Genomic DNA, 72089 nt, shown 5'->3' on the forward strand with positions numbered 1-72089 from the left:
CTGATACCAACCAACCTTCTGCCATGCTACCCTTCGGACGTGCCTTTTGACGCACATATCCCTTAAGCGTTTTCATGAAACGTTCTAAGAAGAACATCCATCTGGAATGAACTGTGCCCGCTATTTCCACCTCATCAACTATGTGAACAAGAAGATGCACCTGAATGGTTAGCATGGTAGTAGGAAAATGTTTCTCAAACATGCACACAAGCTCCGCAGCATTTAGTTTGGCGAATGGTATGGAGTCTACGTTGATATCCTTTTGTGAGATCCATTGCACCAGCTTTGCAAGTTTTTAGATTGTGTTACGGATGTCGAGAGACAAACATCCCTCAATGGCAACCGGTAAAATAAACTGTAAAGTATGTGCAGCAATGATATTAAAGTCTACATTTTATGCAATGATATTAAAGTCCACTATGAACATACCTGACACATTTTATGCCAATCGTGTGACTTCAAACCGGTAAGCTTTCCTTCTTTAGTAAAACACGTTCGGAGCGAGTGCATTACGCCAGTGGGGGTACGCAAAGATCGAATGGTCTCTTTTACTTTGCGTTCTTGGGCTCCTGTGAAAATCCATGGTGCTTTAGGGAGTTTTATCGATCCATCAGACGCTGTTTGCGGCCAATATTGCTCCATACGATCCACATTTCTAAGGTCAACTCTGGCTCCCAAAGTATCTTTCTTGCCGGTCAGATGGTCCCATAGTAGCTTACCCACATTCTTGAATATGTGCATTGGATCGAGCAAGTGATTGATCATGAGTCGGGGCCAGTATGGTAACTCGTACCATAGAGATAGTCTCTTCATCCCTGGAGGCAATCCGTCATCGCACATCTCCTTCTGCTCTAACCATGCTTGTGCAGACATCCTTGGTTGCTCTCTTCCCAAAAAGCCGTCGCGTAACACATGATTCTCTGGAAGATACGCTTGATGACCTTCGTAGATTTGCTTCTTCAGTGAGGGCGCCCTACGTACATTCAGTCTAGGTCCACATGTGACATATGCTTTGTATCCGCTTGTTTGAAGCCCTGCATGTATACACATGATAATAGATCAACTATGGGAAAAAACAAGATTTACAGTGTCTGAGTGAGGAGTGTCAATAGATCACCTGAGCACTCTGTTAGCCTGGGATAGTCATGCATGGTCCACATTAGAATGCCTCTGATCAAAGCATTCCGTCGTCCTGTGTGTCGGCTCATATCCACCACCTCTATGCCAATCCACAATTGTTGTAGCTCTTCCAATGGTGGACGAAGATACACATCCATATTCTCCACTTTATATCGCCCCGGCACAATCAAGCTTAGCCATAGGTGCCCCTTCTTCGTAGTCAACCACGGGGGAATGTTGTAGTTGACGATGACAACGGGCCATACACTGTAAGATGTTGATCTTTGACCAAATGGATTTACCCCATCCATAGCCAGGCCTAAGCGCAAATTTCGAGCTTCCCTTGCAAAATCCGACCATGTTCCATCTATATGTTTCCAGGCTGCGCAATCTGCAGGAATTCGTAGCACACCATCCGAAGATTTATTCTCCTCATGCCATGATGCTAGGGCGGCCATGGACTTACATTCGAAGAAATGCTTGATGCGAGGAAGTAGAGGAAAATGTCGCAAAACCTTTTGTGGAATTTTTGTCCCGTGGAGATCTACTCGATATCTTTCGGAATCACATTTCGGACACTTCTCCATGTCTATGTATTCCCCTCTGAAAAGAATGCAGTCATTAGGACAAGCGTGGATAGAATTGTAATCCATCCCCAAGTTTCGCAAAATCTTTCTTGCTTCATCTTGGGAATCTGGCATCACATTGTCAGCTGGTAGTATGTGCTCTTTAAGCAATCTACACAACATAAAAATACGATACAGTCGTGTAAAAATCTATCAGATCATTATACATTTAGAGTTTTATTAAAGTAAACTAATTGTAATAGATCACCTGAAAAGCGCTGTGACGCTAGTGTCACTCCATCCAAACTTTGCCTGCATGTTGAGAAGAACCAGGAGTGCTTTCAATCTAGACATACGTGCTCCATTATACAATGGCGTATCGGCTTCACTTTTCATATCATCATAGATAAGCCTTTCTGAATCCATGATCGTCTCGATCATTTCATCAATCTCGAGCTCAAACATTGCCTCGTTGGGAATGTGCTCTGTATGATCATCCCCCGAGCTGTCAGAGGCTACATCTTGTGGCCTCACATATGCTGCTTGACCAAAGCGCCTGCGAACACGTCTATTGGGTTGCAAGATTGTTGCTTGTTGGCCAGCATCAGAGTCCGACGAGTTATAATTGGCAACAACTCGATCTATAATAGATGGATCGAACTCGCCAAATTCGCGAACGTGCTGCAAAGAAACACGTCTTGTCCGTCGCACAGCATGCTTGCATTGATTACAAGGACATAAGACCCTCGTTGAGAGATAGGTGTTTCGGTTGGACGGTCCCACATCCTCGTCACTACTCATAATGAGGATAAAAATCTTATAACCTGGACAACAATTTTAATAATCTATTGGCATTCTTCGTCTTATCTCTCTCTCTCTCTCTCTCTCTCTCTCTCTCTCTACCTCACATTCTCTAGTCATGTCCAATCCCCGCACACCTCGGTCTAGAGGTGCACGGAGATCAGAACCACTGGGTTATAATCTCGTCTTTATTGGTCAATACCTATATTTGTGGGTACAAGAAATCTACAGACCCACGTCTACATGATAGTGCATGTAGTGGACAAAACCCCTTTGCCTCTTCTCTAGCTGTAGCACTTCACAGCATCTTAACATCTTTTCATAGTAGATCTTTTCACTGTTCGTCTAACTCTAAACCCTAAACCGTAAGTAATTCTTGCGTGGACTCGATCTAACGTAAATAAGCGTAAATCTAACTAAAAATAAACCTAAATCTAATTTAACGTAAGTCTATATCTAACCTAATCTTTAACGTCTTTTGGGATAGTTTCCTACGATGTTAAAACTCTCTTCTTCTTGTGTGTGTGTGTGTGTGTGGGTAAACCTAAATAAACCTAAGTCTAATCTAATATAACATAAATCTAAATCTAACGTATAAAATTATGTTATATTAAAAACAAAGAACTAAACTAACAGGGATTATAAGAACCTTAAAACTGATTTAACACATAATTTTTCCCATAACTCGGCAAGAGTTGGCATTCTCATTACTAAAGATGTGAGAGTTAACTTCCGGTGGTGACGCTGCCTCATCTCCATCCACATCTGACGACAGCAATTGGCCCTTAACTCCTTAGAATCTATGTACATATCTTTTTCCCTGAACCCAAAGTAGATTTGCTTTTCAGGGAATTTAACATTGGTAGCCATGCGATCAAACCATGGTGCCCCTAGGATTACATCCTCATTCTTGAGAGGAGAGATGAAGAAATCCTCCTTGTCCACATTGCTTTGGACATGAAGCCCTAATTTCCCAATTAAGGGAGCCATCTCATAGGCTTGGATGCCTAGCTTGGTGGCCAACTCTGTGGATACGAAATTTAGAACCAGGGTCAAAGAGAATGAAAGCATCATGTTCTCTTACCTTTCCCCAAGCATGGCATAGAGGAGATCCTTTGTGTGATGAGCATCCTCTTCTTGAATTTCGACTAAGGTAGGTCTAGGAGGATCATTGTGTATTCTTGTGGGGACGAGCACACTAGGCATGCCCTTGCTCCCCACACTTGAAACAAAGATTATCTTTTCAATAACACTCTAGCTATTCAGGAGAGAGTTTATTTTTTCCTTTATAAACTCCCTTCTCCTTAGCTTTGTTGTTATTGGCGTTGCCTTTGGGATACTTTTGGACGTTGTCCTCACCTTAGGCTTGTTCCTTGTTTTCCATGGGCTTAAGATTTCTCTTAGTCCCTTGTTGAAAGTTGATTCTTGAAGCCACCATGGTATGGTGTATAACTGCATATATGGTGCGTGGTCTTTGGGAGTTAACATACTCTGTCGTATCCTCAGTTAAACCCACACAAAATTGTTGTTTTTGCTCTCCAAAATCCATCTTTTTGAAGACAATGGATTTGAGGTGTAAATCCCAAAACTTGTCTCCATATTTGTGAATAGATTTGTAGGGACAGAGCTTCAAGATTTGCCATTCGGTGAGCACTTTGTCGTTGGCATCGGTAGCCAAAAACTGCTTCATGATGGAAGCTCTTAAAGCTTTCCATGTTTGTGGAGGTTCACCGTTTTCTTGTAGGCTAGACCACCGTTGTCTGGTAGAGTTTTGAAAATGCATAGCTACATGACGTAGCTTAGAGGACTCCATGAAGCCCTCATCTCCAAACCATGCATCGAATTGTTGGGGATAAAGGCCAAGACTTTGTCTGTAGCACCATAGTGCCATCGTTGGTAAGGAAAGAGATGTTCTTTTCTCCCTCTTTGAACTTTTTTAGCTTGGATGACCTTTTCTAGGTGGCATTGTATTTCCTATGGCCTCTACTTTTGGGTAGTTTGAGAGCTGCACCATCACTTTCTTTAGAAGAGGAAGAGTATGAGAAGGATGGAGAAGAGGGTGACCTCTTTCTCGCCTTTTGTTTCCCTTGTTCCTCCTTGTATGAACCATCTTTTTCTTCAGAAGAGGAAGAGGACAAAGAAAGATGGAGAAGAGGGTGACCTCTTTCTCGCCTTTTCTTCTCTTGTTTTCTCTCTTCCCTCTTTGAATTATGGTGTAGAGAAGTATGCAATGGTCTTCTCCGTTTAGGGGGTGTTGGAGAGTGTTTTGCCCGCCGTCTTTGTGGAGCCATCTCCGCCAAGGAGGCAGGAGACTCACTTCTTTCTTGTTCTTTTGGTGGGGGCTCTACCGTTGAAACTTGGGTTCTCCTTTGGGAGGGATATGCCTCATCGAGTTGTATGTTTTTGAGCCCTTCGTATGGATCCTCCTCTTCTTCCCTTATCGGATAGAGTCCTCTTTTGGAAGTCTCACCAGGAGCTTTCCTAGGTACTCTCTCTTCTTGGTGGGGAGTTTGGAGAATGCCACGGGTGCACAATTGCTGTAGCAATTCACCTTGGAGGGATGGATTGCCCATGGCTTGTTGAAGCCTAGAAACAAGATAGTTTACAAGCATAGGGGAATCATTAGTTGCTCTTTCATAAGCAAAATCAAATCTATCAATAGTCATTTTAATCTATTTTCCCTTGTAAACCATACTAGCAAATTTTAGGTGTAAATTTTTACTTATACTTTGGCACTTCAAGCCCTAGTTCCTACTCATGTTTTCCTTCAAAGATAAGCACTCAAGAATCTATACTCGTGGCTTGAATATAATGAATTGGAAGGAATAGAAGAAAGGGTTCAACAGAGCCAAGACAACACCGATTCCTATCAAGCTTCTAATAGCTCAATAATGGTTAATCCATAGGCAAGACCCGTAGGACTCCATTATTATGACCATAGATCTTGATGTTATCCCCGTTAACTGCATAAAGCAGGCGTGCTTCGAGGATGAAAAATCTCAACTCTACTTACTCTTTTGCAATTAATAACACCAACCATTTGTATCAAGCTTGAGGACCTCTCTTCTTGAGAACAAAAAGAGAAACCAATAGCTCTGATACCAATGTAATATTTAATGCACTAGTAACTTGTGTGTAGCGAAAATTGATAACATAATGACCAATTCATTAAGAACAAGTTCCTAATCAGCATAGAGAGAGTACTTAATTTGAGAAAGCAACATAGCAATTTACACCTAGCTAATTTGGCATTGACAATAATTTAAAAGAGAGAGAAAAAGAACAATTGACCTCATAAAGGCTTTGTATTATAGATTCTCTCATCAAGGGACTTTTGTACAATACAATTCTTGTGTTCCTTGACAAAACTCGTTGGTGCAATGAAGATGGAAGATTCATGCACTAAATTATGCTTGAAAAACACACCTAGTGTCCCTAGCCTCAGTCCCAAGACCTCACACACCTTCATAAATGGTGAGAGCTAGCAGGGAATGAAGATGATTGAGAGGAAGAAGATGTATCTTACAAGAAAGAAGTATTCCCCTCACATAGTCACTCTAATTAGCATAGCTTAGCTTAGTAATTAGCATGGTAGAGAGGAGATGAGCATGCCATTGAAGCTTGGCTCTTGGTTGGATTTGCATTCCATAGCCAAGAGTTGTTGGTGTAGGCCTCTACTTCTCAATGCCTGGAGAAGGAGATGGAGTTATTCTTGCACACATGAGTTGTGTGTGTGTGTGTGTGTGTGTGTGTGTGTAGCAATGTGTTAGACTAAAATGTAGCCCTCTCTCTCTTCTTGGTTGACCCCTCTTGCAAATTGTGCTGGCCTCTCATTGGCTCCTACAAGGCTTAGCCAATCATAACTTAGAAGCATAATTGATAGCCTTGTGACATGTGTCCCCCTTTCCCCTTTTGTGAGAGCTTTAGGTAATTAAATAACTCATTTAAACTCTCATTGGACCTTTTTGTCTTCTGGCCAAAAGGATTAGGCAAGCCATTGGGCTGCTGGATGCTCATCGGACCCCTTGGTAGAATGTCCAATAGTCTTCTCGGGAGCGTAATTTCTATTGGTTCTTTTATTCAACATTTTTAAATTGATTAGACTAATTTTACTCTAGCCTAATTCTCATTGGTCCACCTCTATGGCCATCCAATAGGATTCGAGGGGAAATTGGGGGCAGCTGGCCTAGGAGTTTTCCATGTGTCCATTCTTCCATTTGGGGAGAGCTTGGGACTGTGTGTGTGTTTCTCCCTCATCCCCTACCATTAGGGCTCGTCCCCTCCTTCCTAGGGATGTGGGAAGCCTTTTTAGTCTTCCCATGACCATCCAATTTTCCCCTACTTTGGCCTTTGGACAATTGAATTAAATTTAGGAACTTTAGCCTATGGAAGTTTTAGTGGAGCTGAACCTTAGTTCTTTTAAGCCCCATTGAAGCACATTGCTCTTTTGCAAACTGTCCCCTTTTGGATCCTCCTTTGGATCCCTGATAGAGATTGGTCTGGCAGCCTTACCAATATTCTAGCTTTTACTCCCCTGGTACTTCCCCATATTAAATGATCAGTTTAACATGAGAAAATCATTTGCGAGAATTATACATTAATTTTTATGACAAGGTTGATCTTTCATGGTTTGTAGAACAATATACAATTCCTCGGGGAGTTATCAAATGTACTTACGAGTCTTCTTTCAAGATTAATCGGCCTAATTTCAATATTTATCAAGCCTCAATTATGTTAAATCTAAGCATTGACCCATCAAGCAAAAGGAACCTTGTAGTTAATGAAAAAAATATATGGGTTGATACCTTATCTTTAAAGATCTTTGAAAACATAGTAACAAATGAGCCAACAAATAGCCCACCACACTAAAGTTAGAGTATAAGCCCTCAATGCAGAGATATAATTATAATCCATGATCTATTCCCTCTGACTCAAGAAAAACTCTAGTTCAGTCTAGTATTGGACAAAAAGTCATATACCAAGACCTCTTTATTGACTAGATACTTTTGTAAGCACAATCTCTTCTCCTGCCTTGGTTATGCTTCTTAAACAAGGTGAAATAACGTCAAAATATGCTTGGCAAAAATGCACACTTTTATCTGCATGCATGCTTTAGTTCACAAATGATGCCATACAAAGGATGCTAGCATTTATCCACACCTTAATGCCATGCAGAAGGTGCTAGATTTAATCTTCTATTTTACCTTTTCCATCTTCTTTCAATTTGTACTTTTCATTGTAGGACTCAAGTAGGGATTTCATTGCACTGTCTACATATAAGCTTAGTGGGTGCGGCTTGAATCCAACCATCAACCGTGCGTGCTCTCCATTTATCAACAATCTCATGATGCTCAACTCGTTCTACGCCTTCATAACTTTACTATAACATTGACAATATCATGAGCCAAACAATAATCCTTGGCATCCATTTTGTCTTTGCCGTCCTGCGGGAGTGCCACAGCAATAGACTCAAACACAACAGAGTAAGAATCCAAAGTTTCCACAAACCTGGCAAAAAAAGGCACTGTGTTTGTGTTTCCATCTTGCTCCACCAGAGTGAGCACCTTCGGATTCATACTCTTGCACATTCTTATAATGCGATCTTGGGGTTATCTAGGCAAACACTTTCATTTGACATATGATGAAGTTGTAGATAAAAATTTATGGCCAGGGCCTCCCAAACTTCCTTTCGATCATGAAGTCCTGCAAATTCCAAAGAATTAATAGTGGTGAAATCAAAACACCAAGGTTATTCGCCAACCTCATTTTAATAGCCAGCATCTATGCCTCCCAAAGGATAAGAGTGAGCAATAGAATCATCAACAATACTAATACGCATACATGAGGGACCTTTAGGCCTGCTCACCAAAGCCTGTATAAGAGAGAAACACTTTGTTCTTGATCAATTTGGAAATCAAAGATATGAACCATGGGTTCTTTTCTAAATGCTTCAACAATTGCACAATTTGCTACCATAAATGCAACCTAGATGTATGGGCATATTTTGCAAAGTTTTTGCATAGCTAACTTTACTTCAATAGCAGGAAAGCACCTGCATTTTAATGCCTGGTATATAGTGGACCTAGAGGCATGCTCAATTTTAAACTTTTCTATATCAAAGGTTTATTAACAAAAAGGATCTTTCTCAAATTTTAAAATACTTTTTTGGTCTTGAGAAATCTATAAACTTAATTTAAATACATTTCCAAAGTAATAAATAGATTAAGACTACATCTAGCATTGTTACCATATACGTGTGGTAGTGATGTGTGTGAATACACTAGGACCGCCGGGGCATTTTTTCCCTCTTTAGGAGGTTTTTTCCCCCGTGCATTGTATATACTTCCATCACTCTAGCGCTATCTATCTTTCCATTGCACACTAAGTAACACACTCTCTATTGTGTGCCTTGAGCTTCCTTTGTCTTCTCCATGCTGTGTGTGTTTCTCTGCAACCCTAATTCCAACAGTTGGTATCAAAGCAGGTCACGTCCTCCCGGGCTTAGTCGTCAGCTGCTCCAGCACACGCGTGCTCACTTTCTCTGATTTCAGTGAGCTTTGGCAAGCGTTCGTAGGTCGATAAATATTTTGGGAAAGCTTGATGAGATTGGTCTGCTCAGAATTTCGATTTGGGCTCATTTCGGCCTCTGTTTCCACTATAGGCAGTACTGCACAGGCTATTTCGTCATTTTGTGCAGAATTTCTGTCAGTGCCGTTTTCTGCATAATAGGTGCCTTATAATATTCTACGGTTTGTGCTATATAACACAGGTTGTTCCCGCTCCGTTTCTCCTATTTTCGGGCAGTTTTCACATCAGGTGCAGCATTTACCATGGCTGACAACAACAACACAGATGTGTTCAAGATGTTTGCTGCTGAGGACAGGTTGGATGGGGACAACTACCCTATGTGGGCTTATATGATGCAACATGTTCTTGTGTCAAAGGGTGTCTAGAACATTGTGCAGGGCATTGATGTACGTCCTGGTTCTGAGGATGTAGGCGATGTTGAGGATGTTGCAGGTCTTGCTGCAAGGATTGCAGCTGTTAGAGTTTTGTTGCCTACGACAGAACAAGATCGTTGGGATGTTAAGGATGCGTAGGCTCATGCATCGATTGCGTTGTCTGTGAAGTGCACCATCACATCTGTTCAACAAAATCTGCAAAACAGGCTTGGGATATTTTAGCAGGTCTTTATGCAAGCTGCAATGAGGCTAAAATTGCTTTGCTGCGTAAAGAGCTGGAGTCGAAGATTATGCATGAGGAAGATGATATGGACACTTTCCTTGCTAGTGTCAAGGATATCAATGAGCAGCTTATTTTTGCAGGTGAAGTCATTTCAGACAGTTCCCTTGTGCAGACTGTTCTTGATGCCTTACCAGATTCCTACCAGAATTTTGCTAGTACTTGGGGACTTATGACCCAAGGAAATCCCCAAGTTGTCAAGTTTGATGCATTATGCACATTGCTGTTGCAAGAGTCACTTTCCATAAAAAATAGGACTAGACAGCGTGCAGTTGAATAGGATTTTATTGCTTCTCAAAGAAAGGGTGGTAACGCAACCACTTCTTATGGTTCTGCTGCGAGTGGCAAAAATTCTGTTCCTAATGCTTCTGCTGGCAGCGCTTTGTCTGGCAATTCTGGTGATAAGGGCAAAAAGAAGATGCGTTGCCATAATTGTAAAGCCAATGATCATTTGATCAAGTCGTGTCCTAAGTTGAAGGCCAAAGAGGCTAAGAAGAAAGAGGGTGGTTCCACTGCAAATGCTGGTTCCACTACAAATGCAGCCATTGTCGAGTCTTCTGTGAAAGGAGACTGTGTTGCTGATATTGATGCAGAATGGGCATTTAGCGCAGAGTGCACTTACAATCCTGCTATCCATGATGCATGCTTCTCAGTTGCTGCAGATTCACATGTGTGGTATTTCGATAGTGGTGCTACAAAGCACATTACCTCACATCGTGAATTGTTTACCTCTCTTGAGTCTGTCCCTCATGGGAATTCAGTCACTTGTGCCAACAACGCCTCTTATCCAGTTCAGGGAGTTGGAAAGATTGTGCTCACTGCTACTAATGGCAGTTCCTTTACACATGTTGATGCACTTTATGTACCTGGGATCAAGAAGAATCTCTTGTTTGTATCCGCACTTGCTAGACTTGGACTTATGGTCAAATTTGTGGATGACAGATGTACAGTTCATGATCTCAGTTTTGGTGATGAAATTGTTGCATCTGGGCTTTTGTGCCGTGGGCTGTATAAGCTCACTTTGTATGACAAGTGTGGATAAAATTTTGCAAATGCTGTTGCAGATTCAAGGGCTATTTCAGATGCAAAACTTTGGCATGCACGTTTTGGTCATCTGAATTTTGCTAGTTTGTTGCGTTTGCAGAAATCTGATATGGTTGCTTCTTTGCCGCCTCTTGAAGCACCTGTCAAACATGTTTGTGAAGGTTGTATTTTGGGTAAGATGCAGCGTTCTAAGTTTCCAAAGGATGGTTCAATTCGGGCCACATGTAGGTTGCAGCTTGTGCATAGTGATGTTTGTGGGCCCATGCAAACTCCGTCCTTGGGCAATTACCTGTACTTCGTGACTTTCATTGATGATTACTCCAGGTATGCATGGGTATTTCCTCTTAAAGCGAAGTCCGAAGTTTTTATGTGCTTCAAACAATTTTCGGCTATGGCTGAAAATGTCTTGAAATGTACTATGGGCACCCTCCGTTCTGATCGAGGGGGGGAGTATATGTCTCATGAATTTAATGCATTTCTGGCTAGTCGTGGGATAAAACACCAATGTACAGTGCCTTATACACCTCAGCAAAATGGTGTTGCTGAGAGGAAAAACAGGTCACTGACGGAAATGGCACGATGTATGGTCAAAAGTCAAGCTTTGCCGCATTCTTTTTGTCTTCAGGCCATTATGTGTGCCACTTATGTACTTAACAGGTGTCCTACGAAAGCTTTGCAGTCTATTACTCCATATGAAGCATGGCATGATAGAAAGCCTTCTATTGAGCACATGCGTGTTTTTGGTTGTTTGGCATATGCTTTGGTGCCACAAGTGCAGCGCAGAAAATTGGATGATAAGGCTGTCAAATGTATTTTTGTTGGTTATAGTGCTGAAAGCAAAGGTTACAGGTTGTATCATCCGCAAACAAAATGTATTCTGGTGTAGTGTTTGTGGAAGATTCCGTTCAGCCCTTGCTGTCATGTACTAGAGATAGTAATGTAAGCTCACATGACATTTATGACACTTTGTTGCCTCTTTTTAGTGGTGGAAATACGAATGTAAGTTCCAATGAGGCAAATGTACAGCCTATGGGGGTTTCTGAAAATGTTTTAGATCAGCCTATTACTGTTGCAGATGTACATGATGTACTTGATGAGGAAACGACTGAAAATGAGCAGGCTAGAGGTATGCCAAAATTGCTGGCGCACACTTTGCGTGACAGTAAATTGGATGCACCTTTGTCTAGTCGTACTCGTTCAGGCTCTCACCATGCATCTTATGCATCAGATTGTTATGCTTTGGCTGTGTCTAGCTTACATGATGTTGAGGAGCCTTTGACTTTTGATGAAGCACAAAATTCAGAAAATTGGATGGCTGCCATGCAATCAGAATATGATGCACTTATAGAGAATGACACATGGACTTTATGTGATTTGCCTCCTTGCAAAAAGGCCATTGGTACGAAGTGGGTTTACAAGTTGAAACGCAAGACGAATGGTGAGATCGATCGCCATAAGGATCGACTTGTTGCAAAGGGTTATGCTCAACAAAAAGGCATAGATTATGAAGAGACTTTTGGTCCCACTTGTCGTATGACTACTGTGCGTTTTCTATGTGCATTGGCAGCTCATTTTGGTTGGGATGTACATCAATCAGACATTGTTACTGCTTTCTTGAATGGTGACATATTTGAGGAAGTTTATGTAACGCAGCCTCGCGGTTTTGTCATAAAAGGACAAGAGGACAAAGTGTGCAGATGTAAGAAGGCTTTGTATGGGTTGAAGCAATCTCCTTGTGCTTGGTATGAGAAAGCTGACACTCATTTGGTCAAACAAGGCTTTCGTAACAGTCCAACAGAAAGCACATTGTATGTAAAGCGTGAGGGTGATGTACTTCTCATTGTGGTTCTTTATGTTGATGATTTGCTGATCACTGGACCAAATGAGAGACATATTGCTGAATTTAAGGCTGATTTGAATGCTACTTTCAAGATGAAAGATTTGGGTCTATTGCATCATTACTTGGGTATACAGTTTAAGCAGTGTGATGGTGGTATTGCCTTGTGTCAGAAAAGTTACATAGAGACATTGCTATGTAAGTTTGGACTTGAGGATTGCAAACCTATTGCTATGTAAGTTTGGACTTGAGGATTGCAAACCTATTGCCACTCCCATGGAAACAGGTTTGAAGTTAAGTCTACATGATGCTGGCGATCCTGCTGATGTCACTCTTTACCAAACTGCTGTTGGCTGCCTCATTTATGTATGCAACACGAGGCCAGATATTCAGTTTGCAGTCTCACAGGTCAGCAGATTTATGCATAGCCCAGGGTCTAAGCATTGGCAGGATGTCAAGAGGATTTTCCGCTACCTTAGTGGCACTTTACATCTTGGCTTGTTTTATCCCAAGGGGGGATCATTGCCGCCAGACTTACATGCTTTTTCGGACTCAGATTGGGCTGGTTGTTTTGACACGCGAGTGTCCACAAGTGGTTTTTGTTTCATGCTTGGCAGTTCATGTATATCATGGTTGAGCAAGAAGCAACCTACTGTGGCCACTTTGAGTTGTGAGGCTGAGTACAGGGAAGTCTTCATAGCTACGGTTGAGTGTGTATGGCTCAGATGCCTTATGGCTGATTTGGGTGTTGGACAGGACACTACCAACACTATCTACACTGACAGTCAGAGCGCATTGGCAGTTGTGAGGAACCCAGTTTTTCATGCTCGCACAAAGCACATTGAGGTGCATTACCACTATGTCAGGGAGAGGCTCGCAGCAGGAGAGATCAGCTTGGCTTATGTGCCAACATAGGACAACCTTGCAGATCTTTTCACAAAGGCATTGTCTCGTGAGAAGCTTGAAGCTTTCCGCAAAGCTTTGGGCTTACTCCCCTTTGTGGACTGATCCTGTCCTTAGGGCATGGCACTTCCCTTTACTCATGTGCCAGCTCTCGTTCACCGCATCACTCCAGGGGGGATTTGTTACCATATACGTGTGGTAGTGATGTGTGTGAACACACTAGGACTGCCGGGGCATTTTTTCCCTCTTTAGGAGGTTTTTTCCCCTATGCATTGTATATACGCCCATCACTCTAGGGCTATCTATCTTTCCATTGCCTTGTGACATGTGTCCCCCTTTCCCCTTTTGTGAGAGCTTTAGGTAATTAAATAACTCATTTAAACTCTCATTGGACCTTTTTGTCTTCTGGCCAAAAGGATTAGGCAAGCCATTGGGCTGCTGGATGCTCATCGGACCCCTTGGTAGAATGTGCAATAGTCTTCTAGGGAGCTTAATTTCTATTGGTTCTTTTATTCAACATTTTTAAATTGATTAGACTAATTTTACTCTAGCCTAATTCTCATTGGTCCACCTCTATGGCCATCCAATAGGATTTGAGGGGAAATTGGGGGCAACTGGCCTAGGAGTTTGCCATGTGTCCATTCTTCCCTTTGGGGAGAGCTTGGGAGTGTGTGTGTGTTTCTCCCTCATCCCCTACCATTAGGGCTCTTCCCCTCCTTCCTAGGGATGTTGGAAGCCTTTTTAGTCTTCCCATGACCATCCAATTTTCCCCTACTTTGGCCTTTGGACAATTGAATTAAATTTAGGAACTTTAGCCTATGGAAGTTTTAGTGGAGCTGAACCTTAGTTCTTTTAAGCCCCATTGAAGCACATTGCTCTTTTGCAAACTGTCCCCTTTTGGATCCTCCTTTGGATCCCTGATAGATATTGGTATGGCAGCCTTACCAATATTCTAGCTTTTACTCCCCTGGTACTTCCCCATATTAAATGATCACTTTAACATGAGAAAATCATTTGCAAGAATTATACATTAATTTTTATGACAAGGTTAATCTTTCATGGTTTATAGAACAATATACAATTCTTGGGGGAGTTATCAAATGTACTTACTAGTCTTCTTTCAAGATTAATCGGCCTAATTTCAATATTTATCAAGCCTCAATTATGTTAAATCTAAGCATTGACCCATCAAGCAAAAGGAACCTTGTAGTTAATGAAAAAAATATATGGGTTGATACCTTATCTTTAACAAGAGAATGGTAACAGGACACTTTTGTGTCCTGTTAAGTGACCATTTTGCTTCAATTATTTGAAGAGTATGAAAATGAATTTCTAGGTGCTATATATCCACAAAGTTGCCTTATGAGCTGAAAAAAACTTAGCATTTTTTTTTGAGTATTGATCTCACCATTAACCTTACTCTTGCACAACATTTTTGAACCTAAACTGCGTGAAAAAACGGGTCCTGTTCTTGGTTTTTTTTCAATTTTTGGCAACTATACCACTCTAAACTTCATGTTTGTGAGGTTTAGATGGCTAGAGGTTAGACCTTCATAGTTCTCAACATGTTTTGATGCTTGTAGGGAGAGCTAAGTGTTAAAATTGAAAGTTATGACTAATTTACAAGAATTGCATAATCCTGTTTTTGGCCAAAATTAGCACTTTTATGATTTTTTTGGTGGCTTTCTTGATATCCAAATTCAATTTTGATTGTGTAAGTGTAATGTATAACATAAAGCTAATCTTCCTTGAGTTTTGGGGGACCTAATATTCTACATAGCATAGTATATGATGACGGTTGAGTTTTTTGATTGCTAAAGAATACGATACATTTTAGAGTAGCAAGTATAACTTTCTCAATATTGCTAGTTTCTTCGGTCAATTGTGTGTATTTTGTAGGTAGTAACCATATCTAATCATAGACTACAAACTTGGCTAGATATTGAGTAGTTTCTATGGGTTTCTAGAGGTCATAATGCTAAACCCAGTTTTTTCATGTTTGCTGTATTTAGCACTTTATCATTGCCCCCAAGGTTCCAATTGTAAGAGATCCATTATCCTTTTGACATGCTCCATGGCTACTTTTGAATCTAGAGGCCCAAAGGGAACTAAGAAAACATGTATATAGTATCTGTATTGAGCGTGACTATAGAAACTTTGATGATAGGTCCACAGAAGGGCAAAAATGTAAATTTTTTGTACCTATTTTTTTTGCCCAAAAAAACATTAGTGAGGTCAAAGCAACCATATGTTTTGGTCACCAACCCATTGAAGTTAACGGGGCATTTTATCTCATGTCCTACAAAAATCTCCACTCTTATTTATATGTAATCAACCGTAAGAAATTGCTGTTTTGGAAAAAATGCACTGGTCCATCAACTTTGGAGGCTTGTAGTGACCAAGGGATGAGAAAAATTACAAGTTTCTCATTTTTTCCATATGTAGTAGTTATTGAACTATAAGCTCATGAAAGGATTTTTCAAAATGAGTGGATCTACTCTGGTTTTGGAATTTTTTCCCAAAACCCTGAAAGGACACTTTTATGTCTTGTTAGGTTACCATTCTAGTGTTAAAGATGTTTGAAAACTTAGTAACAAATGAGCCAACAAAATCCAACATGTAGCCCACCACACTAAAGTTAGAGTATAAGCCCTCAGTGCAAAGATATAATCATAATCCATGATCTATTCCCTGTGACACAAGCAAAACGCTAGTTCAGTCTAGTATTGGACAAAAAGTCATATACCAAGACCTCTTTATTGACTAGATACTTTTGTAAGCACAATCTCTTCTCCTGCCTTGGTTATGCTTCTTAAACAAGGTGAAATAACGTCAAAATATGCTTGGCAAGAATGCACACTTTTATCTGCATGCACGCTTTAGTTCTCAAATGATGCCATACAAAGGATGCTAGCATTTATCCACACCTTAATGCCATGCAGAAGGTGCTAGATTTAATCTTCTATTTTACCTTTTCCATCTTCTTTCAATTTGTACTTTTCATTATAGGACTCAAGTAGGGATTTCATTGCATTGTCTACATATAAGCTTAGTGGGTGCGGCTTGAATCCAACCATCAACCGTGCGTGCTCTCCATTTATCAACAATCTCATGATGCTCAACTCGTTCTACACCTTCATAAGTTTAATGTAACATTGACAATATCATGAGCCAAACAATAATCCTTGGCATCCATTTTGTCTTTGCCGTCCTGTGGGAGCGCCACAGCAATAGACTCAAACACAACAGAGTAAGAATCCAAAGTTTCCACAAACCTGGCAAAAAAAGGCACTGTGTTTGTGTTTCCATCTTGCTCCACCAGAGTGAGAACCTTCAGATTCATACTCTTGCACATTCTTATAATGCGATCCTAGGGTTATCTAGGCAAACACTTTCATTTGACATATGATGAAGTTGTAGATAAAAATTTATGGCAAGGGCCTCCCAAACTTCCTTTCGATCATGAAGTCCTGCAAATTCCAAAGAATTAATAGTGGTGAAATCAAAACACCAAGGTTATTCGCCAACCTCATTTTAATAGCCAGCATCCATGCCTCCCAAAGGATAAGAGTGAGCAATAGAATCATCAACAGTACTAATACGCATACATGAGGGACCTTTAGGCCTGCCCACCAAAGCCTGTATAAGAGAGAACCACTTTGTTCTTGATCAATTTGTAAATCAAAGATATGAACCATGGGTTCTTTTCTAAATGCTTCAACAATTGCACAATTTGCTACCATAAATGCAACCTAGATGTATGGGCATATTTTACAAAGTTTTTGCATAGCTAGCTTTACTTCAATAGCAAGAAAGCACCTGCATTTTAATGCCTGGTATATAGTGGACCTAGAGGCATGCTCAATTTTAAACTTTTCTATATCAAAGGTTTATTAACAAAAAGGATCTTTCTCAAATTTTAAAATACTTTTTTGGTCTTGAGAAATCTATAAACTTAATTTAAATACATTTGCAAAGTAATAAATAGATTAAGACTACATCTAGCATTGCAAAAGTATAGATACACTCTACAATCTTTTGGATTTGTTATCAAGTAATCAGAAAGTTCTAAGTATTTATCTAAATGGTCCTTAAGCAATTTTTCTTACCACTACATGTTAATTTGGTTTTAATATTCAAATTATTTATAGCCTTCCAAAACACTAGATAATCATATGTTAGTTGTTTAGATTTAACCATACTTGTTAAAAAATAAACATGGCTTTTATGATCATATTGAATATCGTATGTTTTACTACAAAATTGAATCGTTTTAAAAAAAATTATAAGCTTTGAGTAACATTTAATGCATTAGTAGCTTGTGTGTAGCAGAAATTGATAACATAGTGAGCATTTCATTAAGACAAGTTCCTAATGAGCATAGAGAGAGTACTTAATTTGAGAAAGCAACATATCAATTTACACCTAGCTAATTTGGCATTGACAATACCTAAAAAGAGAGAGAAATAGAACAAGTGACAACAGTTGAGGACCGGATTTACATGGAGCCGATCCCCCCTTCATAAAGGCTTTGTATTATAGATTCTCCCATTGAAGGAGACTTTTGTACAATACAATCTTTGTGTTCCTTGACAAAACTAGTTAGTGCAATGAAAATGGAAGCTTCATGCACCAAATTATGCTTGAAAAACACACCTAGTGTCCCTAGCCTCAGTCCCCAGACCTCATACACCTTCAAAAATGGTGAGAGCTAGCAAGGAATGAGGGTAGATTGAGAAGAAGAAGATGTATCTTATGAGAAAGAAGTATTCACCTCACATAATCATGCTAATAGCATAGCTTAGCTTAGTAATTAGCATGGTAGAGAGATGAGCATGCCATTGAAGCTTGGCTCTTGGTTGGATTTGCATTCCATAGACAAGAGTTGTTGGTGTAGGCCTCTACTTCTCAATGCTTGGAGAAGGAGATGGAGTTCTTCTTGCACACATGAGTTGTGTGTGTGTATGTGTGTAGCAATGTGTTAGACTAACATGCAGGCCTCTCTCTCTTCTTGGTTGACCCCTCTTGAAAATTGTGATGGCCTCTCATTGGCTCCTGCAAAGCTTAGCCAACCACAAATTAGAAGCATAATTGATATCCTTGTGACATGTGTCCCCCTTTCACCTTTTATGAGAGATTTAGGTAATTAAATAATTCATTTAAAGTCTCATTGGACCCTTTTGTCTTCTGGCCAAAAGGAATCAGGCAAGCCATTGGGCTGCTGGATGCTCATTGGACCCCTTGAAAGACTGTCCAATAGTCTTCAGGGAGCTTAATTTCTATTGGGTTTCTATCAAGAATTTTTAAATTGATTAGACTAATTTTACTCTAGCCTAATTCTCATTGGTCCACCTCTATGGCCATCTAATAGGATTTGAGGAGAAATTGGTGGCAGGTTGCATAGGAGCCTGCCATGTGTCCATGCTTTCCTTTGGGGAGAGCTTGTGAGAGTGTGTGTGGGTTTCTCTCTCATCCCCTACCATTAGGACTCAACCCCTCCTTCGTAGGGATGTGGGAAGACTTTTTAGTCTTCCCATGACCATCCAATTTTCCCCTACTTTGGCCATTGGACAATAGAATTAAATTTAGAAACTTTAGCCTATGGAAGTCTTAATGGAGCTGAACCTTAGGTATTTTAAGCCCCATTGAAGCACATTACTCTTTTGCAAATTGTACCCCTTTGGATACCTATTTTTGCTCCTTTGGGTCCCTGACAGAGACCGGTCTGGCATCCTTGCCAATATTCTAGCTTTTACTCCCCTGGTACTTCCCCATATTAAATGATCAGTTTAACATGAGAAAATCATTTGGGAGAATTAGATATTAGCTTTTATGACATTGCCTCTCTCTTGAAATCATAGTCGTCCTCGACTAGGAGGTAGAGTGTAATGGAATTGGCCTATTTAATTTGAGAGTAGCGGAAATTAATGAGAGTACTTTTGAGAAATGACTTTGTGAGCATAGCCGGTGAACATAATTGAAGATAGCAACATAATCATAGCAATTAGCTAACTTGGCATGAACAATACTTTTGCAAGAGAGAGAATTTAGAGAACATGGCAATAGTTGAGGACCGGATTTATGTGGAGCCAGTCCCCCCTCCAATAGGCATTTGTATTATGATTTCTCCCATTAAGAGAGACTTGTTACAATACAATCTTTGTGTTCCTTGTGACCTAGGTGATGAAATGAATATGGAAAGGTTCATACATCACAAACATAACATAAACTTGAAGAAAAGCTTTAACTATCCCAAGCCTCAGTCCCAAGACCTCAAACACCTTCGAAGGTGGAGAGAGCTAGCAGGGAATGAGGGTAGGGAAGAGGAAGAAGAAACATTTTGTAGGAGAAAGAATTAGTTCCTCACTTATCATAACTCTTGTAGCATACATAATAGCATAGTAATGAAGAAGAAGGAGAGGGCAAGCTTAAGCATTGAAGCATGGCTCTTGGTTGGATTTGCACTCCATATCCAAGAGTGTTGGTGTAGGCTCTCAACCTCTACTTGCTTGGAGAAGGAGAGGGAGCTCTTGCACTTTGCATAGCACACAATGAGAGTGTTTTTGAGTGTGTGTGGGTGAGTATACCCCCTAAGCAACCCCCTAGCTTGCTTGGGTAGACCCCCCCTTGTAGCTCATGCTTGAAGCTCATTGGACCCCTCCAGGCCTAGCCAATCACAAGCAGGAGGCATTACAAGCAGCAAGGGTAGCATTGAGACAAGTGTCCCCCTTTCCCCTTTGAGAGATAGGGATAGATAAATGATAAATCATTTAATTGAATCTCCTAAATTATTATTGGACCCCTTGGGTGGCCAACCAATAGGCTTCAGGCACACCATGAGGGCAACATGAGGAGGAACTTGACAAGTGTCCCTTTTGCTTTCTTTGTACCATGCATGCCTTGTGTGAGTGTGTGGGTGTTCTCTCTCATCCCCCCTCATGTAGGGCTCGCCCCCTCCTTGTAGGGATTGAATGTTTGAATTTTTGACACCTTAAGCCCCTCATGTATAGGCCCAGTTCCCACCACAAGCTTGGCTCATAAGTACTTTCAGCTTGGGCTGGGTTCTCACCTCAAGTGCAATCCTAGCATCTCAAGCATGTGAATCACCTCAAGCATCTCAATAATTAACCACCTCAAGAACCTTAGTCATCAAGCATGACAAGTAGGACAAGCACCTCGCGCTGGGTCGGGTTCCCGTGTCTCAACCTCATCCCTAGCTTACCTAAGGTCAAAGGCCTTTTACACACATTATGGGGGTCTTCAATGAAGCTAACCCTAAGGTCTTATGCTCCATTTGTTAGCCTTGCTCTTTGATAGATCATCTCTCATTTGGGCCCCTTTACCATTGGCCCCGTGTTGAGATAGATCTATAAGAACATGTCTATATCTTAACACTTGTTCCCGTTTATTCTCCCACATTAAGTGATCAATTTAATATGAGAAAATCATTTGGGTTGGTTAGATATTAGATATTAGATTTTATGACATTACCTCTCTCTTGATATCATAGTCGTCCTCGACTATGAGGTAGAAGAGATAAAGCCTTAGTCATTAGTCAATTTTACTTAGCGGGTAGAGGATCCCTTTTTACCCTACGACATCTTTCCAAGATGGATGACTAATCCATTTGGTGCTTGGGAGACATAGCTACTCCAAGCATGTTTTCGCTTTAGTCCATTTCATTCTCCCAAAGTAGAGTGACAAATTCTACTTGGTGTTTGAGAGACGTCGTCATCACAAACATGATTCTAAGCATGCATACTGGTTAAATTTGTGCACAATTAAAAAGAGGACTAGTCTTATAAGACAAAAACATAAGTCATTTAAAAGAAATTTGTGCATTTGCTTACTCTAATGTAGCATTGTAAGCATTGACAAGGTTCATACTATCCTTAAGCTGTATTACTTGCATCCATCTAGCATCTTCAAAAGGATAATTTTTGAACTTAATAAGATACCGTCGGATAATCTTACCATGTCGTAGTACCTTGTCTTCATGCCGAAGGACAGCTTCGGGTTGTAGCACCTCTTCTTGGTCTTCAACTTCGGGAGGGTCTTCAATAATTGGTTCAGTTGGTGGCTCTCCTTTGTAGGGCTTAATTAGGCTTACATGAAAGGCATTGTGTATGAGCCAATGGTTGGGCAACTTGAGTTGATAAGCCGTCTCATTGATGGGCTTCAAGATTTGGAAAGGACCATAGTATCTTTTTGCTAGTGAGGCAGTCCGGGGCGGGCAACAAGAAGAGCAACCTCTAGACACCCTTCAAGGCTCCCGTGCTGCTCAATGGGGCTAGGGCACAACACAACACAAACCAAAACAACAAACCCCCAGCCAAATCCCAACTACACAAGGGGCACCACCTAGTTTAAGAGCGAACTAGGACTCAAAAGAGGAGAATCGTTAGAGCAACCCACAAACAAGCAAGGAATTTACACTAACCCTAACACCAATGGAACACTCTCACACACTAAAACACGAGAGAGAGAGAGAGAGAGAGAGAGAGAGAGAGAGAGAGAGAGAGAGAGAGAGAGAGAGAGAGAGAGAGAGAGATGGTGCTCGGGCTGCTTTGAAGTGTATCGTTAATGATCAAGCAAACATAATATATATATGTAAGAAAGAGAGAGAAGGGGAAAGGAGGTGCTTGTTGCACTAATGCCTTCTTACAAATCTGTCATGACCAATCAAAGTGAGATTAGTATTTGTTCAACATAGCCTGAGTAAATTACACCACAACACATCACAAGAAAAAAGCCACCCCAATCACTGTCTTAAGGCCAGGGGAGTCCTCTCCACCCTGTCGCCCTCTTACAGCATGTGGGATTTATGGCTAAATTGATAACAATACCCGGAGACAAGCTATCAAGAACTTAAATAAAACACCAAGACACTTACACATCATTATTGACCATGAATTCACGTTGGAAGGGAGACAAGGTATCCATGCTTAGTCCAAATTCACCCTCCTTGATTCAGCAAATGTTGGGCTTACACTAGTAGGAGAAATGATAGATTTCCTACCCTCAATTTAATGATCCCTCTCTCTTACAATGGCATAGAGTTCCCTTGCTAATCCCTATTACAACACATGCACATGCATAAGACAATGAGCTTCCTCTCAAGAGCTCCTTCTAGAGAGGTTGAGCTTGGCTTCTCAAGCTATAGCATAGTGCTCTTGCTTATGGCTCCCCCTTTTTGTGCTAGCTACACCCTCCTTTTATAGCAATTTTGAAGGCTAGGGTTACTCCTCTAACCATGGTTGGTTAGATTTTCAGCAATTTATCTAATTTTTTTTTTGCTTGGAATTATCAAGAAGTTGGTGGGGAAAGAGAGAGGAGAGAAATGGAGGTGATAGGACTTTTCATAGTGGGTTAGTGTTAGTAGAGTTAGTATTAATTTACAAATGGAATTGGATATTTACAATGGGAGTATCCATGTAGGATACAAATAAGGAAGAAAAACTCTTAAGAGGTAAGAAAAGGTGGATTTCTTACAAGGTTGATGCTCCAAGTGTCTTGAGTAGGGCCAATTTTGACGCTTGTTGACGGTCCACTAGCTTTGACGGTACATTTTTTCTCCACTCTTGACTTTCCTTGAGAGACAAGGTAATTGAAGCTGAGTAATCAACCACCATGATGCTGTCTTTTAAGAGAAGAGGCTGAATTTTGTGGTTTTTTGATAGATATGGGTAATTTGGAGGAGGAAAAATGAGACTAGGTGGTCAATTTTGGAATGGAATTGTGTGTGGGAGGTATGAGTTCACCATGGTTTCTCTTGTTCTTCAAGGTTGAGGAGAAGGTGAGTAGGGTGCAGAGAGGAGTGGTGAGAGAGGTGGGGATGATGAGTGGAGAAGTGTGTGTGAAAGAGGAAAATGATAAAGTGGAAGAGAGAGTGTGGCTGCATAGCATGGGAAAACTGGGGTCCACTAATAAAATCCTAGCTCACAGCTCGTAGCTCAAAAAAACATGAAAAAATTTGAGGCAAAAGTTCAACCCACGAGCTACAACTTTTGTTTGTATCACCTTTTCAAATTCGGAGAGCAAGTGAACTTTAAAAATTCAGCAAAACCGACCGTTTTTTTCCACTGCACAAGGTCCTTGTGGGGTCCTTCTTTGGATGATTCTTTTGAATACCTCCAAGAGTGAGCCCTCCATAGTGCATGTATGCATGCCACCTACCCTTGACCTTATTTGGTAGGTCTATAATTGAAGATATTGTTGAGATCATGATATAAGTGAATAGTACAACTAAGAAAATCAAATATTGAGGGGTCTAAAAAATATGTACATGTCAAATATAAATAATATAAGTGGAAAAATATAAAGGGGTCAAAAGAAATCTCTCTCATTATGAGGCTACCATAAAAAGATAAATATTTTTGGTGTTCTAATTTTTTAGAAAAAAAACAAAATAGATGTAGGAAGGGAAAAATCACAATAGTGAAAAAAATATACACATAAATAAAACTAGTTTTTTTGGATTTTTGTTTGGGTGGAGTTACACCAAATATAAGAGAAGCTTACATGAAAATATTTCTATATGGAATAAAGAGTATGAAAAATGGTAAGAAAAATTGTGGTAATGGTGAGGCAATGTACAGAGCATAAATAACACACACCTAGGTAAAAATATTTAAATAAATACCAAAATAATTATGAAAAAATCTTTTATTTAGGCCCTATATACAAAGAAATATTTACATACGCATGGGCCATAATATACTTATATTTTTTATATTTTTTATTTTTTTGGCTCAACTAGCCCAATGCCTAGCTAATTGAGGTTTTTTTATTTCAGTAAGGAGATATGGGAAAAGTCCCCTAACTCACACGCATCTATATACAGTGAAATGGTAGGGATAGCCATAGTGTTTGGGTGATTTTGGTAGGGTGAGGTAGCTTACTATGGCAATTATGGAGAGCCGAAAAACGGCTATCATTAGCCCCCCCCTTAGATAATGGTACATTCATGTACCATTTATCTGATCATACAACATGTAGATTATGTAACGTCTGTCTTTGTCTGCTCTTATCTTTGAAGAACCTTTGTTGTATGATTAAAAAACCTTGTGTGATATGGAAGGTTCTCCGAGCCAATAGCAAGATGTAATCAAGTGACTGAGTAAACTTCCTCCATTGAGAAAGTTTCCATAAGCACCCCCAGGATCAAAGATCTTGAAATATCTTTCCCAAAGCGAGATGTATGGTATGGAATCACTTACTGACTTCGGTTGAAGAAACATGTAGATTTTATTGTTGTCCATCATCGCATCTATCACTATGAATGTGATATAAAAGATTGGTTGCTCTTCCTCCTGTGTAAAGTTGATGTATCTGCTACGATCTTCAAGAGCTTGTATGAGCAAATTCCTGAACTGTAGCTCATAAAATTCATTCAACGTGGGTAGGCTCAACAAGTCAAAAATTTTATGGTCTTCATGATTTAGAAAAGCTTGATCCATGCTTCCAGATGCTGTTGGAAGGTATTGCAAATAGTTTACCACATAAGTAGATAATAGACGAAGGTTTCTATTGCTTCCAACACATTGGAAGAGAATAGATTTTGGTACTGATTGATGTAATGTCCACATGTAGCAATCAACAAGTTTTTTATCTATGATGAAGACCAGAAGCATCACAATGTGCGACTTCCATACACCAAAGAACCAAATGAAGAAGGTTTGGAAACATCCGTTCATCACCAAGTATTCATGTCCTCTTCCGCTTAAGAAGGTATGGTGTCCCTGATGAAAGGTATATGTGAAGAGAGGAGAAGTTGACCTTGAAGAGGTGAAACCCAATATGAAGATGATTGGGGCTTCAAAAGCTTGGATTTCCTTGCTAAGAGATTGTCCCATGAATGAAGAGCCACCCACTAAAACACCAGTGGAGAGAATGATACCCTTCTGATAGTTTCCTTTTATGATTTTATTTTTTACTACTCTCCCATGTTCTTCATCCCCTTCTAAGCCCCCCCTTTGGCAAGGTTGTAACTCCTCACATTGTACCACCTCAAAGGTTAATGGATTACTGTTTGATTTTGTGAAACATTTGGCTTCTTGCATGATAGGTTCCTCCATGCTTAACATACATGGGTCATACCAATGCTTTTCAACATCCTCAAACACTTCTTCAAGATTATCCTCACATGGATTCAACTCACACTCTTCTACTTTGTTTTGGAGTTGGCATTCCATGTACACAATCATCTCTTTATGATCAATGTGGTCTATGATCTCTCCACCTATGATTTCATCTTCTTCTTCACTCTCTTCTTTTAGACAAGATACACTCTCAGAACATTCCATAAGATCAAGGTTACCTTCAAGGTCTTCATTCTCCATAGAGTCATGTTGCACAAAAGCTTCGTCTGCTCGGACTAGAAATTGATCCTCCACCAAAGGGTTGGATATATCCATTATTGAATCATCAAATGCCATTTGAGATATATTGTGTCGATTTTCGCATGCTTGTGATAAAGGTAGAAGAAAGAGATTCCACATTTGAATCTTGGCCACCCGCTTTAGCACTTGAATAATCAGCTAGCATGTAAGTAACTTCTTCAACATTTGTCGGAGTAGAAGGAGACAAGTATGGCAAAGGAGATGACTCCTTGATAGAAACACTTTCATGATGGTTGGTTCTTCCAGCATGATGGAAAACATTTTTGATGTAGAAGTACTTGTGAAACTTCCTTCGGGCAATAGTGACCACTTCTTCAAAGGTAGAGGGTCCACTACAAGTAACCTTAGTCTTTAGGAAAGGAGACAAACCCGAAATAAATTGATCCATTTTTACATAATCTGGAAATGTAGAACTAAATCCACATTCTTCCCATTGACGAGAAAAAATATCCTCATAACCATAGTACTCTTCACCATGTTGTTGAAGTCTCCGTAGTGAAGCCCATGCTTTCTCCATTGTTGGAACTTTAGAGAATCTGGCCTTCAAAGCTTTGGAAATTTGGGTATATCCATCTTCAATCTGAGAAGACATACTCCAAAACCATTGCTCAGCGTTGCCTCTAAGGCATAGCAATAGAAAATCCCCTTTTTCAATGTCATCCCTTTTACCAAGGATATGACAAACCATTCTAAAATTAGCAAGAAAATCATCAACATCTTCTTCTGGATTTCCGAAGAAGATTGGGATATCATCAAAGGTATAGCGTTTCATAGTCTCTCAATGCTAGAACCACACAAAGATTAGTTCCAAACAATCATCAACTAACTACACAAAGTTTTGAAAGGTCTTTCAGCATGAATTCTAGATTCTTATGTGAAAATGTATTTTTCCTTTCTTATGTTATGCATAATCCGAACCATATTCTAGATCAATTTTTGTTTCCTTGAAATTAAAATCGGTCATACATGTTTCCATGATTCATATAATCTACTTGATTATGCTGAAATTTAAGCATTCATGCAATACAACAACAATAAGTACACAATCGTTCCTCAGTGGGGGCACCAAAATTGAGGCGGTTCGGGGCGGGCAACAAGAAGAGCAACCTCTAGACACCCTTCAAGGCTCCCGTGCTGCTCAATGGGGCTGGGGCACAACACAACACAAACCAAAACAACAAACCCCCAGCCAAATCCCAACTACACAAGGGGCACCACCTAGTTTAAGAGCGAACTAGGACGCAAAAGAGGAGAATCGTTAGAGCAACCCACAAACAAGCAAGGAATTTACACTAACCCTAACACCAATGGAACACTCTCACACACTAAAATACGAGAGAGAGAGAGAGAGAGAGAGAGAGAGAGAGAGAGAGAGAGAGAGAGAGAGAGAGAGAGAGAGAGAGAGAGAGATGGTGCTCGGGCTGCTTTGAAGTGTATCGTTAATGATCAAGCAAACATAATATATATATGTAAGAAAGAGAGAGAAGGGGGAAGGAGGTGCTTGTTGCACTAATGCCTTCTTACAAATCTGTCATGACCAATCAAAGTGAGATTAGTATTTGTTCAACATAGCCTGAGTAAATTACACCACAACACATCACAAGAAAAAAGCCACCCCAATCACTGTCTTAAGGCCAGGGGAGTCCTCTCCACCCTGTCGCCCTCTTACAGCATGTGGGATTTATGGCTAAATTGATAACAATACCCGGAGACAAGCTATCAAGAACTTAAATAAAACACCAAGACACTTACACATCATTATTGTCCATGACTTCACGTTGGAAGGGAGACAAGGTATCCATGCTTAGTCCAAATTCACCCTCCTTGATTCAGCAAATGTTGGGCTTACACTAGTAGGAGAAATGATAGATTTCCTACCCTCAATTTAATGATCCCTCTCTCTTACAATGGCATAGAGTTCCCTTGCTAATCCCTATTACAACACATGCACATGCATAAGACAATGAGCTTCCTCTCAAGAGCTCCTTCTAGAGAGGTTGAACTTGGCTTCTCAAGCTATAGCATAGTGCTCTTGCTTATGGCTCCCCCTTTTTGCGCTAGCTACACCCTCCTTTTATAGCAATTTTGAAGGCTAGGGTTACTCCTCTAACCATGGTTGGGTTAGATTTTCAGCAATTTATCTAATTTTTTTTTTTGCTTGGAATTATCAAGAAGTTGGTGGGGAAAGAGAGAGGAGAGAAATGGAGGTGATAGGACTTTTCATAGTGGGTTAGTGTTAGTAGAGTTAGTATTAATTTACAAATGGAATTGGATATTTACAATGGGAGTATCCATGTAGGATACAAATAAGGAAGAAAAACTCTTAAGAGGTAAGAAAAGGTGGATTTCTTACAAGGTTGATGCTCCAAGTGTCTTGAGTAGGGCCAATTTTGACGCTTGTTGACGGTCCACTAGCTTTGACGGTACATTTTTTCTCCACTCTTGACTTTCCTTGAGAGACAAGGTAATTGAAGCTGAGTAATCAACCACCATGATGCTGTCTTTTAAGAGAAGAGGCTGAATTTTGTGGTTTTTTGATAGATATGGGTAATTTGGAGGAGGAAAAATGAGACTAGGTGGTCAATTTTGGAATGGAATTGTGTGTGGGAGGTATGAGTTCACCATGGTTTCTCTTGTTCTTCAAGGTTGAGGAGAAGGTGAGTAGGGTGCAGAGAGGAGTGGTGAGAGAGGTGGGGATGATGAGTGGAGAAGTGTGTGTGAAAGAGGAAAATGATAAAGTTGAAGAGAGAGTGTGGCTGCATAGCATGGGAAAACTGGGGTCCACTAATAAAATCCTAGCTCACAGCTCGTAGCTCAAAAAAATATGAAAAAATTTGAGGCAAAAGTTCAACCCACGAGCTACAACTTTTGTTTGTATCACCTTTTCAAATTCGGAGAGCAAGTGAACTTTAAAAATTCAGCAAAACCGACCGTTTTTTTCCACTGCACAAGGTCCTTGTGGGGTCCTTCTTTGGATGATTCTTTTGAATACCTCCAAGAGTGAGCCCTCCATAGTGCATGTATGCATGCCACCTACCCTTGACCTTATTTGGTAGGTCTATAATTGAAGATATTGTTGAGATCATGATATAAGTGAATAGTACAACTAAGAAAATCAAATATTGAGGGGTCTAAAAAATATGTACATGTCAAATATAAATAATATAAGTGGAAAAATATAAAGGGGTCAAAAGAAATCTCTCTCATTATGAGGCTACCATAAAAAGATAAATATTTTTGGTGTTCTAATTTTTTAGAAAAAAAACAAAATAGATGTAGGAAGGGAAAAATCACAATAGTGAAAAAAATATACACATAAATAAAACTAGTTTTTTTGGATTTTTGTTTGGGTGGAGTTACACCAAATATAAGAGAAGCTTACATGAAAATATTTCTATATGGAATAAAGAGTATGAAAAATGGTAAGAAAAATTGTGGTAATGGTGAGGCAATGTACAGAGCATAAATAACACACACCTAGGTAAAAATATTTAAATAAATACCAAAATAATTATGAAAAAATCTTTTATTTAGGCCCTATATACAAAGAAATATTTACATACGCATGGGCCATAATATACTTATATTTTTTATATTTTTTATTTTTTTGGCTCAACTAGCCCAATGCCTAGCTAATTGAGGTTTTTTTATTTCAGTAAGGAGATATGGGAAAAGTCCCCTAACTCACACGCATCTATATACAGTGAAATGGTAGGGATAGCCATAGTGTTTGGGTGATTTTGGTAGGGTGAGGTAGCTTACTATGGCAATTATGGAGAGCCGAAAAACGGCTATCACTAGTTTACCATAATACTTTTGATGGCCCGTAGGATTTTTGCCCATCGTTTTCCTTAATCGAGCCTTAGGAAACTTGAGTAAGACCCAATCATTTTATTTGAACCTTAAGGCTGTTCTGTCCTTATCAGCAGTAGCTTTTTTCCTTTGTTGAGAGATGGATATAGCCTCCTTAATCTTTTGAAAAGATTCTTGTAGGTCACAGCTATACTCATCGGCGGCGAAGATCTTTCCATGTACTTTGAGTAGCAACGGACTTTTAGGTTTCCCTCAATGATCTCAAAAGGTGCTTTTTCCATAGAAGTATGTACAATATTATTGTAGGAATACTCTACAAGAGGTAAATACTTTTCCCATTGTGAGCGTTGATCTACTTCAGTAACATAAGTCTTGAGTAGATCGAGTATTGTAAGATTGGCTATCTCACTTTGGCCATCCGTTTGTGGGTGATAGGCTGAAGAGAAATTCAATCTTGTTCCTAGATTTTCAAAGAGACCTTTCCAAAACTTACTGGTCATTCTAGGATCTCTATTTGACACGATGGATGTAGGTAATCCATAGTGGTTGAAAATGTGAGATATGAAGAGAGTTGCCATTTGATGTGCCTTAATAGTCTTTTTGACAGGAATAAAATGTGCTTGCTTGCTAAACCTGTCAACTATTGTCCATATTCCTGTATTCCCATGGATAGACTTGGGTAATCCAAAGATGAAATCCATGGATATACTCTCCCATGGTGAGTTTGGAATAGGCAATGGCTGGAGTAATCCAGGTTGCTTCCCTCTATCATACTTGGTCTTTTGGCATACTACACATTTTGAAACATACTCTTGTATGTCCACTTTCATGGTAGGACAATAGAAGTACGTCTCTACTCCTCGTATAGTAGGTTAAATACCTCTATGCCCCGCATATGGAGGAGCATGGGATTCATACATACCTTTCTCACGAAGGGAATGGGTAACACATATCCTATTTCCGCGGAGAAGATAACCATCCTACAAGGTGAATGGTTCCTCTTTCTTCCCCAAAGCAAGGGCTGACATTATGTCTCTAAAGTCAGGGTCAGTAGCATACTCATCTATCATAGAGGATAGATCATTGTAAGTAGCTATAGACACCGCATTAACTTTGGGTCGTCGTGAAAGTGCATCGGCCACTTGATTGTGCTTACCAGCTATGTGAGCAATATGGAAATTAAATTGCGAAAGAAAATTTTCCCACCTCATTTGTTTGTCGGAAAGCTTGGTTTGCGTCATGAAATACTTGAGACTTTGGTGGTCGGTTTGTAGGATAAATGGAGTCCCCAATAGGTAGTGCTTCCATGTCTAGGGCATGTAGAACATCTAAAATCTCTTTCTCATAAATGCCCAAGACTCGTCCATCAATATTGATCCTTCGGCTCTCATATGCTATGGCATGCCCTTCTTGAAGCAAAAATGCTCCAAGGCAATCACCACAAGCATCACATTGGACCTCAAATGGCTTTGAGAGATCCAGAATCACGAGGACTGGTTGGGAAGTAAGCTTCTCTTTGAGCTTTTCAAAAGCATTTTTCTCCTTAGCAGTCCATACAAACTTAACGTTCTTCTTAGTTAAGTCGTGTAGTGGTCCTGCTACTTGAGAGAATTTTGCTATGAAGCGTCTATAGTATGCGTACATACCAACAAAGCTTCTTAGCTCATGTAGATTTCTTGGGTTAGGCATGCTTTTATTACCTCTAACTTTGATGGATCCATTCGGATACCATCTTTAGAGATAATATGACCTAGGTATTGAATCTCTTGAAGGAAGAATTCGCTTTTCTTTTGGTTGAGAAAAAGCTTGTTCTCCCTCAATGCTTGAAAAATCACTGGGAGATGTTGCTTATGTTCCTCAAAGACTTGGATTAGATGATGATATCATCAAAGAACACTCCATTGAATTTGCGGTATGGTCTAAAAATTTTCTCCATCAAACGATTGAACGTAGCTGGTGCATTAGTCAAGCCAAAAGACATGACTAGATATTCATAAAGACCAAACGTTGTGCGAAATGCGATCTTTAAGATATCTTCATCCACTATCCTTATTTGATGATAGCCACTCTTAAGGTCAATCCTACTGAAGTAGGTAGAGCCTTGTAGCTTATCAAACAGATCTTCTACCCGAGGTACGGGAAATCTGTTTTTGATAGTGATATGGTTTAGTGCTCGATAGTCCACACACATACGGTATGTACCATCTTTCTTTTGCACTAAAAGGACTGGAGAACAAAAGTGAGAGGAACTAGGCCTCACCATCCCTTTGTCTACCAGCTCTTGTACTTGCCTCATGATCTCCTCTTGTTGAGCTTGTGAGACTCGATAAGGAGGCTTGTTAGGTGGTGAGCTTCTAGGAAGAAGCTCAATACGATGGTCATCATCCCCTCGTTTTGGAGGTAAGTCCATAGGGATATCCTCGATGAACACATCTTGGAATCCTTTTAGAAAATTAGACAAGTCTAACTCTTCTTGATTCCTACCATTTACATTTGATGAAACATTAGTATCTTTTAGAGACTCTTTGATAAAAATCATGTACGCACAAACTGAGATCTTCATTGACTTATCAAAAGCAAGAGGATTTACAAGTGGAATAGTGCGACCACGCTCACTAGCATCTATAAACATGTTCTTTCCCCTGTAGGTGAAGTAGATTCTCCTTTCAGGGAACTTCATGTTGGCAGCCATGCGATCAAACCATGGTGCCCCTAGGATAACATCCTCATGTGGGGGAGGAGAGATGAAGAAGTCTTCTTTGTTGACATAGCTTTGGACATGAAGCCTCAACTTCCCAATCAAGGGAGTAATGGAGGCTTGTTGTCCCTTGAAAGCCGCATCAGCCACTACTATATCTCCCATCTCAAAAGCTTGAACGCCCAACTTGGTGGCCAACTCCGTTGATATGAAGTTGAGAGTAGAGCTAGGATCAAACAAGATGAAGGAATCATGCTCTCTTACCTTTCCCCAAGCATAGGAAAGTGATGATCCTTTGAAATGAGCATCCTCTTTTGGAGCTTCGATGGTGGAAGCCCTAGGAGTCTCATTGCGAGTATTCTTCTTGGGGCAAGAACGATAGCCATGTCCTTGCTCCGCTCCCCACACTCGAAACACTTATGGTCCTTGCGAAAAGCTTCAAGCTCTTCAGGAGAGAGTTTGTTTTTACCTTTGTAAACTCCCTTCTCCTTGGACCGATTGTTGTTGTTGCTGGAAGTGACTTGGAAAGGATTTTGAACATTGGTTTTCCCCTTTGCATCATTTTTGTCTTTGTTTTCCATGGGCTTGACATTACGTCTAGCCCCTTGATGGAAATTGATGCGTGAAGCAACCATGGTGTGATGGATTACTTCGCTAATAGTACCAGGCCGTTGAGAGTTGATGTATTCGGCCATCTCTTCAGGTAATCCCGCACCATTAGGAAAAATGTGGACTCTCTTTGGGCCATATAGGATTAAGGTTAATTAGGCTCCAGCCAATAGGAAGAGAGCAATGTATATAAGTCTAGAACCTAAGAAAGTAGAGAGAATAATAGGGTTGTCCACTCATTTATTGCTTTGTATCCTAGAGGGAGGTGGATGGGTAAAAGAGGGAGGGGAAAAAAGGGAGGGGGGGAGTGGTGGGTCCACAGATACGTTTTTGCAAAAACCCTAAAATTTCAAAATTAAAAAAAAAATTAAATTCAAAATATTCCATCCAAAAATCCCCCCAAACCTACCCTATGATCAAAAAGTCATTTTCTCACTCTAGAACCTTTTTTCCAAGACTCCCTTCCTCCATAGCCCCTTTCCATAACACAAAGCTCTCACTCTCTCTCTAAACTCTTATACCTTCCTCCTTCTTCAAGCTCTCCATTGCAACTTTAAGCTCACACTCTCTCTCTCTCTAAATTGTCTCCCTCCTCCTTCCTCAAGCTCTCCATTGCAACTTTAAGCTCCCACTCTCTCTCTAAACTCTGTTTCCCTCCTCCTTCCTCAAGCTCTCCATTACAATTGTAAGCTCCCACTCTCTCTCTAAACTTTGTCTCCCTCCTCCTTCCCCAAGCTCTCCATTGCAATTTCAAGCTCCCACTTAAGCATCCATGGCAAACAATGGTCAAAATAGATGCCCCAAACCCATCATTCAAAGTATGGTTCTCCACAACTCAAAGAATGAGGAGCAGCAATGGGAACCTCAGCTTTTTCAAGAAGGTGCGTGGGTCTATATGCAACCTTCCACAATCGGCCCCCATTGTGTTTGTGAAAGAACAAACGTTGATCTCCATTGGAAGGGAAGACTACTAGGCTTCAAGCAAGTAAGAGACAAGAGTACGGTGGCAATCGTTCAACATGTTTTTATGTTTGGACACATGCGTCTACGAGGGATCACCAACCCAAGGGATTTTCCTTGTAATTGTATATCCCTTGCACTTCAATGGTTTTGGTGGTAACAAAAAAATGGACTTTTTACATCTCACGGACTGTTTTGTTTCTATGTAGATGTTTTTCCTTCTAGCCTTGTGGAGGAGCAACCACTCTCGTGCCTTTCAGACACATTTACGGCCATGCATGCAAGTCTTGGGGATATGCTCTTCTCCAACACAACTTCATCAAACCTTGCACGACAGAGGGTGTTCTTCTACACCCACAAGTACATTGTACCTACAGATGAGGAAGGCTACGGAGAGCTACAACCTTTGGAGGCTACAACCTTGCGTAGCATGGAGTGACCAAAGGCAGATGCATTCACTGTAATGTCTTTGAAAGCCAAGATTGTAGCTGATGTGAGAGCATCATTAAAATTTGGAAAAGCCTCGCGTTCAGTTGGGCTTGGATGGTGTTGTCCTGCTCATGTCTTCGCTAGCATCTTTGGATCTTTGCCTTTCCATCATACAAATACTATGTATGTTTGCAAAGATCTACAATACGATACATTGGAAGCCATCCTTGGGGAGAAGTGGGGGTATCTTGAAGGACTTCACAACGGAGATCGCTTTCGGTGTCAGGTTGGAAGTTTCGGCATTGCTATCCATTTCATCAAGGTGCGCTCCACTCTTTACGTGCGGTACTTCTATGAAAGGTGGATGTCCAAGCTTGGTGAATGGGTTCCATTGCAATCCACCGATGCTACAATTGAGGTATTTGATATTGCAATCAAATTGTCGAGTGGTGCCGTTGAAACCGTCCAAGTGAACAAGCATTGGACATTGGCCAATGTGCGGGAGCACTTAGTGATAATGGGTTTAGAGCATCGAGAAAATACAAAATTTTGCATCGGACGACGTAAGGTGAATGATTTTTCTCTCTTAATTATGTTATATTTATATTTTTTTAATTATTCCTTGCTCTAAGTTGGGTATGCTAATTTTTTTTTTTTTTTCTAGATTGGTAGCCACATGGAGAGCACGATTCAAATTGAAAAGGCGTGGACGACGGAAGAGAATTTGATTTTATCATTAGAGTAGTTATGTTTTGTACTTAAATTTTTTATAATATCACAATTTTTTCTCAAGCAGATGGTTGTATCAAATTTTGGCAATGCACATTATCTTAAAGTTGTAGTGATGTGTTTTTTGAGTTAAAAGATTGTAATTTAGTTTGTAAGTTTTTTATAACTTCTTGTTATTTGTGTTACTTAATGAAAATTGTTTAATATTTTAATTATTGATATTTTTTTTTGGGAGGGGGGGGGGGGGGTGCTATATAAAGCCTCCTAAACCCTACCATTTTCACACTCTTTGCCTGTTCACACTCTCATTTGAGCTCCAACACTCTTTGCATTCCTCCTTTAAGAGCTAGCATTATGGCATCCTCCTCCACCCCTCCCGAAGCCACGACGTTACAACGCTTCCAAGCGTTTTTACAAACTACCGAGTGGCAAGATCGTGACGATCTTCACAATTTCTTCACCCAATTCCCTGATGTGAATGCAACTATTCACCTAAATAGCCAATCTTTTCAGCCTATCTTAGAATTTTTTGAATTTTACATCGACAAGTATGCTGTACCAATTGTCGGACAAGGGGAATTGTGGATTCCATGCGATTTGCTTTGCTACATACACAAAGGCGATCGGCCTTTCACCCAGTGACTTCAACGATTTTGTGTAATTGCGTGTGAGGCAGGTCAGTACATTGAAGATTCACGTTTGAAAAAGAAGAAGGTCGACACCCAGTTTCTAAGTCGCTTGGCGACTTTTGTGTTTCTTCTTGCGGAGGAGCCTGAAAGATCTGAGGTGAGTTTGCCTCATTTGCGCCTTGGGGGTGTCGTCAAGGACACAAAGGAGCCCATTACAGCGCCTTGGGATGCAAGCAAAGAGGGAAATATTCTTGCCCTAACCTACCCAGGAGGTGTCATGGATGCTGCCAAATCCATGGGTGATGAGGGTGCAGAAGCATCCTTTAAGCCCGATGCAAATGCGCCGGAGGAGACATTAACTCCGGAGGTTTTTTTTGAACACCTCTCCCCAATTGTGATAGATGGGGAGGAATATTTGTTTTTACATGATCTTGAAAAGACTTTTGACATCCGCATGGATGAGTGTCTGTCCATCCTCTGTGCCACTGTAGAGTCCTCTGCCATTGACCCCTCTTCCGATCCTTTGGATCGAAGCCTCCTTCCCCTTGGAGAGAGTGTGGTAGATACAGTGGAGTTGGCAATGGTGGAGGTGACAGATGCACCGCACTCATCTGTGTCGGAGGATGAGTTTGTAGCTACACGCGCATTGCTTGAAGCCCAACACACTCCTATGCCTGTTCATATAGATGAACTTGAGAGTGTCGCTATGGCTCCCAATTCATCTATTTCTCTTGACAGCAAAGGCATAAACGATGAAGACGACGAAAAACAAGAGGTATTAATTGATTTTTGTTTTGTGATTACGTTAATTTTCATTGTTGCATTCTGAAATCTTATTTACCTATTCATTTCTTTGTAGAATGTTGTGGAGCTGGATGAGCATGCAGGTTGGGGAGGAGATGGTAGGTGCCAAGCTTTTGGACTGGTACCACAACTTTAATAACTGGTACCACAAAGTCCACATCTGCTGGATCAATTCTATTTGCTGCTGCTGGAGAAAACTGCCTGTCCATTGTGCCAAGTCCATTCAGGTTCTGCAGCTTTCTGAACAATCTGTCTTTGAAAGCTGGAACCAATTGCAACAACTGATCCAAAGATAATTGAAGAGGTGAGCTAATAAGTATTTCAAACCAATCCTTATCCTGTTTATTTTCCACCTCCTTACTCCCTTTATTCTGCTCTTCCTTTTCTTTTGGGGTCATCCTCTTCCGCTTAAGAAGGTATGGTGTCCCTGGTGTTTGGCAATCCTTTTTGTAACCTGGTCTCTTACCCCTTTTTGCTCCTTCCAATCCAAAGGTGCTTTATCCTTAGACCTAGTCACTGCTAGAACTTCAACATGATCCTCCTGCACACATTGGTTACAGTCACAAGCCCATTGATGTTCCTCTTCATTCCCTTGCTGCTCCTGTTCTTGGTCAGTATCTTGCATCTGCTTATCCTGAGAAAACACATCAAACAAGATTACATTTGCCTGAGCTGCTGGCTGATTTTGCTGCTGCTGTTGTTGCTGCTGTTGCTGATTTTCAGGTTGATTGGGCTGATTATATCTCACAATGGGCATTCCCCTTTCTTCCCTATGCTTCACCCATAAAGCACAATTGGGACCTACCCAGTGATTTGGTGCACCACAGTACACACAGGGTCTCCTATTATTATTGTTCTCCTGCTCTCTCCAAGGAGGTCTAGGAGGTCTTGTCCTCTGAAATGGTGGTCTTTCCCTAAATGGTACTGCTTGATTTGCTCCAATTTCTGGTCTTCCTCTTCCTATGTTAGGTGCTGTCTGCCCTCTATTCTTTGGATTATACCAACAGCTAGCAGTACTATGTCCATCCCTTTCACAAATGTGACAATACAATTTTTCTTTAGGTGCTACAACAGAATAACCAAACTTTTTAAGTTTGCCTACCAAATCTTGCTCAATACTCTGCTTTTGCTTGACTTTCTTCTTCTTACTGCTGTGTTTCTTCTTTCTTTTTTCTGTTTCCTCATCACTGTCTGATGGTGAGTCTGAATCTGAGTTCCCACTGGAAACTGTGTCTTCAGATGCTTCTTCTGAATCTGAGTCACTGTCTTCTTTTCCTTTTGCTTTGGTCATGCCAAGTCTCTTCTCCACCCTTGCAGCAGCAGTAACAAGGTCATCCAGACCTCCAGCAATATCAATGCTAGCTACTGCTCCCTTTAAGCTGCTTCTCAATCCTTTCAAAAAATAACCTGCTAACATTTCATTAGTGGGTCTTTCATTCCCCTGCAATCTTTCTACTAAAATTCTGAACTTCTGTGCATAGTCTTCAACCAGCATCTTATTTTGCTTAATGTCTCTGAGTTTTCTCAGGACATCAGTCGGAGTCTTCTCCTTTCTAAATCTCTGCAGAAATGCCTGCTTCAAAGCATTATAAGTAGCAAAATGTGCAATGCCATATTGGCTGAACCAACTCATGGCCTTTCCTTCCAATGTGGCAGCAAACTGTTCCATCTTCACTCCATCAGCATACATCACCTGATAGCCACTTGCCTGCCACTTAGTTTCAAACTGTGCCACATGACAGTCAGCATCTTCCTTACTCCCTGCTCTAAACTTGGCTGCCTTGACCTTTGGGTTGGGTGGTGGTTGAGCCATTGGAATGGGTTGTGGTGGTCTCCTAGGTCTTTGCCTGGTAGCCCCCTGAAGTGGGTCAAACTGGATCCTTCTCCTGGTGGTTCTTCTTGCCAGGAATAAAGCTCCAATAAATTGCCTCACTCTCTCTTCTCCTGCTGCTCCTGATCCTACCCCTCCTTGGTCTACAGGTTGCTGCCCCTGAGCATCGGGTGATTGCTGATTGTCATGATCATAGTTAAATGGATCAATGTTTCCAGCCTGTGCTTGAGCCCTTGTGTAGTACACTCTTCCTACTCTCCTGTCTCCCTCTGACATGCATCATTACTTAAAAATAAACGTTAACCCAGCGGATCGCCAAATGTGTTGTGGGTTAGGTCAACACATGAACATCATACACAGCAAGAATAACCATCTACTCCACCATACTTCATTAACAACAATTCAGACACAGTAAACATGACTACTCAAAAATATCAGAGTAAGCAGAGAATACACTGAATAGTTGCTGCACTGCACCATCATCATCACATTCATATCAGAGAACAGATACCCCTTGCGCAGATACATTCCCCACTTATATAGATAAATCCGACTTACCTACCCAGTCACAAGACATTCAGCAGACTGCAACTGAAAGACAGTTACATCCGACTTAGCAAAATACACCTCAGTAAATATCCGATAAGTCAAAATCCGACTTAGCTATTCAGAGTCAGTTTCTAACATGTGCCTCTCAACAAGCGCCGAGAAAACATTGCTCGCCATATCATAGATGGCTCAAACAGTCAATAGATGCATAAATCTTGTAATTAACTCCTTCAAATATGTAATGAGATATATCACATCTTTGTACTTTGTTATTTCAAAATTCAAATGGAAATTGATTTTAACTGGCACTTTTCAACTTCTATATTGAGTTTATTGTACGATAGATAGTATATGATTGGTTCTATCTTGTGATACACTTGTGTAATTCTCTGAATCAAAATATAGAGTTTTTTTCAGTCCAATCTCCATCAATAAAAACATAATAACATTGTATTCTTATAATTTTGGTATAAATAAGCTTTAATTCGGCTGTCTAGAGGCCTGCCGCAGAGGCGCGCGAGAAGTCAGAAGTAAATGTTACTTCTGACTTCTCGCACGCCTCTGCGGCAGGCCTCTAGACAGCCTAATTAAAGCTTATTTATACCAAAATTATAAGAATACAATGTTATTTTGGTTATTCAATCAACCAAACTTGGTTGACAGCTCTTTTATCCACATCTCTCTCTCTCTCTCTCTCTCTCTCTCTCTCTCTCTCTCTCTCTCTCTCTCTCTCTCTCTCTTTTTTCCTCTCTCTAGTTAGCTTTACTTATCACTTAAAACAAATGTACACGACTCGTTATATTTGAAAAAGCCACGACTCGTTATATTTCAAAAAGATATCTTTACATTGGCAAAATTGCCTAAAAGTCAAATTCAATCTCTTTGTCCTCTGATTCGACGCGCAAGAGCTAAATCTTTGGGCATTATTGTCACCCGTTTTGCATAAATAGCATACAAGTCGGTGTCTTCAAAAATAGAAATTAGATGATATTCTGTCGCTTCTTGCAGAGCTTCTACAACGATACCTTGAACTGGAAACGCCATTCGATAACTTTGCATGATCTCTTTTACCAAACGTGCGAATGGTGCCTTGCGTATGAGAAGGTCTGAAGTTTTTTGATAGTGACGAATCTCTTGCAACGCCTTTGGAATGCGTCGCTTCACAGCAGGAGCCCGTTGTTGAGGGATGGTAGGATCTGGGACATGGGCCTTGCGAGGGCGAACCTTGAAAAACTTTTTCTTTTTACGAGAGGGCTTGCGAGGGGGAGCTTGCGCATCTTCAAGGCCACCATGTGCTCCGACTGGCTCTTCAACTCCACCCTGCGCTCCAACTGGCTTGTCTGCTACATCCTCAAAATCCTCTTCATTTAGTAACCCATGATCACCTCTAGGCTGATCTGACGGCAAAGCGTCGAAGCCACGTGGCAATGTCTTCCCGGCCGGAACTCGATGATTGCTTGGGATCTCCTGTCCGCTCCATGCTGGGCTTTGTGCTTCGTTGTCCGTTTCGGTTTCTGTGTCTAATGTCACTTCCCGTTTCTTCTTGTGTGAAGGTTGTCCATCTTGTTGCTCTTCACCTGACCATTCTCTCTCCATCTCTTCTATGAGCTCTTGTTCGTGTATCCAAGGTGGTTTTTGAGCACCTTGGACGGTTGAGTGAGGGTGAGCAAAAAAAGGTTGATCTTTTCTTGCTGTTTGCTTTGTGCGTGCCATGGTGTAAGAAGGGGCAAGATTGAAAATGAGACTCCTTCTTCTCTAAAAGCCCTCTATTTAAAAAAAAAGGTCTCTTCACACTTGACCAGGCCACTTAAAAAAACTCTTAATATCATCAAAATATAAAAAACAAAAAATAGATAAATGGAGAAGTATTATATGCAACTGAACAAAGACATCTACAAACATAAACATTACATTGCATAGCATCATTTGTTTTACATGTTGGGTAACCAACGTTTGCCCACTCTATGGTGATTTTCACACCACCTAGCATGATTAAGGGGTCCGGTGGAGTTTCTCCATTTCTCTTTAGCAGTAAGTTGAGATTGTCTCCTAACCTCCTTGGCAAGACTTGACTTTTGCGCTCGCTTTATGGCATGACATCTCCCCAAAGAACAAAAAAAGAACCAATCAAACATCTCCTTCATGTAGTTGGATCTCGTAGTTCCACCACCATGACGTGTATTTTTAAAGTAAACACCTTTGGCTCGATAATGTGATTTTTCCATTCCTTGAGTGCTCCACATGTCTAATGAACCATATTTTGACATAAAGAATGCTCCATGCGCATACAAAATATGTTGCATCAAGAAAAAATGCTTAGATCAATTAAATATTTATGTATAGCATCAAAATTTGAACTGAACAAAGTAACTTACCATGTAGTGTGTGATATTGTTAACCCTCACGGCACACAGACACCCTATGATCTATAAACGTTGTATTATTTAGAGTCAGGTACCGGGCTTGTCGGACCAATAGGAATAGGGTAAGGGTGATCGCCGATGACAGGCGCACTCTAACTAGAATATTCAAGGAGTTAGTTGGCTAAGTATGGGCGCCCAAGTGTGAATGGGGTGAGCTCATATAAAAGCCACTAAACCTAATTTTTACTCATTCTCTCATTGTGCAATAGAAGCTGCTCTTGCTCCATCTCCACCTTCTCCTTCACCATCTCCCTGTGTGTGTGCGTGTGTGTGTGTGTGTGTGTGTGTGAGAGAGAGAGAGAGAGAGAGAGAGAGAGAGAGAGAGAGAGAGAGAGAGAGAGAGAGAGAGAGAGAGAGAGAGAGAGAGAGAGAGAGAGAGAGAGAGAGAGAGAGAGTGCGATCGAGCGTTGCGGCGGCACGATGGCGGCGAGGCGGTTGAGCACGGCGTAGCGGCGTCTCCCTCTTCTTCGCGGCGCGGGAATCCTTCATTCGCAACTACGCAGGAAGGTGAGTGACACACCGTTCTTCCTTGTGAGCTTGTCTGTTGTATGACTGTGTGCTAGGAGCCTTTGTGGCTCGCACACGGCGCATAGCAAGTCCCTAGCCTTGACATTTTTGGCGCCGTTGCCGGGGAGCTGCTGCGCGTGAAGCTCCAATGGCGACCTGTAAATTGTATTGAAGCTATTTTTTATGTAGGAAAGGCGCGGCTTAAGTTTGATCATTGTTGTTATGTAAAAACAGTAGAGAAAGACACAATGTTGTTGACTGCATTCAAGTTCGTTTTTGCGTTTTCTGCATTTTCTGGTTTGCACTGCACAGTTCTGTCAAGTTTCAATTTTTTGCATTTTCTGGTTTGTGCATAGTTAGGCGCATAGTTAGTTAATTAAGTAGGTTAGTAATTAGGTGAACCACTGATTAGCAAGTCAGTAGGTAGGTGGGACAGTAAATAGTTAGGTGAGGTCAACGCGCACCAAAACGCGTACCAAATAATATCCAAAAAAATAAATAAATTATTTAATTTTTTTTTAAAAAAAAAAACGTGAGCGAGGGGGAGGTTATAAAAATAGACGGGAAAAAATCGAAAATATTTAAGCGTGAGTGACTGGGGGGGTCACTAAAATTTTGATCGGGATCGGGATCATTTCCCCAAGCCCAAGCCCAAGCCCAGACCCAGGCCCAGGCCCAGGCCTCAACGCGCACCAAAACGTGTACCAAATAATATCCAAAAAAAAAAAATTTAAAATAAATTTATCGGGATCATTTCCCCAAGCCCAAGCCCAGGCCCAGGCCCAGGCCCGAGCCTCAGTCCTATGATATATACTAGACTCACTCTTATATATATACCCTACCCCCTCAAGAGGGAATGAGAGCATGTGGGACAAGTCCTCCACTCTCCTCCCTTCTCTTCCCACTTGCACCCTTAGACTTGCTATTTGGAGCCTAGTTCCCCAGCTAGGAAAAGACTGTTTCGGGCTTTTTTGAAGCAAAATAGAACCAAACGGTGGGCTGTAAAGCACAGCGCGTCCCTCCTAGCGATACGCTCGTTTCGAGCTATCACACGGCCCATTCCACGACATGCTCTAAAAAATCTAGCAAAAAAACAAACAAAAAACACGCAAAAAACTAGTCACAAGGCCTCCTAGAGCAGCTTTTTGACACCTTAGGGTATCAAAAGCACATGCACTTACGCTCTGGGCGGGTGCTAGAACACGAGTATATTGAGGGTGCCTCTGTTCATACGGACACCCATTACCCATCCACGATAGGCTCTAGACCCTCAGCGGGGACACAAGGTAGCACCACCCAAGATCCTAAAATAGCCGCTAGTGATTCCTCCTCCGACTCAGAAATCATGGAAGCATACCCTACCCAAAACACTGAGAGAGAAGGCCATGCACCTCCCGAAGCTCCACAGCCTAGTACTAGTATGTTTAGCCGTTTCATGGAAACATTAGGTAGAGCTACTCGCTCGAAACCTGATGCAAATGAAGCACACGAAGGGGGTGGGGAAGTGGACTCTCCTTTCACATGGCACGTGGACCCCACACCCCCAAAGAGTGTCCATGTGGATATCCTGCCAACTTCTTACCAAGAAGGCCCTATTGAGCTGCCTCCTTCAGAAGTTCCCTCTAGAGTACCGTTGGTGACAAGTAAAACCACGAGGAGCAACATTGCTTCTACCTCACAAGAAACCGTTAACACGTCGACTTTAGAAGGATTGTTCATTAATGATCATTGGACATACGACCTCCACACTGAGGTGTTGACGGATCTACACTCTGGCCACACCTACCATGTAGGATGGATAGAGATTGTACAATCCACCTCTAGTGCCACGAGCATCGAAGATCAACAGAAAATGATCTGTAATGTTATCCATGGCATTATTCAATCAGAAAGGCAAAACCGAGGGGTAAATATACTCTCAACTGGCCCCATGAGATTTCTGGATACGAGCAAGGCTCAACAACCTACTCTATCACAAATGGAGACTTCTCTAATGAGCCCCATGGACCCATCTTACGTCATTTCACATGGGGTCTCTATGCAATCTGAGCCTTCGAGCGACAACTTTAGCTTCCCTAACTTGGCTCAACCCTCTATTAAGGAAAACACAGTGCTCACTCCAGGGATAAGCCTGACAGAGAATGTACCGATGACATCTACGGTTAGCGCAGTGCCACTACCTAGTGTCGTAGTACCTAATATGGGGCCTCGACCGTATGTGCCTCTAGCCCCTTATGCACACATGGCCCCCACACCTCCAATTGTACCACTTGTTTATGCTCCTCGAGTGCCGCTCCCTAGCCCTTATCCGAGTGGACCTATGCCCGGTTATGTTCCATATCCTGCATCATCCACACATATGCCAAGACCGGTACCCGTCCCTCTCCCACATATGATTCCAAGAGTACCTCCACCGGCCCTGCCTCCTCACATAGGTGACTTGGCAGCGTTTGCTCAAACCATAGGTCGATCTATCGCGGAAAATATGCGTCATGCATCTGATAGAGAGCCTAGAAGTAAGGCAGTACAAATTGCCAAACTCACGCAAAAATTCAATGGGGACGAAGATGCTAGAAAACACATTGAAGTGTTTGAACAAGTATGTGATTCCTTAGGGGAACGCAACGAACTACATAAGTGCAATGCCTTAAGATTGACATTAAGTGGGAAGGCTGAAGATTGGTATAGAACCCTAAGGGTGGACGAGAAAACAATCTACCCTACCCTTCGAAGGTTGTTTCTAAAGGAGTACATACGAGAAGGTGTGCTTTGGGGTGTAGCACTAGTGAGTGCCCTACGTTTAGAGTAAAATTTAATGGAACTTGCAACGCATGTGGTAGGTATGGTCACCAAGCTAAGGATTGTTTAATGATCAAATGTATGATGGAAAATAGACCACCTGTATCTTGGACGGATGCACCTCGAGCTCCTGTATTGATGCCTGCTCCACTTGTTGAGCAACTACCGCAACACATGGTCCCTAGATCTCAAAATGTTGTACAAGCTACACCGCTACCACCTCCTGTGCTAGGACCGCAGCCCCCGCATCCAAGAGTCGCCCCTATGAACCAAGTGGGTTGCGAGCCATCTAATGCTTATGCAGATGGCTCTGAGGAGGAAATAGACACTAGTATTGCCTACGGACTTGATATATTGGAAGAGTGTCCTATATACTACATGGAAGATTGTTGGGGGCAAGTCAAGCCGGTTTATCAAGCTGCTACTCTCGCATCCAGAGGTCAAAATATCAACACCCAGGCTAGGAGGCCACCTCTTCAATGCTACGAGTGTGGTGGACCACATCGGGCAGCGGAGTGCCCTATTAGGCTGCAAAAGAATGCTGCACAGATGCAAATGAATCAAGGGAGCACGTCTGCAATGCCAATACTCACATGTAATCGTTGTGGCATAGATCACTTGATTGCCCAATGCCCCTATAGCCCAAATGCGCCTAAAATCACACCCCTAAATTTGGTCGAAATTGCTAGTGTGACATCGCCAAGAAAGGGAGCATACACCTTTCTTGTTGGAAAGGATGTTTAACGAAGGAATACCCGATCCCATTGAGGAATATGAGATTCCATCCTCACCAGTTCCTAGTCAAGGACCTACACCCTGCAAAATGCCAATGAATGTTGCCAAACTAGTGGACTTCATGTCTTCTGAGGTCCGAACCACAATCATAGCAAAGCTGTATGGAGATCCTGAGTTATTCCTTGCACTTCAAGCATTCCTTAACGGAGAGCTACGAGCGGAATTACCGCAGTTTGCGCAACCAAATAGGCCTGACTCGATTATGATTGATGAGGAAAATCATGTGCAATCACTTGACTTAGATGGACACGAGTCTGTGATCGAGGTACCCATTAACGAATTAGGGCAGTATTTTGAAGGCGACGAGTCTAATGCGACCCTACCCATCACTACCAAGGGATTAACTATAAAGGGAATTCTTGATGGTGGTGCGGGAGTTAGCATCGTTACAAAAGATTGTTGGGAATCCATGGGAAAACCCCGCCTCAGTGTTACTAACATTGTGGTAAAGATGGCAAATGGTACCATAGCCAAACCTATGGGGATGCTCTAGGATCTTAGGATCAAAGTTCTAGGACACAAGGTACAACATACGTTCATTGTAATGGATTTCTCTAAACACCTTATGTCATATGAAATGATTTTAGGACGACCATTCATGAGGGTAGCACAAATGGTTCATGATTGGTCTAAAAATCATGTCTATTTGCAATTCCAAGACTCTGTCCTTAGAGTGGATTTGGTGACTGGTAAGGTACACCCCTTAGGGAGTAAAACCATTATTGATCATCGCTCTGACAGCACAGTTCACTCGGCCCCACTACAATATTGTTACACTTGTAAGAAGGATACAGACATTGGCCAAGATTCTCCTTACATGGATGTGTTACCGGGTATGACGGAATCAGACAACGTAGACTGGGTACACCTAGCTGCAACCATAGATACCTGGGGGAATAGAGGAACCACTTGGGTCACACCAGAGGGGGAAGAGGTACCACAAATTGCACCTCTGAACATGATAAGTGCCATACATGCATCTTCTAAGGGCAAGGCAATTATAGACCAATCTGACAGTGACACCGATATCTCAATAGAAGACTTTGACCAACACGACTCAGACACAGACTCCCAGAGTGAAACGGATTCTGAATCTCATGAATTAGAGAGTGGAGCAAGTTCAGAGTCAAAACATTCGGAAGGACCGAGCACATCAACCGATGATAGCTCCTCGGAGAGTGAAGAGGACACCAACGAGGACTCCTTTAGTGAGCCAGATCTAAATGCAAATCAAAAGCAGGTCTCAAATAAGAAAAAGAAAAACTTTAAGAGGCGTCGATATCGAGCCAATGTACGTGCTAGGATAAAAAAGAAGAGATCCTCAATAGAATGGCTCAGTTACGTAGGAGCATGTGATGCTCATCGTAAATTGGTAGACGATTGGGGTGAATATCTCCAAAATGTTATGTGGTGTAGACCACAACCCCATGACATAGCCCAATTAGAGATCATAGACAAGCCAAAGTTGAGCCGCACTGCAAGGAGGCGTCAAAACCAAGAGTTAGCTCGACAACACAAGAAAGCAGAAATGGAAGCACAGACCAAAGCACAACCAGAATCCACAGACTTGCATCCTGCACCAGAACATTTCAAATCTTACACCACAGGGGAAGCAAAGGTTGTGTACAAAAAAGCCCAAAGAATACCTATTGATGGGAATAATGGAATCTATGATGGTCCGGCAATAGTTAAAGAAATAGAATTAGCCGACCCTGGTGAAGAATCAAAACCTGTTTTTATTGCCCAAGACCTCACAGAAGTTGAAGAGGCGGTCCTCAAAGAGCTTCTCAAGGAATTCAAGGACATATTCGCTTGGACATACCATGATATGAAAGGTGTTCCACCTTCTGTGGTCCAACATACAATCCCTATGATTAGCACTACGAAGCCCGTACAACAAAGACCCTACCCGATGAATCCTAAGTACGCAAAGATCATTCAAGAAGAACTAGAAAATCTTATCAAATGTGGGTTCATATATCCTATTGAACACTCTGAATGGGTGTCTCCAATAGTTATCGTGCCAAAAAAGAATGGGAAACTGAGGCTGTGCGTGGACCTCAAAAAAGTTAATGCAGCTACTAGAAGAGACCATTACCCCCTACCATATTCCGAACATGTACTCGAAAGAGTTCCAGGCAAGGAAGCTTATAGCTTTCTAGATGGGTACTTAGGCTACAACCAAATCACGATAGCGCTAGAGGACCAAGCTAAAACTGCCTTCATCACAGAATTTGGCGTGTTTGCATTTCGTGTGATGGCTTTTGGCTTAACAAATGCCCCTGCTACATTCCAACGATTAATAAACACTGCTTTTAAAGAATATTTGAGAGAGTTTTGTGAAGCTTTCTTAGACGACCTTTGTGTTTACTCTTCTTGGAAAGAACATCTATCATGTTTGCGGAAGGTGTTTGAAAAGTGTAGGTTATATCGTATCTCATTGAACCCGTTCAAATGCCAATTTTGGGTCAAGCATGGAGTTATTTTAGGGCATATAGTATCTAAGAATGGTATCTCAACCGATGAGAGCAAAATTAAAGTGATTCTAGAGTTACCACCACCAACCAATTACAAGGGAGTTCAAAGGTTCATGGGACACGTGGGTTATTATCGACGGTTTATTTTATTTTTCGTTGAGATAGCACGTCCTTTGTACAAGCTTCTCATTGAATTTAAATGGACTGAAGAGTGTGACCAGGCCTTTGAACAATTGAAGAAAACACTAGCAAGTGCTCCGATTTTAAGGACACCTAACTGGGATGTCATTTTCCATGTGCATATTGATGCATCAAACTTTGCTATTGGGTGTGTTCTCACTCAACCAGGAGAACATAAATTGGACTATCCCATTAGCTTTGCAAGCCGTCAATTGAACGATGCTGAAAGGAACTACACCACTACAGAGCGAGAAGGTTTGGCAATGGTTTATGCAGTAAAGAAATTTCGCTACTACCTTCTGGCAAACAAGTTTGTATTTTATGTGGATCATCAAGCGTTGCTGTATCTGGTAAACAAGCCATGCTCCACAGGAAGAATCACACGATGGTTGTTAATTCTTCCGGAGTTTGATTTCACGATTGTAGTGAGACCCGGTAAAAGGCACGTCATGGCTGATCATTTGTCTCGCATACCCAATGGTGAAGCCCCTACAGGAGTTGATGATGAATTACCCGATACTTCCCTATTCATAGTTGAGACTATGCCTGAATGGAGTGAGAACATTGTTAACTTTTTAGTTAATGGTTTTCCACCCAAGGAACTTCGTAAGGATATCGCTCGAAGGCTAGTAAAAGAATGTGAACCCTATTGTTTGATTGCCGAAACTCTGTATAGACTAGGCAAGGACGATATTCTTAGGCGTTGTGCCCGCGAGGATGAATATTTGTATATCTTGCAAGAAGCACATATGGGCATAGCAGGAGGACATTTTTCAGGAGACCTGACTGCTAGAAAGGTGCTGCAATCAGGCTATTGGTGGCCAACTTTATTTAAGGATGCATCACTTTTTACAAAAGGGTGTGATGAGTGCCAACGTTACAAGACCACACAGCGCAAAGACAGAATGCCCTTACATCCTATTAAAGTAACCCAACCATTTGAAAAATGGGGCTTAGACTTTGTAGGTCCAATTAGTCCCGCAGCTCGCAACACTCAATCTCGATATATTCTAGTTGCTACGGACTATGTAACAAAGTGGGCTGAAGCTAAGGCTTCACAAAAAGCTGACGCGAGGACAACAACTAAGTTTCTTTTTGAGAACATTATCACAAGATTTGGTTGCCCTTTTGAAATTGTTAGTGATAATGGTACCCATTTTATAAATGAGGTAGTAAGAGAGCTTACCACAACCTTTATGATATCCCACCATAAGTCTACACCTTATTACCCGCAAGCTAATGGACAAGCCGAGAGCACCAACAAGACTCTAATCTCTATTTTAACCAAGACGGTAGAAGCTCATCGCACTGATTGGGATTTGAAGTTGACATCTACTCTATGGGCTTATCGTACTGCTTATAAAGTGGCTATTAATTGTACGCCATTCAAAATGGTATACGGCCAAGAAGCGGTTATGCCTTGGGAGTTTGTCATTCCTAGTCTTAGGGTAGCTTCGCAAGAAGGATGGAATGGTAACCCCTTAACCGAGCGTTTGTATATCTTAGAAAAACTAGACGAAGAGAGACAGTTGGCTGTGCAAAATGCTCTTGTGGAAAAGGATAGGAGAAAGAAGTGGTTTGATTGCCATGTGAAGGACAAGGACATCAAAGTTACTCCACAAGGTACCCTTCGTGTGGAAACTCTTGATGGAGTTGAAACCATTGGATTCCTCAATGGGAGTAAATTCAAAAGATATTATGATCCTTTAAGCCAAGAAGAACTATGGGCCATTCATCAAAAGAAGGCCGCCAAAGCACAAACTGATTTAAACAAGATACAAGCTCAAGCTGAGGCTAAGGAGCGACAACAACGTATAAGACAAAAACGAGAGGCTAACCTTGGAGTCACAAATGCATTCCACGTGGAAATCGAAGAGGATTGGTTGGACTCTGACACACCTCTACGATACCCTATTGAGTTAAATAGTGCCTATGGAAAAGTGCTATATAACGCCTTATTGGACACGGGTGCTAAATATAATCTGCTATCCTATGGGGTGTGGTGTCAGTTAGGGAAGCCACCTCTATCTGAGAGTATTATCCAAGTCAAGGGTGTCAACAAGAAAAAAACTACGGTTTTTGGAATCTGGCACACTTCTGTCAGTTATGACAATGGAATTGTAGCTCAAGACTTTTTGGTCATGCCTACTGGAACTATGGAGGGTAATATAAACCTAGGACGCACGTGGATGATAGCCACCAAATGCACTATTGATTGGGGGACTGGGGGTGTCACAACGCAAAAACCAACTCTTATCCCTACCACTCAAGCCATAGTCCCTGAGATATTGCCTAAGGAAATAAAACCCAAGACATTGCATGTCCAGGAGGTTGAACCATACGTCCCCATAGCCCAACTCTCTAGATCTTCAACTGATGTAGTTGAAACAAAGCTTGAGACACACAAGAACCATCCTAATATAACAAAGAAAGCATACAAGTGGGTCCCTAAAGCTTCTTTAGTAACCATGGCTGATGCTAAAAAACGGAAGCCTCGTAAGAAACGTCCCACTCGCTCCAAGAAATGTAAGAAAACGCGGCGCTGGATTCCTAAACGACTATTAAAAGCCCAAGGATACTATGATGGAAATGAGCAAATTTGGGTACCTAAACGTAAAATGTGTCCTTCCCTCTCGACAACAAACCCATATGAGTCAAACAGTGTAACGCTAAAGCCAATGGCAGACCGTGGGAAGGGAAAGATCACAGAATGCTACACACCTAGTCCAGAGCTAGTTTGGGCTCCAAGGCAAACCCAATTTATTCCACCTAGCTCAGGAAGGGGGGAGTTCCATGAAGCTTCTAGCTCCTCATGTAATACATCCATAGAGGTAAAAGCTTCTACACAGCCTCCATCTATAGTAATGGACCTCAATGAAGATACAAAAGAATCCACACCTCCCAGTGTTCAAGAATCACCTGATAAACCACTTCAAGTTCGATCCTGGGAGAGTACCTTACCACCCTTGCAACTTGACGAGGCACCTAGGGTAATACAAAACTACTGGCAAAAATCCTCACCTATTACCAACTGGAACAATTGGGGTTTCAAAGGGTGACAAGCTCATTTCAAACGGTATGATCTACCCAAGGAAGGGGGGAGTGTTTGTGGGCACCCATCATTCACTTGCTTCCCTCTCAACCTTTCTCCCTGACCTCTTAATCTCCGATCTTAGGGAATGTATATATAAAGCCTTATACTCACAAAAACAAGATAAAAAAGTAAAAGAGCAAGAGCCATCACACAAATCATAAAAACAAATTATGCACAAAAACACGACCCTTGTAATATTTGCACTCTAATCATCATCTATTTGCGTGTACAGATATGGCTAGTACGCTAGAGTCATCCACTCCTGCCTTGGGTGAGAGGTACCCTCGTTACTTTTCACAAATATTTCACATGGTCTTTCCAGTGCTTGCATGTGAATGGGATTTGATAGGTACGCTAGCATGTGAGAGGAATTTTGAGGAGTTAGAATGGCTGATACGTCTCTTGACCACGTCTGATCCATACTTAGTAGAGAGCGTTTCTCCCATTGCACAAGCCTACCCTTTTGACCAAGATGACTATAGGCGTCTAGTGACCTTTTTAGTAAACATGGGCACCTATGATGAAGAAGAAAATTTACATGACTACACGGATGGCACATATGGTCTCATGGATGATGACTTTGTTTATCTCGACGACGAGGATAGGGGTTTAGCTTTAGGGTTTCCCCCCAACCTCTACAATATCCTATTCCCTTGACTCTTTAGGGGGAGTGCAAATAATTAGGTTAGGGTTCCTTATGTTTTTTGTTGTGTTCAATAAGTGTTGGTACCTTTTCCCACTAATGTGCCTTATGGAGGTATTCCTTTTGTTTCCTAGTGTGTACAGGAGCGTGTTGCTATTGATAGGATTTGGACCTTCATGGAACCTTTCTCTCGTTCACACTTCAAATCAAGCGCGACCATCAACACAAACAGGTGTTTTATGTCCATTAGCATTGCCCTTATCTTTTTGCATCCATGTTTGTCTGCTTTGATTGTGATTGGTAGCATAATATTCAGCGCATTTGCTTAGTATCAAACATTTAATTCAATGTAATGTTTTGTCATAATCACTTGTCTAGGTTTAAAAATCAAGCAGTCCGACTAAGCTAGTTTGACCAAGCTAGGTATTAGAAATCTTCTCTTAATACCATGGGGAATGCCTTCCTAATAAGCAATGGTTACTTAAGTTCTTAATCTAATATAGGCAGCATTGTGTGAAATGTACTAGGGCTTTCTAGTGGGCTTAACCCTATTGACCTTTAGCTTAAGTATTATAAAGGGAGTTTACTAATGTGATGAGCCTGGAGAGGGTAACAATGTTATATGACCCCCCAAAGTTACAAAATTAAAATGCTGAAAATGAACAAACAAAAAATCAAAGTGCCACAATGTAAAATTTTAAGCTGGAAGAGAAGTTCCTGCTTAAATTGGTACGTCACTTATATGTATCGCCTATGGTATTAGAGCCCTAGAGGTTCCCAGTGTGGGCGCTTTTCCTTGAAAAGCAAAAAATCCAAGGCATACAAAATAATCACACACATCAAAATTGAATCAATGTGAAAAGACTTTGGGGGGTCAAAGAAAAGGTAATCAGTATGGCGATGATTTCATGAGAAATTCCTTTTATCGTAGCTTAACTACAAGGTCTTCTAGGTATAGCCTCTAGTCAGCTCTCGAACATCAAATACTTGGCTCTCGCGATTAAACAACTTAATTGACCAGAAAAAATTGAGAAGTTACCCATGGTATTAATAGTCGAGCTCTAGTGCCTTTTGACCGTTAAATTAGCGACCCCGGACTTGTTTAATTTTTTACCTTTACATCTGTTTATGCATTTGATTATATTGCAATTTAATGTTTATTGCTAACAAATTGTATAAAATTCTGTTACCAATCACTTTGTCTGTCTATTGCATATGATTTTTAATTGTATATGAGAATGCAATTACTGTGGCAATGTTGTTTGATTTTGCAGTGATTGAAGAAGGCTACGCACATCCAGGGACTACTCTTCCATCTCGATGAACGAGCTTCAACTGGATAGCTTCCGAGGACGGAATCTACATCAGGAAGGGGGGAATCTCACGGCACACGGACACCCTATGATCTATAAACGTTGTATTATTTAGAGTCAGGTACCGGGCTTGTCGGACCAATAGGAACAAGGTAAGGGTGATCGCCGATGACATGCGCACTCTAACTGGAATATTCAAGGAGTTAGTTGGCTAAGTATGGGCGCCCAAGTGTGAATGGGGTGAGCTCATATAAAAGCCACTAAACCTAATTTTTACTCATTCTCTCATTGTGCAATAGAAGCTGCTCTTGCTCCATCTCCACCTTCTCCTTCACCATCTCCTTGTGTGTGTGTGTGTGTGTGTGTGTGTGTGTGTGTGTGTGTGTGTGTGAGAGAGAGAGAGAGAGAGAGAGAGAGAGAGAGAGAGAGAGAGAGAGAGAGAGAGAGAGAGAGAGTGAGAGTGTGTGTGTGATCGAGCATTGCGGCGGCACGACGGCGGCGAGGCGGTTGAGCGCGGCGTAGCGGCGTCTCCCTCTTCTTCGCGGCGCGGGAATCCTTCATTCGCAACTACGCAGGAAGGTGAGTGACACACCATTCTTCCTTGTGAGCTTGTCTGTTGTATGACTGTGTGCTAGGAGCCTTTGTGGCTTGCACACGGCGTGTAGCAAGTCCCTAGCCTTGACAGATATTGCTCTCTCCCCACGCTTGCACAAATGCTTTAGTGAAATTTGAAATGTGATCTTTGAACAAATTTTGTTGCTCGCTCGTGGTTTGGGGTTTCCACATGATTTGAAGCACTGACTCCAAGTGGTGCCACACTTGGCTACGCAGATTTACAAGCACGGGATTTGAATCTTTATCGCTCGTACACTTGCAAAGCGCTTTCCATAGCTCCCATGGAGTATCCTCTTCACCCCTCTCCTTTCGCATCCCTGGTTTCTTGAAAAACCTACGTGCTTTCACACCATTCATAGATACTTTTTGTGGCACTTCAGGTATATTATCCACCTCACCGATGATAGAAACATTGCCACCATGACATCCAATCGAATTTAGAATTGTTTCAACTATTCCAATGGCTTCCACGGATTTGGAAAGTGGTTTCATTGTGAAAGCGTAATCTATGTGAAGCTTTAACAAGCGATCAAATATACGCATAAAGGCATGCAAAGTGCAAAAGTGTACATTTGTAAGTGGAAAATTGATAATGGGATGCCATGTTTTATCTTTTGTTGACCGATTGGGGACCTCCATGATAGGACACTTCAACACCGAGCACACCCAATCCCTTGAATCATCATCCATTGACCCTGTTGCCTGACTTCCCTTGACATTTTTCTTTGAAGACGTGGAGCCACGAGTACTCTCCTTGTATCCTCGTACACAATATGGACAAGGAAGAAGTGATGAAGCACCTTGTTTACACCCAAGTATACATTTGATTGTTTTTAGATCACCTCCTAAGTGCCACTCAACATCAAATGTACCTACTCCATCTACTTCTAGCTTTTCTCCCTCTAGTTGTGCCTTAATAACCTCTGTGATCCACGGGATCATAGAGAAGACCCATGCCAACACCTCATGAGTCTCTTTCGGAACTTCAAAATCTCCTAACCACCATATTTCTTTTTCCGATTGTACACTAAATGATGGTTTCTGAGAATGATCACCGATAGCATCGACTTTTGCAAAAAACATTGCCTCATTCATGAGTGTCACACTCATACGTTCCAATCTCCGTCCTTTGACAATTTGACATTCATCTAGCTTAAGAATAAATATGAGCTTCTCTCCAAGTACTGAAACAACACAAGAATTGAATTGTTATACTAAATGATATTCAATACAAATAAAAAACGACATTACAATTTGTATTACCTTGTGGAGACAAAGCATAAAATTTAACCATAGCTCGTTGTAGTCGTTTCAAGTCAACAAAAATATTGTTGAATTGATGATAACTAAAAGACTTTGTCCCATTAGGAATAGTATTGCCTCCCTTTATATTACCACGTGACTTGGCACTCGTGGAAGAGTACACCATGGATCCTTCAATGTGTTCGTATTCGCCAAGGGATTCCCGTACGAGATCATTGTTTGATTTTTTTGCAAGTCGGAACCTATGTGGAATAGGAAATAAATTCTCGGTGATGCCTTGCTCTCGTAATGCATCTTTCATCAATCCATGAAGTGCATGGTATGCATTTGTGCTGATCCCAACCTCATCACAAGCTCTCTGGACATCATCCTCAGACACAAGGTTAGAGATCTTTTTTAGGATCTCCTTTGTGATGGCATCTTTCATGTGTTTGGCCTTTTCACAACCTATGATGTAAAGTATATCTTCCTTTGAGATGCATCCTAGGAGAAGGTTGCAACGGTCCTCTTGTCTAAAACTTCCACACACATCTTGTATATATGTCCTATTTCAAAAGGTGAACCGAGTTACAAATTGATGAAAATTATTTGAGAGTTATAAATACTGTGAATTTAAAAAAATACCTGGTTGCCGTGATCCGCTTCTTACGTGCCCCTCCATTAGATGCTAAGTTTTCAATGGAAGAGAACTCCCTCTTACGCTCACGCATGCCAAATGGAGTGGCTTTTAGGTGCATCATTGCAATCTGTAGCTTAGTTACCTCTATTTCTGTAGCTTTCATCTCCTCTTTAAGATCTTTGAGTTGTTTCTCTGTGGAATGTAGTTGTTGTTGCAGATTTGTGGAATGATTGTGTAACACTTGACATTGTTGTCGAAAATATGCCGACGCACCTGCGTGATTGGAGTCCAATCTCTTACAATACCCAAGAAGACCGCGTTCTCCTTCTCCCACATATTTGATTAAGCTTGGGAGTGTACGGAATGTCGGATGACAGCCCACGAGCGGATCTTTTGGATACAACCCTCCATCAAGCCACAAGTCAACATTGGTTTCTCCTCGAAACCGTCGTACGGATGCCGGTTGAGATGCCTTCTCGTCATTTTTTTTTGTGGGAGCAAATTCAATCGGTAGACGCAAACTGACATTAGTTGACCTAGTAGATGACGGCGCAGGTGATTCATTGGTTATGTCGCGAAGAGACATGGTAAAAAGTTATGATGGGAAAAAATTTGATAAGATATACTTTTTGGGATAAACAGACAATTTTTGGGATAAAAAGACTTAAAAATATATTTTTTCATATATGGGTTCAATTTTTGAGCTCAAAGGAGGGAAATTTTTAAATTTTAAAAATTTCAATTTTTAGGCTTTATTAGATGGACGTTTTGATGATGTGGCATTGTCTATTTATTCTTGGAGTTAATGTAGAGAGGGACCCAAGGAATTTTAGATTTGGAGCTTATAAAAGCTAGATTCTTCTAAAAAAATACTATTATATATATATATATATATATATATATATATATATATATATATATATATATATATATATATATATATATATATATATATATATATATATATAGGGACCTTTTGAAAGCTTAAAAGATCCATTTTGAAGATTTTATAAAAAAATTCATTTTTTGGGGGTAAATTGATGCACGAACTGAAAAGTGGCTTTTGTCATAACTACTTACTCTCTTTGTTTGGTGATAGGTAGAGAGAGAATGGTTCTTCTCTCTACCTTTACTCCTCTCTCTCTTTTTACTCCCCTCTCTCTCCTACTTTATCCCCCCTATTCCTCCTACTTTACCACCCTCATTCCCTACTTTCCCCCCCTCCACTATCTAAAGAGAAGTTAGAGAGAGAGCTACAAAAGTAGCCCTATTTATTGTTTTTGTTCCCTCCATCCCTTACAAAATTAGCTTTAATCCCTTAAAATTAGGGATCCTTACATGGCCCCAAGGGGGTCCAATTTTTTTCTAATGCAGAATTGCTGCCTTTGCTCGGCAAAGTCTATCTTTTGAAAGACAGTAGCCTTGAGATGTAAATCCCAAAACTTGTCTACGTACTTGTGGATAGACTCATGAGAGAGAAGCTTCAAGCTGCGCCATTCAATAAGCACTTTGTCTTTTGCATCGCTTGCAAGAAATTTCTTCATGATGGAAACTTGTAGAGTTTTCCATGTCTTTGGGGCTTCACCATTGCCACGAAGGCTAGCCCACCATTGACGAGCTGATTTTTGGAAGTGCATAGCTACATGGCGTAGCATGGAGGACTCTGTGAAGCCCTCTTCTCCAAAGGCCGCATCAAATTGCTGGATGAAGGCCAACACTTTGTCGGTAGCACCAATGGTGCCATCATAGGTGACCTTTGTCATGCAGAAAATGATTTGCGATGTCCTCCCCTCTTGTATTCTCTAGGCGACTAGCCATAACTTTCATTGGAAGAGGAGGAAGGTGAAGAAGAACGAGAAGAGGGTGACCTCTTCCTAGCCCTTTTCTTCCTTTGTTTCCTGTCTTGCCTTTCCGAGAAATGTGCTTGTTTGCTAAACCTTTCTACTATAGTCCATATTCCTCTATTCCCATGGATAGACTTGGGCAATCCAAAGATAAAATCCACGGACATACTCTCCCATGGTGAATTAAGGATTGGCCAAGGCTGAAGCAATCTAGGTTGCTTCCCTTTATTAACCCTCATGCACATTCATATCACCTAAGAAGGACGCCGTATTATTTATTTGGTAGAGTCAGGTACCGAGCTTGTCGGTCCAATAGGAAAAGAGTAAGAGTGATCGCCGATGAGAGGTGCACTCTAATTGGAACATTCAAGGGATTATTTGGCTATGCATGGGCGTCCATGTGTGAATGGGGCGAGCTCATATCTCAACTAAACCTAAAATTCACTCATTCTCTCATTGTGCAATTGAAGAGTGCTCTTGCTCCATCTCCATCTTCTTCTTCTTCATCTCCTTGTGTGTGTGTGTGTGTGTGTATGAGAGAGAGAGAGAGAGAGAGAGAGAGAGAGAGAGAGAGAGAGTGAGTGCGATTGAGCATTGTGACGGCACAACGGTGGTGAGGCGGTTAAGCGCGGTGTAGCGGCGTCTCCTTCTTCTTCGCGGCGAGGAATCCTCCACGACTGCAAGCGTAGATCCGTGAGTGACACACCATCACCATCTTTGAGCTACTAGTTTAGGCTTGTTGTGTGCTTGGAGCCATTTGTGGCTCGCACACAGTGTATCGGCAAGTTTCTTGCATTGACACGTGCGACATACATACACATTTTGGGCACCGCTGCTGGGGAATGCCATACAGTAAGCTTGAATGGCACTCTGTGCTTCTTTTGTGGTGCAATTTCAATTGTAGGAAGGGTAGGGAAGGAAGGTGTGTGTGTTGAGAAGAAGGATTTTGTGTTGCTACTGTGTATTTCTTTGTTAAGTTTTGAAAGGTTACTGTGTTTTTTCTGTGCTAAGGTATTAGTATTAAGGTTGTTAGTTCTGTGTAATGTAAAGTACAATAAGTAGGAAGTAGATCTGTGACAGCTAATGAAGTGTGTTAGTGTGTAACAGTAGGTAGATAGAGTGTGTGTGCTCGCGTGCAGGCCGCAGCGACCCAAGCCCATACCCAAACCCAAGCTCACGCTCAGGCTCAGGCCTCAGTTGCCCTTTAAAATTATGTATTTTAGCTTTACACGTAGCTAAAAATCGACTCTTTTGAGGACCAACGGAACTTCAGGTGACCGAACGTTGTGCTGTAAAGCACATCGCGACCTTCTGAGTGATACGCTCGTTTTGAGCTATCACACACTTTAATTAAAAAAACCGATCATTAAAAAACATAAAAAAAAAACGAGTGAAAACGGACGCCTAAAAAAGTAAGTGGTTAACCTTCGAGGTTATTCGTGGACGCTTGTAGGGTGTCAAAGGCACATGCATCTGGGCGGTCCTGTTGTAGAGATGAAGCAACTAGAGAGAATTTTGACTTACGTGAGTTCTCATTATCCACCTACCTTAGGTTTCGGGCCCTCGACGGGGACCCAAGGTAGTACAAACCAAAACCCGAACATAGCAGCTAGTGACTCTTCCTTTGACTACGACGTCATGGAGGGTTTCCAAATGCCTAATCCCAATAGCTCAAGCCAAGACATGGATGCCATAGGCCCGCGGTCCGGGACGAGCGTGCTTAGCCGCTTGAAGGAAACCTTTAGTAGAGCCACTCGCTCTGAACATGGAGCTAATGATGTAAATGAGGGGGGTGGGAAAGTAAATTCTCCATTCATGACCAATGTAGACCCCATGCCCTTAGAGAATGTGCACGTAAATACTTCATTCACTGCACCTCCTACCTCTTCAGAGCTATTCCCCTCCGAGGTCATATTACCCGATGGTATAAGACTTGCCGAAGTGCAAAAGTTTGAGCGATATATCCTTGCAGCAAGGGAAAAGGAAATCGAGAGCTTACGCAAGGCGGAGCAATGAAGAGAGTTAAAATCAAAAGCTCCTATGTCAGTATCCTTGCTAGGAGATCAATCAAGTGCTCTTGAATTAGTGACCACTAAGGGTCAACCCATAGAGAGCAACATAGCATCTAGCTCAAAGGACACCCCTAGCACCTCAATCCTAGATGGAGCGTTCTTAAATGAAAACTGGGAGTACGAACTACAAACGGAAACTCTAATCGATCTATACACAGGTGACACCTATCACGTCGGTTGGTTAGATGTCCTGCAATCCACAGTGGGTGCTACTAGTGTGGAGGATCAACAACAAAGAGTTTGTGACATCATCCATAGGGTCATTGAGTTAGAGAGACAGAACAAAGGGATCAACATGCCTTCAACGGGTCTCATGAGGTTCTTGGATACAGGAAAGGCTAAAAAACTGACCTTATCGCAAATGGAGACTCCCTCTGTAAGTCCAATGGATCCTCCATATGTTGTTTCTCCAGGGGTCTCAGTGCAATCTGAGCCCACAAGTGATAGCTTTACCTTTCCAAGTCTAGCTCATCTTTCCCTTGATGACACCACGGCTACCATGCCTACCCCAATGATGGGCATGCCAAGAAACACGCCATGGACCTCATTTGTTAGTAAAGCACCGCTACATGGTAGCTCAATGCCTGCAATAGTATCTACAAGTGTGTACCAATCGTATACACCCATGGGTCCTCGTACTCATGTAGTCCCTACCCCTCCCATTGTTTCAACAACCTATGCTCCACAACCACAACACCCAAGTTCTTATTTTCATGGGACTATACCGGCTAGCATTAGCATGTCACATCCGACGTTTGCTACGCCTAGGGCCACACATATGAACTTTGGGCCGCCACATGGCACAACACCGTACCAAACGTGGAACCCAAGGGCTTCCTATGCGCCAAGCCCAATGCCAATACCTACTCCACATGTAGTCTCTGGAGAGCCTTCACCCAAAAATTTAGTGGAGACGGGAATGTGAGAAATCATATCGAAGTGTTTTGAACAAATATGCGATTCTCTACGAGAACACAAGGACATGCATAAGAGTAATGCATTAAGCCTAACCTTAAGTGGGAAGGCAGGGGATTGGTATAGAACCCTAAGGGTGGAAGGAAAAATGATTTACCCTGCTTTGGGGTGTAGCCTCTCAACTCCAGAAAGCCCAACGAGAGGAAGGAGAGTCGGTGAGAGACTTTATTAGTCGCTTGAAGCATTTGAATTCTCGTTGTAATCCAAATGAGCGCTTCAATAATAATCAATTTCTTGATAGATTCATTAGGGGATTACGACATGAGGATATCTACAATGGCCTAGTCATTAGAGGTATCACCACTTGGGAAGCAGTCACAACCAATGCGATCCATTTGGAGGATAATATAATCATTTAAGGAGAAAGAGTGTCTGTTGAGCCTAAATCTATTAGCTCGCAAGCATCAAGGCATCAGCCAATGACCCTAAAGCATATTGCTAAGGAGCCAAAGATATCTGAGATGACTTTAGCGGATCTCACCAAGGCTATTCAAGATAGTCTTAGAGACAATCGTGCTCCGCAAAACAATCATATGTATCCAAGAAGGGAGCAACAATGGTGCTCAGTATGCTATGGACCGCATAGTACCAGTGAATGCCCTACTTTTAAAGTAAAATTCAATAAGAACTGCAATGTCTGTGGAAGGTATGGTCATCAAGCTAAGGATTTCATAGTATTTAAGCGCGTGATGGACAATAGACCAACCTTAGCATAGACAGACACACCTCGAGTGCCTGCATTGATGCCGGTCCCACCTCTTGAACAAACATCACAACACATGGTCCCTAGGGACCAAAATGTTGTTCAAACAACACTCTTACCATCTCCAATGCTAGCACCGCAACCACCACATCCAAGAATCACTTCTGTGAATCAAGTAGGTTGTGAGTCATCTATTGCTTGTTTGGAAGGCTGTGAGGAAGACATGGATCCTAATATTGCCTATGGGATGGATGTGCTTGAAGAAAGTCCACAATACTACATGGAGGACTATTGGGGACAAGTCAAACATGTCTATCAAGTAGCTGCTCTTGCAGCAAGAGGCCAAAATATCAATTACACTGCTAAGAGACCACCTCTTCAATGCTATGAGTGTGGAGGTTCACATCGTGTAGTCGAGTGTCCTATTATGCTACAAAAGAACGCCACTCTAATGCAAACCAATCAAGCAAGCACGTCTACAATGCCAATACTCATGTGTAATCGATGTGGCATAGATCATTTGATTGTCCAATGTCCAAATAATCCAAATGCACCGAAGATCACGCCATTAAACTTGATTGAAGTTATCGAGTAGCCATCACAAAGTACATTTGTGGTACCAGTAAACGTACACACACGATCGATGCTCCAAAAACGAAATTATATTCTTGAGGAAAGAGACATGGCATCAATTGCCCAGTCTCAGAAAAAGAAGAAAACATGAAGGAAGAGATCGCAAAAAGCAGCGAAGTCAGACCCCATTTCAAAGACCAACATAGGGACTCGTGACGACCCCGTATATATGAATGACGCTGAATAGGATTCTGATTCAAGTGAAACCATGGAGACCAAAACAACCACTAAGATAGAAACCAACAAGAAAGATCTTCATGAGCCACAATGGCCAGGATCCAAAAAGAAGATAGGAACTTATCCAAACCCTACAGAGGAGATTGAGCGAGTCAAGCAATTAAAAAGTTTGGTAGAAGATACCCAAAGGGATCTAGAATCAGCACCTAGGCAGATCCAGATTACAGACACCGTGTTCCCTACGCAACAACAACCTACCAAGTCCATAGACCCTTAGCCATACCTAGTGTCATCCAAGAAGAAAGTGACTTAAAGTCATGGGAAAGTGGGCGTACTCACTTCTTGATGGAAAGAATGTTTACAGAGGGACTACCTGATCCTATAGAAGAAAAGGAGATCCCATCTTCCCCACGTCAAGGGACTGAAGTCCAAAAGGTGCCGTTAAACATTTCCAAATTGATGGATTTCATGTCTTCAGAAGTTAGAACCACCACCATATCCAAACTATTTTCTTAGTACCAAACATTAAATTCGATGTAATTTTTTGTCATCATCACTTGTCTAGGTTTAAAAAACAAGCAGTCCGACTAAGCTAGTTTAACCAAGCTAGGTGTTAGAGATCTTCTCTTAATACCATGGGGAATGCCTTCTTAATAATCAATGGTTACTTAGGTTCTTAATTCGATTTAGGCAGCATTGTGTGAAATGTACTAGGGCTTTCTAGTGGGCTTAGTCCGTATTGACCTTTCGCTTAAGTATTATAAAGGGAGTTTACTAGTGTGATGAGCCTGGGGAGGTGTAACAGTGTTATATGACTCCCCAAAGTTACAAAATTAAAATGCTGAAAACGAACAAACAAACAAAAAATCAAAGTGCCACAATGTAAAATCTTAAGCTGGAAGAGAAACCTCAGCTTGATTTGGTACTCCACTCACATGTATCGCATATGGTACTAGAGCCCTAGAGGTTCCCAGTGTGGGCGCTTTTCCTTGAAGAGCAAAAAACCGAAGGCATACAAAATAAGCACACACATCAAAATTGAATCACTGTGAAAAGATTTTGGGGGGTCAAAGAAAAGGTAATCAGTCAGGCGATGATTTCATGAGAAATTCCTTTTATCGTAGCTTAACTACAAGGTCTTCTAGGTATAGCCTCTAGTCAGCCCTCGAACATAAAATACTTGGCTCTCGCGATTAAACAACTTAATTGACTAGAGAAAATTAAGAAGCTTACCCATGGTATTAATAGTCAATCTCTAGTGCCTTTCGACCGTTAAATTAGTGACCCCAGATTTGTTTAGTTTTTGACCTTCATAACTATTTATGCGTTGGATTATGTTGCAATTTAATGTTTATCGCTGACAAATGGTTTAAATTTTTGTTACAATCAAATTGTCTGTCTACAACTGCATATGATTTTTAATTGTATATGAGAATGCAATTACTGTGCCAATGTTGTTTGATTTTGTAGTGACTGAAGAAGGTTAAGGACATTCATCTCAAATGCTCTTCCACCTCAATGAGCAAGCTTCAACTCAATAGCTTCCGAGGACAGAATCTACATCAGGAAGGGGGGCATGTTAACCCTCACGCACATTCCTATCACCTAAAGAAGGACGTCATATTATTTATTTGGTAGAGTCAGGTACCGGGCTTGTCGGTCCAATAGGAAAAGGGTAAGAGTGATCGCCAATGAGAGGCGCACTCTAACTGGAACATTCAAGGGATTAGTTGGCTAAGAATGGGGTCCATGTGTGAATAGGGCGAACTCATATAACAGTCAACTAAACCTAAAATTCACTCATTCTCTCATTCTGCAATTGAAGAGTGCTCTGGCTCCATCTCCATATTCTTCTTCTTCATCTCCATCTCCATCTTCTTCTTCTTCAACAGGATGGAGCCTTCGACTTTCATAGGCTATGGTGTGCTCTTCTTGGAGCAAAACAGCTCCAAGGAAATCACCACAAGCGTCATATTGGACCTCAATTGAGGAGTGCTCTTGCTCCATCTCCATCTTCTTCTTCTTCATCTCCATCTCCATCTTCTTCTTCTTCAACAGGATGGAGCCTTCGACTTTCATAGGCTATGGCGTGCCCTTCTTGGAGAAAAACAGCTCCAAGGAAATCAGCACAAGCGTCATATTGGACCTCAATTGGCTTTGAGAGATCCGGCAGTGTAAGCACAGGTTGAGAGATAAGCTTCTTTTTAAGCTTTTCAAAAGCACTTTTCTCCTTGGTGGACCATATATACCTAGCATTTTTCTTTGTTAGGTCATGTAATGGTCCCGCAATTTGTGAGAACCTTTCTATGAAGCGTTTATAGTATGCACACATACGTATAAAGCTTCTTACTTCATGCAGATTCCTTGGATTAGGCCATCCTTTTATTACCTCTAACTTTAATGGATCCATTTGGATGCCATCTTGAGAGATAATGTGACCTAAATACTGAATCTTTTGTCAAAGAAATTCACTTTTCTTTTGATTAGTATAAAGTTTATTCTCTCGTAAAACTTGAAATATTACTTGGAGGTGTTGCTTGTGTTTGTCAATGAATTAGAGTAGATGATTATATCATCAAAGAATGCTCCAGTAAAGGTTCAATGAGGTCTGAATAGCTTCTCCATCCGGCGGTTGAATGTGGTTGGTGCATTGGTCAAGCCAAAAGACAGGACAATGTACTCGTAAAAAGATCAAATGTAGTGCGAAATGCGGTCCTCGAAAAGAAAAGACTTGATATTGTTCACATCTAGTTCACTCTCAGATCACACCAAATAAACTCTTAGTTCACCTGAACACAGTTCACACATGGTTCATGGCATAGATCACACCCTAAACTAGTTCTAGAGGTGCAGGGTGTTGGGGTATAAAGCCCAATGTGGTCGCCCAGGTAAGTGGGCGGGCCGCCAGGTATGTACACATATTCTTTTGTAAAAACCTAATAAGAACTCACTATGCTCTACACATTACAGTAGAGCGAGTTCACCATATCGTCGTGCTCTTCTTCTCGCACTCTCTCTCGCGTCGCACTTCCGCTCGTACTCCTTCAACTAGTATCAGAGCTCAGATCGAGGCTCGGGGCAGCACTGCAGGAGGCTAGAGTCACCAGCTCAGATTGGAGTGAAATTCGACAGGCGAAGACACGGCCCCAAATCCTGTCATCTCGGCCACCGTTCGGCTTCGACAAAGGTCTGCGCAGGCCATTTTCGAATACGTGGTCTCGGGGGGTGCAGATCCGACTCTGCAAATTTGGGGTTTTCGGCCTACGACTGCAGGTGCTGAGGATATCGACACTCCCAGAGTGTTGATTTGTGGCTGTCTACACATCGAAGGACGGCTCACAGTTCTTGGAGGCGTGTCACATACGACAGGGGCGCATCTACACACAGACTGTAGGCGACATCCACTAGTTCATCAAGTAGCTTGTGTTTGCTGCTTGATATTCCAGATTTCATCCTGACATTGCAGGTACTTCCACATGGGATGTATTGTCAGAGATGATGTATGTCTGTTGAGGGTTTGCTGGCTGTGAGTCATGCAGCAAACAACCGCCGCAGCGGTTACAGCATACAGTGGGAAATTTGTGGATGTATGACTTTGTGGGAAGTCTATGTACTGTCAGATTTACTGCAGCCTTTGTTGAGGGTCGAGTGAGGTTTTATTGAGCTGGGGGATTCTCGAATGTTGAGATCCTTTCGGTGATATAGGTCTTGGAGCGATCCCTCGAGCACCCTTAGATAGGCAGCTAGGATGTATTGACTGTGAGTTAGACAGTTGGGATTGCATCTTTGCTTTACTGCCGTTGAGGCATTGTCGCAGTCTATGCTTACAGGACAGTGACAGGACAGTCAGAGACAGTACAGGTGCAGGACAGGTTTACCCGCAGCTTACAGTGTCAGAGAGACAGTGTTTTTTTTGAGCTGTTTTTTGGTCTGTTTTTGAGTATACCAGAGCCATTTTACAAAGGAGACTCTGCCGAAATTTATGCAGAATGTGAAGCTTTCTTGGTTCATTTGACAGGTTGATATTGGTTCAGAGGTCAGTTTACAGGGGAAACTTTGCCGAATTTTTCCCAGGAAAGTAAACTACTGTGAAGCGTAGCTATGGCTGGATCACAGGACACTGCTCTTTACAATATCAAGAAGCTGGATGGAACCAATTTCCCATTGTGGAAGAAGCAGATTTGGCACGTGTTGGTACAAAAGAAGCAGATAAAACCTATAAAGCTCAAGGGGATAAAACCAGAAGATATGGACGAAGATGAATGGAGCGAAATAAATGAATTGGCACTTTCTACCATTATGCTGACTTTGGCAGAAAGCGTTTACTTCAATGTAGCAGATGAGATGTCGGCTTATCAAGCATGGTTAAAGCTGAGTGATCTTTATGAGAAGCAGAGTGCAGCTTCACAGGTATACTGGCTTAAGAAGCTTGTTGACTTGAAGATGAAAGAAGGGACACCTATGTCCAATCATCTGAATGAATTCAACACAGTCTAGAGTCAGTTGTCAGCTCAAGGTGTCAAGTTTGATGAACCTGTTAGAGCTATGTTCCTGTTGATCACATTGCCGAAAAGTTGGGACACTTTTCGCATAGCTTTGAGTAATTCTGCACCTCCAGATGGTTTGAACATAGCAGGTGTAGAAGGAAGTCTGCTTACTGAAGAAACCAATAGAAAGACAATGGACAAAGGCAAAGGAACAGCCTTAGTTGTCAGGGGAAGGACCAAAGAAAAGTACAAAGGTGGAAGTCTCGTAGCAAGTCCCGCAGTGCTAAAGGCAAGAGTGACATAGAATGCTACCATTGTGGCAAGAAGGGTCACATGAAAAGAGACTGTAGAGAATGGAAAGCAGAAAAAGGCAAAGAGAAAGCTGAAGACCATGGTGAGAAGAACAAGTCCTCAGTGAAGATTCAAGAAATAAATGTGACAAACACTGTTGCAGAGGATGACAGTCTAGTGTCAGGAGACATCTACTTCTTGAAGAATACAATGGACTCAGCTCTTCTTACAGCATCTGATGGAAATGCACTGAGTGACTGGATTATAGACTCAGGGGCATCACTTCATGTGTCTCCAAACAAGGAGTGGTTTACTTCTTATGTGACCACTAAAGATCATGTTCAACTAGGCAATGGGCAGACATGTGAGATCTTAGGTGTTGGAGATGTTCAATTGAAGTTTTAGAATGTCTCTTCTTTCACGCTGAAGAATGTGAGACATGTTCCCGCAATTACAAAGAGCTTGATCAGCACAGGTTTACTTGATGATGCTGGCTACGTCACCACTTTTGGACAGAACATGTGGTGACGTAGCACATGGAGTAAAGTCTGGAGGACTTTACATGATTTATGTATCAAATGTCTCTAAAAATGTAATCAATGTAACCGAGCAGCCGAACGTTTCTTTGTGGCATAGCCGGTTAGGACATATGTCCAAGAAGGGAATGGAAATCTTGTCTCGTTCTAGTTATTTGCCTGGATTTTCATTTAATGATTTTGAATTCTGTGAACATTGTCTGTATGGTAAGCAAACACACCAGCCACATAAGCATAGAAGCAGTAGAAGAGATACACACTTGGCACTTGTTCATAGTGATTTGTGTGGACCTATGCCTAACCTATCTCTAGGGGGAGCTTCTTACTTTATGAAATTTATAGATGATTACTCGAGGAAAGTATGGGTTTACTTTCTCAAGCACAAGGATGAAGCGTTTAGTGTTTTCAAAACGTTTGTGACACTTGTGGAGAATCAGAGTGGCAAGAAGCTTAAATGCTTACGCACTGACAATGGTGGAGAGTATGTTTCAAAGGCCTTTCAGGACTTTTGTGAGTCAAAAGGTATAAAACGTGAACTTACTGCTCCTTACAATCCTCCTCAAAATGGTGTTTCTGAGAGGATGAATAGGACCATACAAGAGAAGGTCAGAAGTATGTTGTCTAATGCACAGCTGCCAAATGGGTTTTGGGCTGAAGCTGTATCAACAGCTGTTCATCTTGTAAATAGATCTCCTAGCAAGGTTTTGCAGAAGGATTCAGTGCCAGAGATGGTATGGTCAGGCAAAATGCCCTCATACAAGCATCTCAGAGTCTTTGGCTGTGAGGCATATACTCACGTTCCAAAGGAATTTAGGAACAAACTTGAGCCAAAGAGTAGAAAGTGCATCTTTCTAGGCTATGGTAATTCTGGTGAGATGGGGTATAGACTTTGGGATCCCGAATCCAAAAAGGTTGTCCGCAGCAATGATGTTCACTTTAATGAATCCAAATATCATTCTAAACCAGAGAGGGTTGAGGAGATTAGAAGAGTTGTCTTCCAAGGAGATGGACCTGCACGTGCAAGACAAAATGTCAGGGCTCAAGAGGAGCAAGGACAGGATAGATTGGAACCACAGGTTGTGGCTGATCCTGAGCCACCTATTGTGCGTAGATCTGGACGTGTCATGCGACCTCCTGATAGGTTTGTTCCATCTATGAACTATGTCATGTTGACTGATTGCAATGAGCCTTCATGTTACAAGGAAGCAGTGCAAATGAAGGACTCCGGGAATTGGCAATTGGCCATGCAGTCAGAGATGACAGCTCTGCATAAAAACAAGACATGGAAGCTAGTTAAATTACCACAGGGCAAAAAGGCTCTACCTTGTAAATGGGTTTACAGGTATAAGATCACCGCTCATGATAGTCAGCCAAAGTACAAAGCAAGGCTTGTTGCCAAGGGCTTTAAGCAAGAACAAGGCATTGACTTTGATGAAGTCTTCTCTCCGGTGGTCAAGATGACTACATTGAGATGCTTTCTTGCATTGGTTGCCATATTAGATTTGGTGTTGCACCAAATGGATGTCAAGACAGCGTTCTTGCATGGTGATTTAGATGTGGAAATTTACATGCAGCAGCCAGAAGGGTTTGTTGAGAAAGGCAAGGAAGATTGGGTATGCCAGTTGTTAAAGAGTCTTTATGGCTTAAAACAATCACCGAGGGCATGGTACCATAAATTCCACAAGTTTATGCTTTCTCAAGGCTACAAACGTAGTGAGTTCGATCACTGTCTATATACAAAGAAGGCTAAGGATGGTAGTTGGCTGATCCTTATTTTGTATGTGGATGACATGTTGATTGCTGGCAAGCACTTGGAAGAAATTTCAGCTTTGAAGTCAAAGATGGCAAAATCGTTTGACATGAAAGACATGGGTGAGGCAAGTCATATACTTGGTATGCGCATTGAGAGAGACAGATCAAAGAAGTTGATTTGGTTATCTCAAACAGAGTATATTGACAAGGTTTTGCAACGTTTCAATATGGAGAAGGGAAAGGCACTGAGTGTTCCATTGCCACCATATGTGAAACTTAGCAAACAAGATTGTCCTGTGTCTGAGGAAGAACAGACTGAAATGGATAAGATTCCATATGTGTCTGCAGTGGGTAGTTTGATGTATGCAATGATTGCTACTCGCCCAGACATTGCATTTGCAGTGGGAGTAGTAAGTCGATACATGTCAAACCCAGGCAAGAAACATTGGGAGACAGTGAAAGGAATATTGAGATACCTGAAAGCTACAAAGAGTATGCGTATATGCTATGGGACTCAGGAGCTAAGTGTAAAGGGTTTTATAGACTCAGATTATGCAGGTGACTTAGACAACCGAAGGTCTACGTCGGGGTATGTCTTTACATTGGTTGGTGGAGCAGTATCATGGCGTTCTAGATTACAAGATTGTGTTACTCAGTCTACTACAGAGGCTGAATATGTTGCAGCATCAGAGGCATGCAAAGAATCAATTTGGCTTAATTGACTAGTAACAGATTTGGGAATCAAAGAAGAGATACCTGTGTTATATTGTGATAGTCAAAGTGCTATACAATTGGCTCGCAATCCAGTTTATCACTCAAAGACAAAGCATGTGGATGTGAAGTATCATTTCATCAGGGAAATGCTCGAGGATAAGCAACTTCAGCTTGTCAAAGTTCACACCACAGAAAATCCTGCTGATCTACTTACAAAAGGACTTCCCTCAGAGAGCTTTGCGCATTTTCGCAAGCAGTTAGGTGTAGGGTAGTACATCACTTCTCTACATCTCTTGTATATTAGCTTCTCTCACACTTAAAGTACCACATTGGACTTTAAGTGGGAGGTTGTTGGGGTATAAAGCCCAATGTGGTCGCCCAGGTAAGTGGGCGGGCCGCCAGGTATGTACACATATTCTTTTGTAAAAACCTAATAAGAACTCACTATGCTCTACACATTACAGTAGAGCGAGTTCACCATATCGTCGTGCTCTTCTTCTCGCACTCTCTCTCGCGTCGCACTTCCACTCGTACTCCTTCACAGGGAAGGAGGTGGTGATGACTAGCATAGTTGCTTATGTTTTGAGCTTGTGAAAATGAAAGGGAGAGGAAGAAGTAAAGCGTGTAAAGTGGATTTGAATCTTTGCAAGTGGTGGGCTCTCCCTTATTGAATGGCCCTAAAATTGGCGGCTTGCCCCCGAAATCGTGCACTTTTTGAAGTCAGGACATAGTTCACACTAAACATAGTTCACACCTAGTTCCCGGCTAGTTCACAAATAAATGGACGACCTGGATTTTTGCCGCTCACGACGCTAGTCTCCTGCAGCGTTGATCCCACCTCCTTTTGGAGGTGTCATTTAGTGACGAGGCCCCATACATATGGTCGGCCATTGGATTATTCTTGTGTGTGTACCCGTGAGTCAATTTAGAGAGCGAGAGTATTATATGTGTGTGTCAACAAGCTCTGTTGAATGTCTATATGTGTGTGTGTGTGAGAGAGAGATAGAGAAAGTGCCCCAATTGGTCAATCACATGTTGAGCACCTGAGCCACAGCTGAACTGCGTGTGTGTGTGTGTGTGTGTGTGTGTGTGAGAGAGAGAGAGAGAGAGAGAGAGAGAGAACGATCCAGGCCACAGCTTAACTGCGTGTGTGTGTGTGTGTGTGTGAGAGAGAGAGAGAGAGAGAGAGAGAGAGAGAGAGAGATGAGCACCTCGCTGAGCACCTCGCCTCGCCCCTTCTCTACGAACAGAACCCGTCTTGTGAACTGCAGTTCAATTTGAGTGAACTGCGCTCATGAACCTCATGCTGCCAAAATTAGAGGCGGTGCTCAGCACTGCTGGATTCTATTATTCCCTTTACGATTCCATTTACACATCAACGGCGCCAAATCTGCCTTCATCCTGCAGCGTTGATCCCACCTCCTTTTGGAGGTGTCATTTAGTGACGAGAGAGGGTGATGTGCTTTTAGAGTCGAGACCAAAGCAGTACATCAATGAAAACGTATTTTTGATCTAACGTCTTTCTATGCTGTCTATTAAAGTACATCTATTATCCAAATCATGCAAGTAGTAGTATATTGTATGGCACCACGATTTGAAAAAATTCTCAGCACGTGGTACTGAAGCCTTGGCTCTAATGAGCCATGAGATTATAGAGACTAGTGGCTTCTCCATGTCCCCCCATCCATCAATTGGACCTGTCCTCCCATGATGGTCCAATGAAGGTCCCCAAATCTCAGCTCCATAGAGCAATGCAGAAGCCACCACGGTGTCAAAGAGCCAGAGCTTCGTCTGAGGCTCCTGAAACTGAACATGTGAACACATCCTCTCCAATCTACCCAATGTTGCATGGGCTCTGGTCAATCTAGTCTCTGCTGCTCTTCTCAATGAAAATGCTGGTCCACTAAAAACCACTCCAAGGTAGGTGTAAGCATCTGTATACTCCACAGTCTCCTGGCCGTATGTGAATGCGGGCGCTGACCTCCTGATCCACTGTGGGGTCGTATTAAATATCATGACTTTGGTTTTACCAAGGTTGACAGACAAACCACTTTCATGGGCAAAGCTATGCAAAGCATCCAAGTGACGTTGCATCCCCTTTGGAGAGTCGGAGATCAACATAATATCATCAACATATAAGAATAGTGGGATCCATGTTCGTGCCAGTTGTGCACCTCTATCACCATCTCTCTCAATGTAGTCAGAAACCTCAT

The 72089-nt window shown here is 41.7% G+C and overlaps 2 pseudogenes; both read right to left on the minus strand.

Moving 5' to 3' along the window:
• Positions 1 to 7673: 7673 nt before the first annotated feature.
• Positions 7674 to 8267, minus strand: LOC147438746 (scarecrow-like transcription factor PAT1; annotated as a pseudogene).
• An 8199-nt stretch (positions 8268 to 16466) lies between these two features.
• LOC147438747 (scarecrow-like protein 21) lies at positions 16467 to 37341 on the minus strand (annotated as a pseudogene).
• Between the last annotated feature and the right edge of the window lie 34748 nt (positions 37342 to 72089).

The sequence above is a fragment of the Adiantum capillus-veneris genome, chromosome 16 (genome assembly GCF_014529385.1).
Source record: "Adiantum capillus-veneris isolate H3 chromosome 16, ASM1452938v2, whole genome shotgun sequence".
NCBI classification, from domain to species: domain Eukaryota; kingdom Viridiplantae; phylum Streptophyta; class Polypodiopsida; order Polypodiales; family Pteridaceae; genus Adiantum; species Adiantum capillus-veneris.